At 48.8% G+C, this 54,414-nt stretch overlaps 1 protein-coding gene and 1 long non-coding RNA gene across 2 annotated transcripts; one reads left to right on the forward strand and one right to left on the reverse strand.

Moving 5' to 3' along the window:
• Positions 1-1,105: 1,105 nt before the first annotated feature.
• Positions 1,106-30,695, reverse strand: Lgmn (legumain). The gene is made up of 14 exons (XM_078050742.1): positions 30,540-30,695; positions 20,947-21,112; positions 10,586-10,683; positions 9,714-9,795; positions 8,457-8,542; positions 7,445-7,520; positions 6,795-6,857; positions 5,175-5,241; positions 4,058-4,176; positions 3,884-3,973; positions 3,524-3,724; positions 2,485-2,655; positions 1,924-1,991; positions 1,106-1,655 (listed from the first exon to the last, which is right to left on the reverse strand). Exons 2-14 carry the CDS (start codon positions 21,082-21,084, stop codon positions 1,613-1,615), a joined length of 1,302 nt encoding a protein of 433 aa, XP_077906868.1. The 5' UTR covers positions 21,085-21,112; positions 30,540-30,695; the 3' UTR covers positions 1,106-1,612.
• Positions 15,438-17,335, forward strand: LOC144377923 (uncharacterized). The gene is made up of 2 exons (XR_013439226.1): positions 15,438-15,759; positions 16,545-17,335. It is a non-coding gene; the product is annotated as an uncharacterized LOC144377923 (long non-coding RNA).
• Positions 30,696-54,414: the final 23,719 nt, after the last annotated feature.

The following is a 54,414-nucleotide window of genomic DNA, read 5'->3' on the forward strand; positions in this document are numbered from 1 at the left end:
CTTGTTGCCACAGAAGGTAAGGAAGTCCTCAAACAGAATCGAGACGAGAGGCCTGTATAGATGGGGCGTGGCATGTTTAAAGGACAAAGTAGCCAACTGAAAGAGTGCCTGAAGACCAAAATTGGAATAATTTGAGCAAAAAGTATTGAGTTAGAATCCAAATGGAAAATGAGTCTCCCCACGCACGGGCCTGGGCCTTGATTTGGAACTCTCAGCCGTAAGAAGGAAATTCCTGTTGTTTCTAAGTTACTCAGCTAAAGCATTTAGTTATAGTAAAATAATTTTTGTCCATAGACAGAAATCTAACAGAAATGGCTTAACACAGGGGGGAAGGCCCTTTTCCCTGAGAGCCTGGGAACCACAGGAGGAGAAAGTCCAAGGTCTTGTGACTTGGGAAGTTGTTATCTGAGAAGTGAAATAGGGCTGCTTTTATTAAGTGGTTAAGCATGTTTTCATTCCATAGGGAAACAAATAAAAAGAGAGGACTAGGGCCCTGGTGGCAGTGGGCAGTTCTGGAAGACAGAGGGACCCACGTCTTACTCTTAGCGCTGTATCTCTTTAAAAGCCCGCCAACCCTCAGGTTTGCTGTTGAGCATTGGCAACAAGTGCAGAGGGTATTTGGTCACTTGTTAAACCTCAGAGCCCACCCCACCATTTCTGCTGCTCTGTGGGATTCTACCGTGTAGACTAGACATGGTGACCCTCATCCCTGCACAGGGTCAGGAGAAACAGGAGCCAGCGGCCTCTGCCCTGAAGGAGGTCATGCTCCCCACTGGGAGGTCCCCTCCCTACCCTGCAGCTGGTGCAAGGACAGACCCTGATGTGGCTGTCAGAGGCCGGAGGAGATGGTACTTGTAAAGAGAGGGGAGGCAGGGAGGGAGGGAAGTTCAAGGACTGGCACTTGGGCACTTGAGATGCAGTTCAAGGGTCTGTGGCGATGAAGGGAAAAGCACCAGGCAGGAGGAACAGGAAGGAGCGAAGGCACAGGAGCCAGAAGTCCCAGGCCTGCAGGAGCAGAAATAGCAGGGGGGGGGGGGGGACAGGGCCCCACCAGGAGGGCCAGGAGCATGGACCTCAAAGTCATGGCCAGGAATTCATACTCAGCTTCAGTTATAAATCTTTATTTTTTAAGACTCATCCAATGTTACAGAATAAAATACAAAAGCAATCAAAAATTATAATTTTTTTTTCCTAAAAATAATTTTCCATTCGGGGCTCACTTCCCTCTGCAATCAAATCGTCCTGAAGACTTAACGAGGTTCCAGCTTCAACTTTCTCAGAACAAAGATCCTTTCACAGGCTCTGGCAGCCCCGGGGAACTGCTTGCTCCTGAAAACTAATGAGTAAAACCCCAAAAAACCTCCTGGAGAGCAAACGTCCCTTTCTCGACACAGTCCCACCAGTCAGTGTGCAGTTCCTTCAGTTTCATGGCTGTCCTTGCAGAGGACAGGGAATAAAGGTGCGGGCGGTCTTGTGACAGGAAGGCCTGGGGAGAGGCCCAGAGTGGCCCACCAGCACCCCCGGGCCCAGCAGCGGCTCCCCTTCCAGCTCCACTCTTCAGTCTCTGGTCAGTCCAGTGTTCACATGGGAGCAGCATCCCGAGAGCAGCGCCTCAGTAGTAACCAAGGCACACCTTGTCCATGGCCAGTTTTATGCTGTAAGAGACAGGAAAGGCATTCACTGAGCCAGCCCGACAGTCCCACGCGAGCAGGAGTCCTTCAAGACAGACTCCCAGCCACCCGCCAAGAAGGCAGCTGCTCTGGTCTGCACTGGCCAAGTCCCCACAAGGAAGCCAGGCAGCGGGTGAAGCCAGGCAGCGGGGGGAAACCAGGCATCAGGCGGCAGAAGCAAACTGGACACTTGCAGAGACAGACAGCAGTGTGCTCCCTGGCACTCTCAGAATGTCACCATGGCGGGCATTACCTGTCGATGGGATAAGCCTTTTCACAAAGGTTGGCCAGCACGTACAAATGCCTCAAAGCAGACTCATACTAGAAGAAAACAGAAGAATCACGCATCACCATCACCGTGCAAGGGACTTGTAGCTTGGGAGATGCCACCTCTGCCGTCACAGAGATAGGCGTCTCAGCCAGGGGTTCCTGGCCTTTCCATCTGCAGAGACTTCACTTTTCCTGCTCCTCCAGGACCAGGGTGTGACAACATGCATCTTAGGGAGGAGTCAGAAGAGCCCAGCAGGGAGAACCCCGTGTGGCTGAGGGGGCGGGGCTTTTGGCAGGGACAGCAACAGCGTGAGAAGTAGGCACTTGAAAGACACACAGGGAGTGCCACCTGCGTCTTGGGGACTCCCTCACCCGCTGGACCACGGGTGCACCAGGGCCAAGACTCGTGGCCAGGGAACTGGGCATCTCCGCCTGAGGGCCCTCAGCCAGGATGGAACCTTCCTCAAGGCAATGAACCCGAGGTGACAGCCAGCACACTAAGTGAATTAGCTTCCGGGCCTCAGCTGCGGTGGCCCAGGCTCACCATGGAGGAGTGCCAGTTGAAGCAGTGGGTGCGGAAGTGCGTCACGGCCTCCTGGTAGCAGCTGTGCTTCGTGAGCGGGGCTCTCTCGGACAGCAGCCTCTCCCCCACAGCCTCGGAGGTGGTCAGCAGAGACACGATCTTGTTCACGGTCTTCTGGATGATGTGCCTGGCCTGGGGGGACGCACAGCCCTTCAGTGGAGTCTGGCTCAGCACTGCTGGGTGCAGTTACAGACCCCTCTCCACACCGCTCCAGCCCCGTGGGTAAAACACGATGCCAGCTCAGGCGTCCTGAAGGGGGCCAGTGTTTGGGGCTTGTGTGACCTCGCCTTCTGGGGCCTCCACTTTCGGGGAAGTGTTACTCCTGATACCAGAAGGGAAGCTATCACCCAGAAGATCCAGGCCCTGTCCCAGAGCATCGGTCCTTGCTGGGCTGCAGAAAGGGACGAGCGGAACAGGCAGCAGGCTCTCTGGAGGGACAGGCAACCCTCTGCCCAGCATGCCAGAGAGCACGCAGCTGGAACGTGGGAAACAATCCTGCCAGTTCCAGACCAACTGAGGAGCTACTAAGGCAGATGCAGGGAAGTCAAGGAGAGCTCAGGAGCTGTGGGAAGCACTTCAGGCTGTGGCCACGAGGATCGCGACAACAGGAGCAGAAGCACTACACATATGTGATTAGCTAACAACTCAATAAGCAGCAAGACAGAACTGGCCTCTAAGAAACAACGTATAAAAGGGGGCCACCACGCCTTGGCTTCTTGGCAGGACAGGGGAATAGGCACCCAACCCTTGGCACCTGACCACCAAAGAGGTCAAGGTCAGTTTCCTAGAAGGGAAAGAAGACGCCCCTCCTCTGCTGCACCTGGAGCACAGAGGTTGGTCCCTTTCACACACACTCTTATGTGGCCAGAGGTGGTGGCCTGAGGTCTCTCAGCTGGCTCTGAGCCGTGCTAGGTACAGGTGGGGACAGGGGCCTCGGTGGCCTAAGCCACCCACCTGGGCTGGGAGCGGGGCCTGCAAAGGATCCCTGGGTGCTACTCACATCCTGGTGCTGCTGGATCTGCTTGAGGAGACTCCGCGACTCCTGCCCGTCATTGGTCTGCATCAGTTTCCTTTTCAGGATGGCCAGGGTTACCTCCGGGCTGGGAGTGAGGTCAAGGCGTGTGACTGGAGGCAGAGAGATAGGGGAACTGGCTTTGTGCTTCATGCCCTGAAACTGCATCACTTTCATGGCAGAGATGGACTGCAGAGAGAGAGAGAGAGAATATCCATGTAAGCAGATGGATAGTCCCTGCCTAGGAGGCGCACAGTTGGCTCCCACAGTTTTGGGGCCACTGAAGGGCCCTGAGTGTAGGCTGAAGACGAGGCCAGCCCCCGCGGAGGAGCGGGGAGGCCCACTCACTTTGTTTCCGTACTGCATGACGTGGCTGGTGTTGGTGTGGGACTTCACCAGCTGGTACTGCTTATGGAGGGTCTCCTTGGTCAGATCCTCCTGCAGAAGGGAGAACGTGAAGGTCCTCCCAGGCCAGAGCCCGACTGTTCAACCCAGGGGCTGCCGGCCCCCACCAGGGCTCACCACGTCCGAGTCTTCCATCCAGTTGACACTGTACCAGTCACCCAGGTAGGTGCTCCTCTTCTCGTCGTAGTAGCAGGCGTAGGAGGACTCCTTGGCGTTGGCGGCGGTAGTTGCGTAAACTACAAGGAATCAGAGGCACCTTGGAGTTGCATTTCCTTCCTCCCCGAGGGCCACACTTAAAGCTCCCACCTCCCCTGCCACCTGCTTCGACCCAGGATGGGTGGCCGGCCCTGTCCACTCTGGTGTGTTTACTAGCATTCAGTGGGCGGTGCTGGGGATCAAACCTAGGACTTCACAATGGTAGGCAAGTGCTCTACCACGGAGCCACACTCCCAGCCCAGTCCCCTCAGTTGAATAATCTGTCTAAAATTAAACACGGAAGAAAGAGAAGCCACTTGACAGACTCCCTGCAGCAACACAGTGAGCACGCTGAGCACGTCCTGCTGTCCAGCAAGCTGACAAAGCCTAAGGGCTCATGTAACCTAAGAATGGGACTAATGTGGTTTCTAAGAGTTAAGATGTATTTAAAAAAAAAAAAAAAATTCAGAAGGGGCCTGAGGGGTAGCTCAGTGGTAGAGCATTTGTCTAGCATGTGCAAGGCCTGGATCCCATCACGAGCAAAGGAAAAATAATTAATTTAAATCGAATTTAAAAAGAAAAGGAGGCACTCAGCTGGACAGACCTCCTCAATAGTTGCCACTTAGTCTCTGTCCACATGGGCTCAGAACAGTGCTGAGCACAGGTACTGATTCAAAGCATGACTCTCCCAACACACGCCCTAGCTAGATCCCCACTTTGCAGATGAGGATACCTGAGGACCAAAGACGTTAAGTCACCTGCCCGAGATCAGAAAGCAGGACCCACACGAGGCCACAGCCCATGGCTGATCCAAAGCCCACTGGTTTTGGACTCAGGTAGTTTGGCTAGAACCTGGGAGTGCACTGTGAGGCTTGCAGATTCTTGATTCCCTAATAATCCTCAGGGAGAAGAGGAAGTGAGAACTGTCGGCCTGGACGTCCCCACGTATGCACACCAGCTGCCCTGGTGGCCCCTGCTGTGTAGAGCTCACAGTTCCACCCGCTGAGTGCCCTGCCCAGCAGCCCTGCTCTCCACCTACCGTTGATGTTATTGGGCAGGTGGTTCATCATGGAGCCGGACTCACAGGCTTCGATATAGAACACCATCTGCAGGCAGACAAGACGTTTGCCACCCAGCCCCACGAGTGCCGCTGGGGTTCTGCTGCCCCCACCCTCACCACCATGTGTTCACGGGAGTCTTTCACTTTGGCCTTTGGAGACATGAGTGCTATAGGAGACTGCTGCAGAGCCCACAAACCCATCCGACATGGGTCAGTGCACACAATGCTAATACACTGAAATGATCAACTAGTTAACGTACAGCAGGGGAGGAGGAGCCGTGTGATGCTAGGGAAAGCAGTGTCACCATGACACGGGGAGCAGCTTCAAAGAGCAGAACCATGAGGCAAGCTGTCTTTCTGTCACCACCACATGAGCCCTGCCCTCCTGTGAGGATGGCCTTAGGCCTGAGCATAAGCAACTCCATTTTTAAAACTCCAGTTTGAAACCCGCAGTCTCTCTAGGCACACCTAATGCAGCCCTCGGTATGGCCCTCAGGCACAAATAAGCCATCTCCCCAACCCTGATAAACTCAGAGTGAAGCCCCTGGCAGGCTGTCCTCCGATATCTGGTGGCAGCTGATAAGGATTGAAAGGGGGATCAAAAGCCCCCAAATTTAATATAAATAATAGTGTAAGTGAACAGACATCCAGCCAGCGGATACTGATGCCCTCACACTAAGAGAAGGAGGAGCACCTGGGCTGACATCCCAACCCTTTTCATCATTTGCTGATCCTCTGCCTCTTCCTCACCACTCTGCAACTCTACAGCCACATCTTGACCCTGGTGAGAGCCAAAACTTCTCCCTACGACCCATCAGCTCCACCCCAGGAGAAGCCTGCCTTGGTTCCTGATCTGTGATCACCGCGGTCTCAGTGAGTGTGCATCTGTTGGACTTGCGGCCTAAGGCTTGAGACTTTTGATCTGACACTTGAACTTAGCACGCAGAAGGAATGTCTGTCATGAGCCTGTCATAATTAAGTGTGTTTGCAGTGCTTAGAACTAAACCAGAATTGTTTGTTGTGAATTGATTATGTCTACTGCAGTGCCTAGCATTAAGGATTGTCATTTTCTTGATTAAGAACCTACAGAGTGAAATTGTACTGAGTGATTTGAGTGAATAAAGCATTGAGTTGGGCAGAAGTGCGTGGACATTCTTTCTCTCTCCCCCTGGACTGCACCTTTTGCCCATCGCAGCACCTGCACGTTTCTAAAAGGTACCAGAGAGGCAAGAGGGCCAGGGTGGAAATAAGATGGTGGTATGTTCCTCTCCAACAGTTCAACCCTGGGGACAGCTATCCTCAATGTGGTCCCCAGACCTGCAGCGGCAGCACCTAGAAACTGAGAAAGTCACCCTTCTCAGCCTTCATATCGCACTGAGGTGAGGCCCTGCTCGAGGTCCTCGGCGCTCGCTAGCGGTTCTGATGGAAGAGCTACCACTCTAGGCTCCAGAGGCTCCTCCTGGGCAATCCGTGGTCCATCCAATCAAAGGAGGAAACCCCTTCCAGAAACACAGCCACCCAGTCATAGGACCAGTCATGCCACGGTGGCCTCTGCTAACCCTGCCTTCCTCCCCCTAGGCCACCCGGGGCTGACGTCACCTTTTGGTACATTCTGTGTTCGTGCATGTAATGGATGGTCTCGTTCAGGTCCTTCACGTGAAGCTGCAAGATAAGAACACTGACGTCAGGCAGGCACCAGAGAGGCCCCTGCTGGGAGCCCACCAACAGAGACTTTACCAATCCCGTGTAACCGCAGGGAACAGTCAGACCCTCCGAGGTGACCTCGGCCGTGTTCATGACGTGTTTAAACAGGGAAGAGACACGCTTCCCCACTCGGGGTTTGTCCTGGCTGTCCGGGGACTTTGCTCTTCCACGTCTAGTGTGACATTCTCGTCCTGAGACGGTCACTGATGCTGGGAGAGGACTGTAGGCAAAGCCATATGGGAGCAGCATCCCTGGACAGACCTCAAGCTGCCAAGCTTGTCCCCAAGGCCAGCTGCCACAGGACTTCAGCAGCCCGAGAGGGCTTCAGGAAACAGGCCACAGGCCGAGTCTTGACGCCCAGGCTTTGTTTTTTTATTTTCCAAGTTTGTCTTTAAAAGGTCAAGGACCACTGCTGGTGGAAAGGGCGGCTCGGAGGTACAGCGCTTCCCAGCACACACGAGGCCCCCGGTTCCATGACAGCACCGTGATCAGAAGGAAAGCAAAACCGAAAAACCTCCCAGGATCAAAAGAGAAGAAAAACTCACTTCATCGTTAGGAAAAACCAGGATTCCAGTAGCTCCGTGGTCAGTGAAGTAGATGAACACGTGGTCCTGGGGGCCGCTGCGAGGAAGAGTGGCCAGTGAGAGCCCAAGGGCGACGGCTCCTGTTTCTATTTTTAATTCCATTTCTCTGAACAGTCAGAAAGCTAAGAAGCTGGAGGATGAGGGCTGCCCAACGGGTCAAGGAGGAGCCGAGGCCCTTGGGTGACCGCCCCCTCTGCTCCCAGGGCCCTGTCCTGGTGCCACGCTCTGCATCACAGCTGGAAAGGCAGAGGGACCTCTGCTGGGCAGCTGAGCAGACAACTAGGTGGGACCTGCAGAGTGGGCTCCTTGGGAGTCCTGCAGCCTCCTCTCCAGTCCCCTCGGACCCACCTGCCCACCCTTGGCAGGGCTCCAGCTGGGAGGGCAATGTTCAGGCAGCAGAGACCCAGAGGCACACTCGCAGCCAACTAACTCCCCAGCAGGGTCCCTCCCCTCCAACTCGCCTCTGGTTGGATTATCTGTGCCCAGGCCTCCATTCCCTTCTGATCTGCTGCCAAAGTCTCCAACATCTCTTGAAATTGTGGCTCAGGGAACACCAGGCACCAGACATCTCCAGCCACCATCAGTGGGGCAAGTGCTGGAGTTGGTTTCCCTAATGCCAGGTTTGCCCTCCCTATGCGAGGACTGTGGCCAGAGGAGGCTGGAGGCCGGCAACCCACGGGGCCTTCAGGGACTCCCCCGGGTGACCAGCACCACAACCCACAGACAATGCAACAGTGGGTCTAAGTGACAGGGTCCATTTCTCCAGAGTAGTGAGGGACCAGGGATCACAGGGTTCCTGAGCACAGAAATGGGCCATCCAGAGATGCCACTGAAAGTCACCCCTGAGCCGTGGTCCTAGGAGAAGACAAAGCTCCCCTCTGAAGCCTCTCACAGAGGGACAGGGGCGCCTGGCTGAGCCCCGGTGCTGGGCACCAGCTCTCGAGAGAGATGTGAGGCCCACAGACGGACGTACCTCTTCAGGACCTTTCCAGAGCCTTTGCCCTTCACTGCTTCGGCGTCACCTCTCAACACAGCCAGGAAGTTTTGTGGGGTGACGTCCTACGAGGAATCAGGAGTCAGTCAGATGCAGCTACCAGTCCCGACCAGACAGCTGGACAAGAGCCCAGCCATGGCTACACAGGCAAGGGTCAGAGCTAACCCTCAGAGTCCTTAGAGGGCGGTCTGTGAAACTGATACTGGATCATTAAATGCAATACAAAAAAGAACACAGGGAGAAACAATCACCCCAGATCCTGACACCCAGATTCCAAACGTTCCCTTCTATAACCATGTAGAAAGAAACAGTTTCACCAAAATGGAATCAACTCTGTTATATGTGTGATATTAAACTGAATTATATGTGAATGTAAAAGAATAAACAGTGAAACTGAAAGAAATACTAGACTTGAGACAAATGTTTATCACAAAGAAAAATCTCCCAAGAGATCACTCTGAAGATACTAAAAGAGGTGACAAAAACCAGACTGAAGTCACTATGGTGTTTTAAACGTGTCAATTTATACACTCTCCATCAAGTGGGGGAAACATAAAAACGTTTAGATGTGATGCAGTATAATATCAACAAAAACCTACCCTCGGGAAAATCCTGAGATACCGTGCACTAGGCCCAGGGCTGAGAACATTGACTTTCATAAAAGAGCACAGATAATCCAAGATCAGATGAACGGTAATAAGTCAAGAAGATCAGGTTATCACTAAAGAAATGTATTACCAGACTTAAAGCATGCACAGACCTGAAACCAAATAATGGTATATTGCAATTTATTAGACACGTTTGTCCTTTTTTTTCATTTTTTCTGTTTTCTTTTAAAACTCTCATAATTGAGCCAGGTGTGGGAGCAGACACCCAAGCCCGAGCCACATGTGGGACTGAGGCAGGAGGATCACCTGAGCCCAGGAGTTCAAGGTCAGCCTGGGCAACACAGTGAGACCCGGTCTCAAAAAAAACAAAATAAAATAGCTCAGTGGTAAGCACTTGTCTAGTATGAGAGAAGCCCTGGGTCCACCCAGCACACGTGTGCACGTGCAATCTCTCTCTCTCTCTCTCATGATTTACTCCTCAAACACGAATCCTAACAGAAACAGGAAACACGGACAAGAAATCAGCCTAGCAAGGTTCTGATTCTAGAAATACAACAAATAATGAAAAATCATCAAGGAAATGAAACAAAATCCACCGTCCCCACCCAGAGTCCCTGAGTGCCCTCACCTCCCCAGTGTAGTCCTTGGGGACTCCCTTGTACACGTCCGTGCCGTTGGGCCTGTTGATCACGATACCTGGGGTGGGGTTCCTGCAATCAGAGGACGTGACAGAAACAAAACGTGACTGTCTCTGAAATCTCTCTTCAACGTCTACCCCATTGCGAAAAGAAACAGTAAACCACTATGTTTGTCTGAGACATCTCTCTCTGCCTGCGTGGTCCCCAGGCTGTAGGTGGCTTGGGTGGGTGGAGACCTCAGGTGGCACCATCCAGGAGCTCCTGGCAGCAGCAGTGGGGGACAGAGCTCTAAGACCTTGGGCCAGGGCCAGCGCCCACCTCCTGCTGGATACCACACAGCACCTCAGGACCACGGCTCACCAGGGCTCCCTCAGACAGAGGCCAGAAAGAGGACTCGGACACCAGCCTCAGAGTGACTTGGTGAGCCCTGTGATGGCCATCGAGGGCAGCACTCCTCAGGAACACTGCAGGGTGACCGGGGAGGGGAGGACTGTCAAGCTCAGTGCCCACCCTGCTTGTCCTTGTCCTTGTCCCTCAGGAAACTAAGGGCAATGAGTCACAAAGGTGCAGAGAAGGCCGTGGGGGGCCGATGCCCAGACCAGTGCCTTCCAGGAACAGGCAGACCTGGGGCCCCACGGGGCAGCTCTCCAGGGTGAGAGGGAATCTAGCTTTAGCCCTCTCAGGGGCCGCCACCTTCCACTTCCCCACCCTGCCCGGGCCGAGATGTGCAGGGAGCTGGACAGAGCCCTCGGCCTTCCATCGTTGTGACCGGCTGCGGCCCGCGCTCTGGGAGCCCTGGAGCACAGCGGTGCTGGTCTCAGGCCCTGGCCTGCGCCCCCCATTCCAAGTGCTCCCCACTTACTCCTCGTTGTTGGCAATGTCGTCGTACATCATCACGATGATTTGCTCGTCGGGAATCCCGTTGCGGTGGATGATCTGGTAGGCGTGGCACGCATCGGCCTGCAAGGAGAGACTCGGTCACCCTCGGCCTGGGAGGGGGCCCCTGGGCTCCTAGAGCCACCCACGTGCTCCCTCCTGGAAGACGGGCTGCACACAGCTGCCCGCTGATCGGGGTTGAGATCATTGCTTTTAAAAACGTACATTTCTGGGGCTGGGCTGCAGCTCAGCAGTGGAGCACTTGCCTAGCACACGTGAGGCCCTGGGCTCGATCCTCAGCTCCACATAAAAATGAATAAGTAAAATAAAGGTACTGCGTCCATCTCTACCAAAAACATTTCACCTTGATTTTAAAAGATTCCCACCACCCAAACTCTCTGGATCCTGGCCTGGGGGAAGCCAGCGCTTGTGCAGGCCACACACACGCAGCTACGGGCACGAGGGCCTTGCAGGCCCAAGAAGCTTGTGCTCATGTTTCAGGCCACACAGAGTCTTCTGAACACAGGGATTCAGCTCTCAAAAATGAAACGGCTCAGAGTGACCGACAGACAGGTTGACAGCACACAGGCCTCTTCCGACCTGAGGACTTCACCTGCCACAGCCTCTGTTCAGAGAACTGGGTGAAGACGGGAGCTCGGCCGGGAACTGGAACTATGCTGTCCAGTTAAGAACGCAGTGGTGACTCGAAAGCCGACACCTCCAGGGCCACAGAAGGCTTCCTGAGCGCATTCCCACCACCCTGGGGGACACACAGCTTCCTTACTGCACATGGCACACCCCAGCCTGCACGACGTGGAGATCACCCGAAGGCAGAAGGGAAAACCTGCCTAGCTCTCTGCTTATGGCTAAGTAGGTCCTTCCTGGAACAAAGACATAGTGAGCAAGAGCAGGGGTGCCGGCTCTGCCTCCCTGGGAGGACCTGGACCCCTGCACGTCCCGTTCCCAACCGCACCGGCTCTCAGTGAAAATAAAGCTTGCCACTGGTGCGGCAGTGCACTCCTGGAAACTCAGAGGCTTGGGAGGCTCAGGCAGGAGGATCACGAGTCCAAAGCCAGCCTCCACAACCTAGCAAGGCGCTAAGCAACTCAGTGAGACCCTGTCTCCAGATAAAATATAAAAAAGGGGTGGGGAGGTGGCTCAGTGGTAAAGCACCCTCGGGTTGAATCCGGTGAGACCCACTTCAGACTCTCACCTCCAAAAGTAAGTAAATAAAAATAAAGCTGGCCAAACAGTAAGCCTGTATGGGGCCTGCAGGGGCCCAGCACAGATACACTCATTTCATGGCAAAGACGGTGCTCGCGGCTCAGTTGCTGAATGCTGAACGGGCAGGCTCCAGGCCTGGCACACAGAGATGTTAGATGAATGGACGGCTGAGGGAGTGCGCTAACAGACACTTCCGCTGGCTCTTCCACCGTCCAGCCCTGTTCTGGAGCTTCCCACGCATTATCTCATTTAGTCCTCACAGTGACCCCAGGTGATGGAGGTCACACCCCCCTTCACCAACAGGGAAAGAGCAACCTGCCCAAGTCACACTCAGCTCATGGCGAAAGACCCCGGGCATTCTCACTGCAGAGCCTGACGGTGCCTCAGACAGAGGCAACAGGAAACCAGTAAGACTACAGAGGTCCAAGGAGAGAGAGCGGGGGCAGAAAGTCTGAACAGAGACCACCGAGTCACCACCTAATGCCTCAAACGCAGTCACGGGTCACCTGACAACGGGGACTTGCTCTGAGAAATGTGTCATCAGCTGATTCTGTTGTGCAAACATCGAACATTTTCCAACCAGCTTGTTACGCTGTCACTAGGCCATTGAATCTTAGGAGACCAAGGTCATACATGAAGTCCACTGTTGGCCAAAACGTCATCGTGCATCATGCACACAAACTGCAACGTGCCTGAGTCCCCTGCCTGTGGAGTAATGAGGACCTTCCTGCACCAACTGTGGCAGGCAGAACAACGTCCCCCAAAGACGTGCACCTCCCCTGCCCAGAGCCGGGAGTGTGGCACAGACCACGCCAAGGGGGAACCGACGCAGCACGGTTTTAAGGTGCTGATCAGCTGCACCCAAACACAGAGGTCTTCCCCGATTGGTCCGTGGTCCACGTTGGTCACAAGGCCTCTGTGGAGAGTGGGGCAGGGGTCTGTCTCTGAGTGACACAACAAGGTCTCCCTGGAGGCTTGCTGACTTGAGGAGGAAGAAGGGGCAGCCTCTAAACACTGGGAACGGTGAGAGAACAGAGCCTCCTCCAGAGCCACCGAGGAACATGGATTAACCCGGTGAGTCCCACTTCAGACTCTCACCTCCAGAAGTGTAGGACCAACGTCTGTGGCCGTTGGTTACATCAGCAATAGGAAGCCAACACAGCCATGGCAGAAGTTGGGTGACTGGCACCCCACTCTGAAAACACCCTGGTGTTGTCCGTCAGGCTGACGCACGCGCCCTCTGACCCGGCCAATCTGCCGCAGCTGTACCTACTGAAGCTCACACCCGCGGTGCTTCACGACATCACCCAAAGAGCAAAACCCAGGAGCAGCCCAGGGCGTCAACAGCTGGAAAGAGAAACTGCCTTTTGCCGGCATGTGGGAAACCTGCAGATGAATGAAGTGCAACCAACCCAGGCTTCAAGAGAGAGGAATCTTGGGACCACAATGGGAAAAAGAACACGCGGGAGAAAAACACCTTTCACTATGACCACACTTTTATAAAGGTCAAAACCAGCTAGGCAGACATCATGTCGGTTACAACTAAATACACGTATACAGCAAAACAGAGACTGCCAGAAGGTTCAAGAGCTGATCCCCAGGGAAGAGGGAGGGGGTTCGGCAGACAGAGACAGTTCTAGTGGTTTTCTTTTCCTTTAGCTGGTGCAAGGAACACAGGTATTCATCTCGTTGTTGTTCTGTAAATTGTCCACTTGTGGTATAGACACATATGTAATTTGCTATTTCATAAAAAAAAAATCAAATAACTATTATGTCAGATACAACCTACCCCTAAATGAAATGTGAGCAGATTTACCCACCCCTAAGACAAGTCCCCCATGTTTATTCCTCCTGTCAGAGGTCAAAAGGCAGATTCAACCAACACTCAACAGGAATAAATTTAACCTGAACTTGTGAACCTCCTGCCTCAGTCTCCCAAGTTGGTGGGATCACAGATGTGTGCTACTGCACCCGACTTGGAATAAAAGCTTTAGAAAGCAGAGAAAATCTTTGGGACCTTGAGTTACAACTACAAGGATGCCATACATGACACCAAAAGCATTGGTCCATAAAAGAAATAAAAGAAAAAAATTAGAAAGTGGACCTCATAAGTGTATCAAATACCCGGCTTCAAAGAACACCTTTAAAAGGCTCAGGGTATCGCTCGGTGGTCGAGCACCGCCTACATGCGTGAGGCCCTGGGTCTGATCCCCTGCGCTGCAAAAAAGAACAGGAAAAGAAAAAGATAAAATTAAGAAGACCAAGAGGCAAGCAATAAGAACATATTTATAAACCACTTACTTAATAAGGGCTTATACCAGAAGATGAAAAGAACAACTGCACCCTAAGATAATTGACTGAACCAAAAAATAGGAGAAGGATTTGAAGGAGCACTCCACCTAAGGAGGTGTACTAAAGGCTGCGAGCTCAGGAGAAGAGGCTTAGCATTAGTCACTAGGGAAACGCAAATCAAGACCATGATGAGACGCCACTTCACAGCCAGACGGAGGACAAGTGCTGCCGAGGACCAGAGAAGCAGGAAGGCCACGCATGGTCTGAGGGAAGGCAGGTGGTATGGCCAGCCACTTTGGAAAACAGGTCAACAGTTTCCTCAAGTGCTCCTGTGAGATTGGCGGCTACAGCAGGCATCCACTCAGAGAAACAGAAGCATTTATGACTCAGAGATGTACGCCAAATGTCCTTCGAGATGGTGCCCAAGAGCCAGCACCTGAACACCACCCAGATGTCCAGCAGCTGGAGCACGGACAAGCACACATGGTCCATCACGTGGCGGGTACTGTTTGGTGCTGGAGAGGAATGAAGTTCCCATGCACAGAGAGCGCCAGAAACATTCCGCCAGGAACCAGCACGGAGGACGCAAGTCGTGGTCTAGCACTACACACAATGTCCAGCAAAGGCCAGCGTCAAGGCAAAGAAATGATTGGTGGTTGCTGGGGCTATGGTGGGACATTACTGGAGCGACCAGCTGTCCTAAGACAAGTTTGTGCTGATGTTCACATAACTTGGTGAACTTACTCAAGTATCACCGAGCTACACTGGAAATGGGTGAATTACAGGTGAATGTAAACCTCGCCTCAATCAAGTTATGGATTTTGAAAGGGGCAGGTGCAGAGAGCCCTGTGTTGAAGCCCCCCAGGACACCTTGACAGGCAGGCACTTTTATCCCCATGTTACAGATGGGGACAAGCTCAGGAGGGGCAAGGCGTGCTGGGGACGCAATCCCAGGTCTCCTGCCCCACCAGGTCCCTTCTTCCACCCAGTGGGGTCCAAGGCAGACCAGGCTTCTCCCAGGGCCCTGGGAGGCAGTGGTTGCCTCTACCCATGAGAGCTCAAAGGGTTCTTTGTTGGAGTCAAATAAAAATGAAGTAGGGTTCCAGCCACTCAAATAATTTGGAAACGGTGTTAAAGGCCACTTGAACCACTTCCCCTGAACATATGTGGCCTGTAAGCATTTTCCCCTTTAAAGCAGAAAAACCACATGAGGTAACACTGCAGGGGGTTGAGCAAGACTGTAAGAAAGGCAGAGCCTCTGGAATGATGCTCAGGGACTGCGTGACTCAGCCGGTTCCCGGCTGGCACTAGGAGCTCTCCAGTCCCACTAAGGCCCCGTGACTTCCTGATTCAGGCTGCTGTCCTCACGCTGTCCTGGTCTCGGCTGCCAACTGCGAGCTCAATAAGCAAATGGCTGGGAGCAAAGGCCAGTGCAGTGGCCATGCCGGTCACCGGGGCCAGGTCCACTCTCCAGCCGGCTCTGCTCACCTGACAGGGATCCTCCCTTCCTGCTGCACATCCTGAGGCTGCCAAGGCCGGGAGGGGCTGGCTTGGTGCCATGCCCCACTCAGCCCTCCTCTGAGCCCAGGGGCGGAAGCAGAGGTTCAAAGTGAGATGACGTCACCTGTTCAAACCAGCAGGCAGGTGAGCAGAGCGGCAGCTGCCCTCCCTCCTAGGCTCCTGGGTGAGGAGGACAGTCCTGCTGATCCAGATGCTCTGCCTCTGCCCTGCTCTGCCCTGGGCAGCCCTCAGGCCGCAGGCCTTCCCCACCATGCCCTCTGCAAGGGCTCATTCCTGTTTTTTAAATATAAGTGATGCTTTGCTCCAACAGGGACTAACCTCAGGAACTTAGCACTGAGCTCAGTGACCGTCTGAAGACCAGCTGTCACCCCGGCTCCTGGCTTCCACCCCACACCCTCGATTTTGCCTCCCACTGCACAAAGCGTAATATTGACGATCTGGTCCTCTGAGAGAAACGTGTGCAGAGCCCCAGGCTGAGGCCCTGAGGGGGAAGGGGCTTGCCAGGGGCACACTGTCCTCACTCTCGGTCTCACGATGCTGGGGCCACCTGGCTTCCCTGTCTGGCTCTAAGTCAGAGGGAGAACTGGTCCTCCCCCTCCTCACTCCTCGCCTGTCCTCACTGGAGCTTTCCAGCCTCCTCCCTGGCTCCCCATTCCTGTCTATCTGACCTTGTGCTGATCTCGCTTCCCTCTGGTCATCTTCTTCCTTCCTATCGGGTCAGGAGCTTCCCTGAGTCAGAACTGGAATTCCCTTTCCCTCAGAAGGAACTGCTGTAAACACTGGGTGTGTCACGCCACTCTGGCCAGGCAGACGTGAGGCAAAGCCCATCTTTAGCTCCAGGGAAAGGTTCATGCTGATTAAGGGAGAGACAGACAGACAAGATGCACAGATGGCCTCTTTTCCACCAGGGTTTTGCTTTGACTGGATGTGACACCTGGTATTGCTGCAGCCATCTTGTGAACACGGGGATTTTCCTGAGGACAGGTTATCACAACAACGATGGCAGAGCGGAAAAATGGAAAGGCCCTGGGTTTGAGACAATGGGACTGAACTGCTTAATGGGCCAACTGTGGAGTCTCCACACTCCATGGCCTTCGAATCACTGCGGGGGTTGTGGTGAGGTGTACTCAAAGCACCCGGATGTGCTGGCTGCTCCCTTCGCCATGGCTGTTCTCACTCAGTTCATGCTCTTCCCTCCTCGTGGGCCACTCACCCTTTCTCCCAGCTCCTCTCATGGAAGTCCCATTGCCCTTCACGCCCACCTCCAGACTCTCTTCCAGAAGTTGTCCTCCTGTCCCTCCCTGACCAGCTCACAGACTCCTGACCCAGAACCGGCACCGGGAGGAACTGGCCTTTCTCAGCCTGAGCCTGGGGCCCCCTGACCTGACAGCCAGAATCACATTCCTCGTCCCCTCTCACCCCACCCCCTCACACCCTCTGCAAACTACAGGCCTCCAGGTGGAGGGCGTCACGGGGACAAGAGGTCACGTCTGTTTCCATGCCCAGGGACCTTCTGCCTTCGAGCCGTTCAGAATACAACACCACAGACGTTGATCCTGAGTGGCACAGCTGACCCACCTTCTTTTGCTTACCTGGTTTTATTTTTCCCAAGTTTTCTATAAGAAGTCTTAATGTGTTGGTTTTCTTAATATGTTGGGGTTTTTTTTTAAAATAAAAGAGAAACTATTTTAAAACAAAAGGTGATGAGCTAACCTAGGCTCCCTGTGTCTCGCGGCCAAAGGAGTGGCTGTGAGCATGGGCTGTAGAGCCACCTGGGTTCAGATCCCTCTCCACCCGGGATTACCCGTGTGACCTGAGACAAGTCACCTACCCTTTCTGTGCCTCAGTTTCCCAGTCCTAAAGTGGGTCTATTTAACAGGACCTATCCCCTCCCGCTGTCTGGGGGTTAAATGAGATGATACATGGCCCGTGACTGGAGCTGGGCCTGGCACGCGACACACACGCGGTAAGAACAGCATCCCTACGGCAGGATGTCGGCACCGGCACCTGAGCAGCCCCAGGAGGCGCTATTCCCTGTTAGTGATGCTCCCTCTGCAGCTCCTCCCGCCCACAGCCCACTCAGTCTGGCCTCCACTCTCAGGACCAGGGCTTCCAGGGTGCTCTCCTTCCTCCCCAGACACGGGACGGGACGCCAAGTGTCCTCCCAGCATCCATGAGATCAGCCCCCTCTGTCAACCCTTTCAAAGGGAGAAACAGAGAAAATCAGATCTGGTCAAGACAAAGTAGTGTTGAAACCACCCCCAGAGCAGAGAAAAGCTGGCGATGTCGCTGTGTGCCTGGCATGTTCTTCCCAGGACAAAAGGGAAATGGAAACCTCTAGCAGGTGCGTCAGCTCAACCTGCTCAGGCTGTGACGGGGGTCGACAGACATGAGCAGGGGAACATGAGGCAAGGGAATAATTTGGAAATCGGGCCCACCGGGCTGACCCCCACGTGCCTGGCTTCTAAAAAGCAATTCACCGGCAGCTCTGCCTGGCTGAAGTCCACAGGACAAGTGACGTTCCTCAGCACACGACCTGACACTCACCCAAGTGCAGGCCCCGAAAGGCTGATAGGGCCAAAATGACTTACAGTTGTCATGGCAGTGGGGACTTGAAAGTCTGATGGCATCCTGCTGTCGGTCAAAAGTCAAGAGGAGGACCTGGGCAGGACTTTCTGGAGACTTCCTGGAGGGCAGGAGGGGCACACCGTCCCTCTCCTCTCTGAGGACCCACTCTCTCTCTCTCTTTTCCTATTCCTTCTGATGAACTCACGCCTGTTCCTCTGAGTGACGTCTCAAATCTTTTTGGCATCACTGCAAGGACCGGGTGTGAAGGCGTCTCCCCGCGGCCCCAGCTGCACAGAAGGCCCGACCCTCTAACAGTCCTGTGGGAACAGTTCTTTGACGTGCCCCTTTGCTGTAGCCTTCAAAGTTTGGAAGCACATGTTGGTGGCCAGGCAGGGGCACAGGCTGTGGGGTGGGGGGATGGCGCTGACTAAGCACAGTTTATCTCCTCCACACAGCCTCAGGGCCACCATCCTCTGCAGCTGGAGACACACTGCGGTCTGCTTGTCCCCTGACTTCTTGTCCCCTGACTCCCAAACTAGCAACACTTCTTCAAAAAAACAAAAGTCTGGGATCAAAGCGTAACTGGGTAACTCCCACGAAACGTTTAACCCATATATTTTTTTTAGAAGTTGGTTGTGCAAAAACCAGCGTGGCTGATGAATCAGTCCAGTCACCCACCGTCTGTGACCTGCTCTTCCTTGTCTCTCGGTCTTGTGGTTAGGCAGGAACCTGAGGGAGAGTGGCACAGCTGGGGCTGCCGCTCTTTCCCTGGTCAGGTCTGTGGGTAGGAAGGAAAAGAGGTCGCACTGCCAAGATCAGATCTTTCTCATCAAGCCAAATTTCCTATTTGGCTAGCACCCAAAACCCGTTCAAGAAATGAGTCATGACTTCACCTAAACCAACCCCTCCACTCAGTGGATATGAACACAGACACTGTCGGGAGAGGGATCGGCCCAGTTCTCACTGATGGGCCAAGTGGTCAAGGGCACAGGCTTTGCAGCTGGGTTGTCCAAGGCGACAGCCACTGGCCACACGTGGCAATTGGGCTCCTGATGTGCTGGGTCCAAAATGAGATGCATGAGGCTTGTGATGCACACTGGGCTCTAGTGACTCGGTACAAAAGAGAGAACAGAAGGTACTTTGTTGCCAGTCTTTATGTTGATTACACTAATGTTTGGGCATACTGGTTTAAACAAGATATTCAAATTAATTTCACCTGTTTTAAAAAATATTTTTTAAAGGTGGCAATGGGACGATTTACGACACACATGGCTCTCCTGCTGGACCGGGCTGCTCTAGAGCCTGCAGCCTTGGTTTGAACCCTGGTCCAACCACATGGGCTAGCTGTGCCATGCTGGGCAAACCGCTGACCTTGCCTACAGGGTGGGGAACAGGAAGCAGACCTGCTTCACACAAGACCACCATAGGGCACAGCGATCCAGAAGACAGCCCACAACACAGATGCCCACATAGTCTAAGCAGCTGGTTCCTGAAAAGATTGAATTGTTTTAAATAACGGCTCTACTGAGGTATGGTTCACATGATAGAAGCCGGCCTCTCCAAATCAGCAATTCAGTGATCTCTAGTGTATTCACCATGACCACCAGCCAATTCCATGACCATCACACACACCCCAAAGACACCTCTCCATTAGCAATCACTCCTAACCCTCTGTGACCAGTCCTGGGCAACCACTAATCTACCTTCCATCCCTGGTAACTTCCTTAACTTGGACTTTCATTTAAATGGAACTATAAAACATGTGTTCTCGTGACTGGCTTCTTTTACTTAGCATAAGGAGTTTAAGGCTCGTCCATGTTGAAGAATGTCTGAGCACCCCCTTACACGAGGGCACCACCCTGCACGCACCACTCCTCAGCCAAGGGACATGGTGGCCCCGGGCTTTGGCTGGGAACCAGCTGACATAAACCCTCAGGTGCAAGTTTCTGTGTAGATGAGCTGTCATTTGTCTCCAGTACAGACTTGGGAGGAGTCGACGGATCACAAGACAACTATTTTTCACCTTCTGAGGAACTGCCAGACTGTCCCCAAGGGGCTGCACCTTGTCACACTGCCACCAGGAAGCTGGATTCAACAAGTGACTAGACCTGGTTTCTTCTCTGACAGGCTGATCTGGTGGAAATGCCAGGAGAGACAGGAGGAGCAGCCAGGAGAGCAGCCTGGCAGAGGTACAGAGGACAGAGAGGCCTGGGGCCTGCACCAGAGCCCTGGCCTGGGTCCTGTCTGCCTCCCTGGCTGTGTGGCCTCAGGCATCACCTCCTCTCTCTAGGCCTGTTTTCTTGTCTATAAACAATGGCCTTAGGCCAGTGGGGCTTGACCTGGGTTTTGCCTCCTGGGGACATCTGAACGTGCCTGGAGACATTTGGGCTATTACAGGGGGTGGACGTGTTGCTGGCATCTAGTGGGCAGAGGTGAAGGGCACAAGGCACCCCACAGTGCACCAGGCGGCCTGATAACCAAACATTATCGCTAAGGTCCAGAGTGAGACATCTTGCATCAGACTCAAGGGGTCCCACAGGGACTTCTAAGGAGCTGCCAACCGTCTTCCTAATGGTGCTCCATTTTATAAACCCACTCGTAATGCAGGAGGGTGCCCGTCTCCCCACATCCTGGTCAATACACACATCTTCGTCACCTGATGGAATGTAATGGCTTTTCAAAAAGTCTTTTCACCAACAATACCCAGGATCTTTATCAGAAGCAGCAGCACTGCCGTCCCACCTGGTGCCTGTAGTTGTACCAGCCATTGGAGCCTGCCACAATCACCACCCAGTGCTTGCCGCTATCCTCAGGGTCGTCTACAGGAGCAGCAGCGACGCCCAGGGCCAGGCCGAGCAGCACCACAAGCTTCCAAGTCATTCTGCTCTTGGCGCTCACCTGCAGGAACCTGGAAGCAAGCGGCAAAGTCCATCAATAGGAAGGACAAGGACATGAAGCACCCAAGACCCACACAGTGAAGGGAGCAAAGTCGGGACCCCTGGGCCACCACACTGATGGTGACGCTGAGGACATGGCACTTCTGCTTGGGGCTACGCGGCTTCTTCCGCCTCTCTCCCCAGCTTCCCTACGAGTGGAAGTTACCTCTATGACCACAGAATATTCAGAAAGCGCTTTGGGGACCTTTTAAAGTTTTTGTCCCAACTCAACATTGAACAGATAAAATTCACCAACAAAATTCATTGTGTGAGCAAAACATTGACCACATATTGGAAACGGTTTGTAAGAAAAGAATACACAAGTAATATAAATTATGCATAAAATGTAGACCATTTAATAGCAGTGACTCTGGTTGGTGGGCGGGGTTAAGACGAATCTTTTTCATATTTGCCTCTTTTAACAGTTAATGTATATTACTAAGTCTGTAAACATTCAGTACATGTTCAATATCAACAACATTGATGGACAATTTATTTTTATGGGTGAACTATCCAGATAAGCTATAGTCAAATATTAATTCACATCTTTGTGGAAGACTTCGCAGGACACATTTGTGTGTTTCAGGAAACAGGTGGGGCAAATATTTTCATGTTGCTTTAGTGGGGGAGGGGTGGAGAGCAAGTGACTTGTCCAATGTCCACGAAGAGTCAATGTGGCCAGAGACCAGACTCTTTTGCTCAAGATTCCTGCCTCAGCCCCCTGCTGTATAATTCTGCCTCCTAGGCTTTACTCTTAATGAAATACTACCCTATTTTATACTTCAATGTCAAAACTTCTTTTTTTGAAACACAGTCTCCCTACCTTGGCCAGCCTGGCCTAGAATTCGTGGGCTCAAGCGATCCTCCTGCCTTGGCGTCCTGAGAAGCTGGGACTACAGGCACTACCACCATGCCAGCTCATGTCAAAACTTTAAATAAAGATTTTTAAGCACAAAAGGTGGGCATGTGGCCTTGTCCCTGCAGTACGAGAGCAGACCTCTCCCAGGTCCCGGCTATGTCGTTCTAAATTAACTGCCTTCCTGTTAGAGAAAACCCAGCCAGCCTGGGACTCTGTGATAAAAGGAAGACACTGCATTTGAGAAGCGGGAACTGATGGCAGAAGGGAGTCTGTGAGGCTGACCTCAGCCTCCACTCAGCCACTCGTTCATCCACCACTCAGCCAGCCTCCTGCCCGGCTCTGTGAGACAGCGCTCGCTCTAGGAGCTGAGAACCCAGCCGAACAGCAACAAAGCCTCTGCCCTGGGAACGAGCAGCCATCTCTGAGGGAAGTAATCATCCTCAGCATCTGTGCCTTGAGCTCCAAGCATGGAGTCAAGCCCTGGAGCTCTTGAGAAGGTGTCAAGAGCTAAGAGCGCCTTGGGCCAGGCTTTCTACCTGAGCGAGCACCCAGCTCACCAGGGATCAGGGAGGATGCAGATTCTGACCAGCAGGCCTGGGGGAGGGCCTGGGAATGCATTTCTGACAGGTTTCCCCATGACCCAGAGGCCGCCAGCCTAAAAGACTGCACCCCCAGACGCCCCTGCATGCCCCTGCAGCACCAGGCCTCCGTGGCCCCAGCCCCGCACCCCGCCAAGGCTCTGCCACTCCACCACCGAGGGGTCTCCCACCCAGGAGCTTTGCTCCCAATCCGTAAGCCTAAGTTATGCTGAATTCAGGTTCCCATGACTCCGCTCTGAGGTCTGTGAACTGGAGCAAGGTGCTCCTGGATTCACCTTCACTGGTTGTTTTTTGGGAGGAAAGGAGTTCAGTATGACACATTAGAGACGAGGTCCATGGACTGCTAACCTGTCGATGTGCACCTGAGAAGGCTCCTCCAAGGTCCCATCACCTGCCAGGGCTCACAACAGGGCTGGGAGGTGACCAGTAAAAGGCATAATATACAAATGTTCCAGGAAGCAAGAGGGAGGTGAGGCACAAGAGCCAAAACATGCATGTCCCCAGGCTCCAGGGCCCCAGAGGGGTGAGACAGGACCCTGAGGTGGCCCATCGCAGCTCTTACCCAATCAGAGCTCACCCAGCAGCCTCCTGGCTGTAACCGGGATTTGCAGCCTTCCCTAGGGTCAGCGACATTTCTCTGTATAGGAAAGCCTGAATATTTGTGGCTTTTCCAATCGGGCCATCTTTATTGCAGCCAATCAATTCAATTCAGTATGAAAATGAAAGGACACAACTGCGTTTCAATAGAACTTTATCTATTTAAAAAAAGGAGTAGTAGGCACAGTGGCTCACATCAGGAACCTGAGGCCAGACAGGGCAGGAGGATGACAAGTGCAAGGTCAGCTCTGAGCAACTTAGCGAGATATTGTCTCAAGATAAAAATAAAAAGAGCTGGGCTGCAGTGGACAGCCCTCTTGGGTTCAATCTCTCAAACCACAAAAACAAAAACAAGACCAGGAGGTGTGTGTGGCCATGGGCCATCGTTGCTAACCTTGCCCTATGGAATGCGAATGTTCCCCCAGCCCATATGACAGGGACAGCGGCTGATGAGTATCATCAATTGGGCTCATCAATCAATTGGGCTCTCCAGTTTGCATATCGTTCTGCTGAGTTTGGTTTGTGCGACAGTCTTGAAGAGGCTCACTCCTCGGGAGGCCTGATGAGTGACCTCCCCCCTCACGGGTAGGGTTTAAAAGAATACATAGAACACAGTCAGGTCCTCCACGTCCAAGGGTTCCATATCTGTGGACCCAACCTCAAATCAACAATATGTGGGGGAACAGCCACTCAGGAGGCTGAGGCAAGAGGATCGCAAGTCTGAGGCCAGCATGGGCAACTTAGCAACACCTTATCTCAGAATAAAAAATAAAAAGTGCTGGTGATGTAGGTCAGAGGGCTCAATGCCCATTAGGAAGGAAGGAGTGTACATTTGTTCTAGCACACATATATATTAGGGGGAACCCTAGCAGCGTACGTATGTATATTTGGGGGAAGAACTGCATCTACACTGAACATGCAGACATTTTTCTTGTCATTATTCCCTGAAAGTACAGTATGACAACTACTTACACAGCATTTACGTTTATATAAGGGATTTGAACATCCACAGATTCTGGTATCCAAGGGGACCCTGGAGGCAATCCCTGAGGACCAAGGGATAACTGTCCTCAAATCAATGGTTAACCTATGAACAGAGGGGACCCCACTAGCTTAACTGTTCAAAATTACCCAGTGATGCAGCAGCCACCTAAAAAGCACCTTGGTTATTTTACAAAATCAAGTTTACCCTTAATTCTTCAAATACACCAGCTAGTCACTCCTCAGTGAGGAACAGTACCTTATTAATACCCAAATGACAGACACATGGTGAATATTTGATGGTGACTCTCTCTGTCATCATTTTTTTTTTTTAATGAACAAAGTTGTCATTCCTTTAACACTAAGTTAAAAGCCACACAGTGGGTCACTGAACAGAAAATGACACTCAAAAAACACACACTCATGCTATTCTGGGAACCAATTTGAAGCCTGGGGTGAAGTTGAAACATGAAACTAACATCACCATCTCCATTACCCTTGGCAGCCAGTGCGTCTCACAGTGGCCAGCAATTTCCTGATGGACATTACTGCATCATCACTGGCAGAGTCAAAGCATTGAAATCAAAATCTCGCAGCATCCATTGATTCTTGTTTTTATCAAAGTGAAAAGATGATAGAGAATGTATGAATGATCCCTGCTACACTAGCTCCTGTGTCTCTGCTATTTTCAATCACACCCTCCATGGTCCCTGCACATGGGTGACACTGTCTACCTACTCCATCCACCCAAGAGCCTGTGAGCAAGTATCACTCTGTTCAGACAAGAGAGGAAACTAAGGCTCAGAGTTTGTAGGTGGTGCTAAGGATTGAGCTGGTGAGTGGCACCACTGTGACCCATACACAAACCTAAACAGTAAAGATAGCTTGTTCCACTGCACCATCTGCTTCTCTCTCTCTCTCTCTCTCTCTCTCTCTCTCTCTCATGAAATTCTGGCAAGCCCCATAACCACATGCACTGCACTCTTGGCCTGGGGTCCTCTGTTCCTCTGCAACAGGCCCCCCTAGGTGCTCCAACCACATACCAGTCAGGCTCTCTGAATAAAGAGCGCTTGTCTGCCCATCCGTACAGAACCTGAACCACACAAAGTCAAAATCAATGGGCAATTGGCTAGGGTTGTAGCTCAGCGGTAGAGCACTCACCTAGCATGTGTGAGGTCCTGGGTTCAATCCTCAGCACCACATACAAATGAATAAGTAAAATAAAGGTATTGTGTCCAACTACAACTAAAAAATAAATATAAAACAAAATCAATGGGCAAACACTACAAATGTCACCAAGACTAGTCCTCTGCCATCCCATCATGTCCCTGCTCAGGCTATTGAGCTATCCTAGGTTATGTGAATGTGAATGACTCAACGCAACCTCAAGGAACATACCACCAAGTGGGTTTAATCCATTTGGGAAGTTTGGGACCAAGTGCACACTCTAGATAAATTATCACGAGCAATACAGATAATAAGGCCAAGGTCACAGGCCCCTAACTACTGACTCAAGTTCAAATCCAGTACTGACACCAAAGGCCACAGCTCAAACATCACCCAGGGTTACCTCCCACTGGAAGCCCTCATTCACCAGGCCCTGGTTACACAGAGCAAACCACCAAAGCCAGATGAAGCACCTAGTTAGACAAGGACACATATAAAGAGTTTTCTGAACTGGAAACCCTTCCTCCTATGCTGTTCTCCAGTTCAGAATAAACTCATCCTGCACGTGGGGTTTGCTGACAGCAGGCAAGAGAAACATGGAAGGGGATGAGGACCGTCTCCCTGGGCAAGCGTGGGTCAGACTCCCCTGAGCTCTCTCCTCCACGGGGCCTTGGCCTGGGGAGCCCAGTTTTAGCAAGAACACTATAAGAATTCCCTCACTCTTGATAGCCAATCATGTTCCTCTTGGTAAATTTCCACTGACAGCGTTCAGGACGTGCTACCCCTAAACATGGCATCTTAGCATACTAGATCTCTCAAGCTGAAGGACTTCCACCAACCCCCTCACCTGACCTAAGTCCCCACCAGACCCCTGCTGTACCCAGTTGAGCTCAATTGTATCCTTAAGACTCTCCTTCCCACTGCAGCAGCTAGAAGAAAATCTGTCTTGCTTTTTAAAAAAAAAAAAAAATCCAGAATAATTTCTTTTTGAAGACACACAGTTACTAACACAGGAGAAACCCTTCCCTTCTCTGGGCCTTGATAGTCCATCTAAGAAATGGGCAGCAGAATTAAATTATTAAGGGCCCATGCAGTTCTCAAATCCTTTGATTTTTCTAGCTAAAAAATGGGATTAAAACAAAACCCAACTAGATTTTATCTCAAATGTAAAAAAAAAAGCATTTTATTTAGGTTAGTTTATCATTTTTTCCCCTGTAGGGAAAATCTATAATTCAGTGGTAAATTAGATTCTAGACTGAATAATCCTTCAAGGCTGACAAAGTTATTTTCTAACTCTGTATATTGGGTGTAATAGAAATGCAAATATTTGTCTATAGATGTGCAAGTGAATTCTATAAATGGAGGCTCCACTCCTCCACTTTGGCCTCCCACTTGTACATTCACTTCAATACTTCTAATCTTGAGATGTGACTGTATTCTGAAGTTTCCTTTCAACTGACTGTAACTCCTCACCCAGTCGCCTCATTAATAAGTTTCAATAAAATCCTCAACACACTGAAAAATGTGTTCAGTTTTATATTTGTACAGTGATGACTATCTTAAAATACACACACATACACATACACACACACACATATAAAATGTTATAGAAACCACAAACAACTTACATATATTTCAAATCCCAGTCAAAGATAGTTGTATGAATTTACTAATGATCAGAAGATTTTTACGACTCCAGCAAAGTAAATTCCGGCCCGTGATGACTAGCTTCTTCACCATTGTTTTCAATGCTTATTGAGTATTTGAATTTTCTTTTGCCCAAATCACTTTTTTTGAATCTTAGTGTCAGTACAGTTTGTGGTCTTTTCCCCGATGACTAAACTTGACTTGTACAGCTACCTGTCAATTCTTGGGTTAAATTTTTACTTTTAAGTTTTTACTTTAAGAAATTCAGGAGTAGATATTAAACTGTAGAAACATTAAAAAAACATAAATCACTTATTACCTACCAACTAGACCATCAGCTGTTAATATTTTGTACCTCTATTAGGTCTTTTGTTCCCTCATAAAACAAAAATTACAGATGAAATTTTCCCCTACACAGTACTATCCTCCATACACCAAAGGTAACTACTATCCTAAATAAGCATTTCTTTCCAATTGATTTGTCATACTCTTTTTTTTTTCTTTTTTAATGTACTGGGGATTGAACCACTACCACTGAGCACATCCCCAGTCCCTTTTATGTTTCAGTCAGGATCTCACTAAATCGCCCAGGCTGACACTACATTTGAATTTGTGAATCTCCTTTCTTAGCTTCTCAAATTCCTGGATTATGGGATCACAGGCATGCTACCACCTCACCTGGGTATTCATTGTACTTTTTAAAAGGATACATATCCATTCTATCCAGGGATCCATTATACTTTTAAATACATATTTACTCTATAAACATTTCTCACTGAATACTTTTAGACTGTTTCAAAAAAAATTAAACATTATAAACAATGTTGCAATAAACAGTCCAATATCCCTCTCTTTATATACAAATGTCTAGGGTATTTTCTAGAAGTGGAACCAGTGGGTCTTAGGACACCCATTTTGCTATGGATATACTGTTCTAAAATACACTGGTATCAGCAAAAAATGACAATCTCATTTTCTCCAAACATCTATTATCTCTTGATATTATCAAACTTCACAATTCCTAATCTGATGAATGCAAAGTGATCTAATTATAGTTTTGATGTGTGCTTCCTAAATTACAAAAAAAATGTAAATCTTATCATAAGTTTATTTAATCATTCATATTTCAACACCCTCAAAACACATGACAACTTCCCTATCATAAACTGGGATTTGAATTAGCGTCCATTAAGCAACTTCTGCAGCGAAAGAAAGAAAAGAAAGAAAGAAAGAATGACTGAATGAATCTTGGAATTTCTTCAAAAGATAATCATAGGGTCAGGGACAGCATACACACCTATAATCCCAGCTACTGAGGAGGCTGAGTCAGGAGGATCGCAAGATGGAGACCAGCCTGGGCAATTAGTGAACCTTGCTTGTCTCAAAATAAAATGAACAAAGGGGCTGGAGATATAGTTCAGATGTAGAGCATCCCTGGGCTCAATCCCCAGAATCCCCTCCCCTGCAATAAAAAGGATAGCCACAGGAAGGAAAACTCAAAAGGGACAAAGCTCACTTCAACATACAATCATGCGCTACTTAATGATGCTTTGGTTACTGACTAACTGCATATGCAACCGGGATTCCATAAGATTATACTGAGATAAAAATTTCCTGGGCTGGGGATGTGGCTCAAGCGGTAACGAGCTCACCTGGCATGCGCGGGGCGCTGGGCTCGATCCTCAGCACCACATAAAAATAAAATAAAGATGTTGTGTTCACTGAAAACTGAAAAATAAATATTAAAAATCTCTCTCTCTCTTAAAAAAAAAATTTCCATCACCAATGATATCACAGCCATTGTACTGCAGCCATCATAGTGAAGTGGCTTTACTCCCAAGTCTGAGGTGATACATGTGTGAACAAGCTGACTACACAGCCAGTCGTATGAAAGTAGAACACACACAGTTATGTCCAGTACATGATACTTAATGAGGATAATAAGCCACTTTGTTATGATTTATGAACTTACTATACTATACTTTTATCATCGTTTTCCAAGTATACGCCTAGTTTTACAAAAGAAAAAGCTTACTGTAAAACAGTAGGCCATGTGACATTGGCCGCAGGCTCATTCATCTTCTGTGTACCACATCCTCTGACCACATCAACAGGCCGTGTCCAGTGGCTGACCTATACCATCCGGCTCCATAATGCACAGCAATGAAATCACCTAATGACAGATTTCTCAGAACATATCCCCATCATTAAGCAACGCATGGCTGTATTTTCCTGAACCATGTACAGTGTATTCTATTTCCTTAACAACTCTCAAATCTTTTTTTTCCTTTCCTCTCCCTTCGCACTGCAACGGTCTTTAAAACTCTCTGTAATTCTTTGCAGGACTATTGCAAAGACCTGCCTGTCTCTCTTGTGGCCTCTCTCCAACACTTTCCTACCCTTCGGAATATCAAAGAAACAGATCTCCTTAAAATTCAGGTTCCTGGACGTTCAGGATAACATCCAAATCTCTCACAGCAACACAATACCTGTAAGATGTACCTCTCTATTCACTTGGCTCAGAAAATTCACCACCCACCAGAAATCCCTTGCTCCTACCAGGCTCCATGGTACCAGGTCCAAAAGTATCTCTCCTTCTGTGCCTCCACCATTGCTGCTATCCTCCTCCTCCATGTCACCAGCTCTGCCCCTCCCTAGAATTTCCCTCAAGCATCTCCTCTGGGAAGTCCTACTCCTTACCCCAAGTCAGGGTCCAATGCTGTCCCTGTACACCCACCTTTCTATTCATGTCCCTGTAACACTGGGATTGTTCAGAGACGTGTCTCTCCCCTTTCACCTCAAAAAGCTTCCTAAAGTTTGTAGGCAGCCCTAAATAAAGAAAGCCCGGCTATTCCCATAGATGCCTACCACACAGGGGAGTCTCAGACCTTGGGTGTTTACTTTCATCTACAAAACAAAGCACATGCCACAAAGGTCCTTGTTCCAGTCCGGACTGTTCAGAGCCCGACCCAGAATACTCCGAAATCTCACAGGGGCTGGGGACCACACCCGGCTCACTTTCACTTTCCTGGTTGATGTGAGTGGTCCTGAAACTCACCAGCTCAGCTCCTGAAACCGAGGCTCCCTCGACTTCTCCGTAGGAATATTTGGGGTATTTTTGCGTGGGTATTTTTTGTTGTTGCTAAAGTTCACAGACCTGCCCATGAGCGTAATCCTCCACGTCGAAAGCATCAACAGCCTCCACTGTTCCTCGGTGGTGAATGTCAGAACCCACCCCTGGATCCAACCGGGCACCCAGCACATCCCGTCTGCTCTGGCGCCTCTGTTTCCCCTCCAGAGCAACACGCCGCTCCTGCCAAAGCCCAGCTCCACCCACCACCCCTCGCAAGAAGTCAGGCTGAGCGGTCGCAGCCTTTCCCTCGGGGTCCACCGTCTCCCGCGCACCCTTGGCAGGACGAGAAATGGAATGCCCAGAAAAGGTCAGGGGATAGGAAAAGCAAGGCCACGAGGCCAGGAGCAGCTGGACGACTCTGGCCTGAGAGGCGATCCCGGGCCAGGGTCCCTCCCCACGGCGGGGTCCCCGGTTACCTGTAGCCGGAGACCGCGGCGGCGGCGGCAGCAGTGCGGCGGCGACAGCACCGTGGGAACTCGGGGCCGCGCGCAGCCTCAGACGCGACCCTCGGCTCTCCGCCCGGCTGTGATTGCGCCGCCCTGCCGCCGCGCCCGCCTAAGGACCCACCGAGTCGCGGCGATTGGTGGAGCTTCGGGGCGGGGCGTCTGCGAAGACCAATAGAAGACCAGAGTGAGGCCGGCGTGCGTGGGCGGGGCTTCTGGGCTGCGGTTGCGCAACGTCCCAGGGTTCTGGGGACCCGGGCTGAGTGGGCGAGCGAGCCGCAGTGATTACAGGTGTCCACTAACCCGATGGTTCCAAACTTGCCTGCTCACTGGACCCACTGAAGGAAGCTTCAAGCAACAATATCTGTCATCCCCAGAAACGGTTGTGATTTCACGGGTCTGCGTTCGGCCTGGGTTTGGGAATTTTTAAGGAGCTCCTGGTGATTGGCAGGCATAGACCCTTTTAATTCTCCTTATGCCCCTGTGCGAGATGGATACGGTTATTGTCACCCCAGCTTTAGAGATCAGGAAACAGGAATTTAGTAAAGGCAGGGGGATTAGGTTAATTTTCCAATGTCCCAATAAATGTTACCCGTCTGGACCAGAACTGGACCCCAGGCCGTCTGGTTTCTGAATCCTGTGTTTTTAATTCCTAATCAATGGTATTTCTCAAAAGATTTGTATTACCTCAGAGCGAACTGGAGAGAAAAATAAAATGCCGTACATAGGAGTGTCATGTGGGGGCACTCAGTAAATGGAGTTGATGGAATAGACGTAGTCTGCTTAAGGACACCAAGCACAAGATTCTGGACTACGTTAGTGCCTTGTCTCCTTTGATGATTTTTTTTTTTATAGTATGTCTTAGCATAGCTCTGGACCTGTTACCTGCTTTAGTAAAAAAAAAGTTTATGAAAATACAGTCACACCTTTTGGTTTGGACATTACCTCTGGCTATTTTTACCAACAAGGCAGAGTTGACTAGCTATGTGAGAGACTGCATGACCTCTAAAGTGGAGAATATCTGCTCTGTATAGCTGGGTGGCCCAAGATCACAACTTGAAAAAGAGTTGTTTGGCTTCAAGCCAAAGTCCATGGCCAGTTTTCATGACTGCAAATGTTTTCAGTCTTCTGCGACAGAGAGCATTGTCAGAACTTCATTCTTCCATGTATTCCACACATTTAGTAGGTGCCCCTTATTGCCAGGTGTAGTTGAACATTGAGATAAAGTAAGGTTTCATTTCTTACCTCCTTGTGAAAGTAAGAAACACAAATGTGTCCTTAACCCCTCCCTAATTCACCCAGAATAAACCGTGGCTTGCTGCCTGGCACGTTTAAACAAACAAAGGGCCAGGAATAACCTCTTTGGTTTCCCTCAGCAACAGCTGGGTTCAAGAGCTCAGATGCAGGACAAGAGAAAGTGGAAAGCCAATGGGAAGAGCTGCTAGAGGGTGACACGGTGATGTTTAAGAACCCCAGAGGAGGCTAACAGGTGGCCACCTAGCCCAGCCACAAGAATGAAGCTGAGGGTAGAGAGGCCTGACGCGGGGCCTGAGTGACATGGGGATTCTGCACTCGAGCTCTCTGGACTCAAATCCCAACACTGCCACTTACAAGCTGTGTAGCCTGAGCAAGTCCCTTAGCTCCTCTGAGCCTGAGTTTTCCCAAATGAGAAGTGGAGAATACAATACCTACTTCATAAGTTCTGAGAACTCGATTTGTTAGCACAGCGGCCGGTAAATATCAGCTACTGCCTAGGTCAGGGATCCCTTTGGGTTATAACTTAAGTATTCCAGTGAGGGAAACAGGACGGGGATCTGTCAGGGGAACTGCATGTACCCCAGGAGGGATGATGGCCCCGAGCAGAAAGCACTGAGCGAATGATAAGCCCCGTTGGCACAGGTGAGCACCTGAACAGCTGAGAGCAGGGCAGCTCGGGGTGGGCAGGCCTCAGGCTCCCTGGGGACATACAGATGCCCAGGCCTGATGCTGCCGTATCGTGCAATTCGAGATTAGAGAGGCCAGAAATGAACGAGCAATACCACAGAGTGGGGCAGATAACTGGGTCACAGAGATAACAGCCCTGAGGATTCATTTCAAGAAGAGTCTGTTTTGGTTGAATAGTGGGAGATGGAGAGATTAGGAGTATGACGCCACCAGAGTGGAGGAATGCGGGTTAGATGTAGAGCCATGCAGATGAGGTTCCTCCACCTCTGGGTTATTTTGTGAGTAGGGTAATTCTCTGTTTGGCAGGGACCTACCTGTTCCTGTGCATTGCAGCGTCTGTGGTTAGCAGCATCCCTGGCCTCTACCCACCTCATGCAGTAGCACCCCTCCCCAGAGTTTTGACAACCAAAAATGTCTTTGTAGATATTGCCCAGAATCCCCTGGGATGGGGGAATGTGCACACTCATCCCGTGTTGAGAACCATGGATTCAGAGAGAGGAATGGAGGTATCCATCGCGTTTGCTGTGATGCTTGAAGGCATGGGCTCTAGATCTGGCCGCCTGGGTTTGAATTCCAGCTCTGGTCTTCCTTGCTGTGCAACCTTGAACAGTCATCTCCCCTCCCTGTGCTCCAGGTTCTTCATGTGTAAAATAGGGAATGAGAGCACTGTGCTCTATTTGGTAGGGTGGTTGTAAAAATGAGGTAAATCAACACGCATGCTGTGGTTTGCATGCATGCCCCAAAGCTCATGTGTTGGAAGTTTAATCCTAATGCACAGTGCTGAGATGTGGGGCCTTTAAAAGACCAGAGCCCTCATGACCCAATGGGTCAATGCTGCCATGGCAGGAGTGGGCTAGTTACCGAGGGAATCCTTTTCCCATGAAAGAATGAACAAGGCTGTCTCTCTTACTCTTTCACTCTGTGGTGTTTTTCATCATACTATGATACAAGACCCTTACCAGATGATGCCCCTTGATCTTGAACTTCTCAGCCTCTACCACTGTGAACCAAACAAACTTCTTTTGTATATAAATTTCCCAGCCTGTGGAATCCTGTTATAGCTGCACAGACTGACTAAGACATTATGTAATGAAAAACTTAAAACAGGGTCAAGACATGGGTTGGCTGTTTACCAACTGCATGTCAAATACTAGGTACTAGCCCGAGTCCTCACTGTCCGTATGGTCAATTCTCCACAGAGGGAGGGACTGCCATGGTTTGAATGTGTTAGACGGTAACTCTCAGTGCAACAGTATTCAGGGAGTCAGGGGAGCTGGGACAGGGCATTAATGCCATCCTTAAGGGAATTATGAGTTCTTGTGGGAGTTACTTTCCCTAAAGCAGGTTGTTGTAAAAGTGCATTTGACCTCCTCTGCTCTCCCTTGCTTCCTGTCTCACCCCTTCTGCTTCCTGCTGTGTCATATGGCTGCATGGGGCCCTCACCAGAAGCCAAGCAGGTGCTGGTGGGTGTTCTTGGACTTTCCAAATTTCTCCAGAGCTATGAGCCTCTATTCCTTATAACTTACCCAGTCTCAGTTGTTTTATTATAGCAACAGAAAATAGACTAAGACAGTGACCTTTCTAAAAATGTAAATAGTTAAAGTAAAATATATGTAGAAAAAGCCCATATCATAAATGTGCAGGTCAATAAACTTTCACAAGTGAACACATCGAGGTATCCAGCACTCAGATAAAAACTGCAGTACCCCAACGCCTCCTTTGGGCCCTTTTTAGATTTTTTTTCTTTTAATATTAATACCCTTCCTTCTCCTGGCATTTAATTATGCTCCTTCCTCACAACTCCCTTTATTTTTATTCTGATCAAGCATCTTATCCTTTTTTTTCTTTCTTTCTTCTTAATTTTTAAAAATATTTGTTTAGTTGTAGATGGACACAATATCTTTATTTATTTTTATGTGGTGCTGAGATTCGAACCCAGTGCCTCATACATGCAAGGCAAGTGATCTACCACTGAGCTACAACCCCAGTCCCTCTTCTTAATTTTTAAATATAGCAACTACACATAACACAAAAGTTTTCATTTCAGCCATTTTAACCGTACAGTTCAGCAGCAGCAATTATGTTCAAATTGTGGCACAATCATCATCGTCATTTCCAAAAGTTTGCATCTTTGATCTTCAGCTCAAAGACCCTTCTAGAATAAAATCCTCCAATGCTAATATCCCCTACAACCCGCCTCTCCCCACGACCTCATTTCCTGCCACCTCGCCTACTCAGCCACAATGCCCTTCTTACCTTTACATTTGAAGCTCTCAGTTCCTGCAATATCTTTTCCTTCTAGTCACACAACCAGCTCCTGCCCCAGTACCGGCTCCTCCCCCAAAACAGCACCCGGCCTTCCGTCAGCCCAGCTTTCCACCCGGCTTCACTCTCTTTCTAAATGCTTGTTCACTTCCTAGATGCAAATAAAATATGAACAGCTTGAGAGCGAGGTTCTGGCTAAGCTTATTTACTTTCTGTATTCCCCATGCCCAAAATAGTAGCTGTCACATAGTAGGTGCTCAGAAATTGAACCAAGTGACATGGTAAAGGTAAGTATGATTTACTGTGCTCCTGAACACGTCAGTTTCCAAAGGGTATCAGTCGATTGATCAGCATGTCTAACTCTGGGGTAGGGAGTATTCTAAGAGTGACTCTCCCATGAACTCCCCAGTGATGATCTCTTCCCCTTTGATAATGAGGGGAAACCTCTGCAGTGATGACCCCTGGGACTGTGTCACATTCTACGGCAAGGGGAGATTTGCGGAGCAAGTGGGCCCCCTCGAATCTCATGAGTCTTTTAGAAGCCCAGAGTTTTCTCTGCCTGGGGGTGGAGAGGTTCGTGGCTGGTTTGAACATGGAGGAACCCCAGGGACACAGGCAGCCTACATTGCTAAGAAGCCCCTGACCCCCAGCCCGCAAGGAAATGGGACTCTCAGCCCCACAACTGTGTGGAGCAGAATTCAGGCAACAACCCCAAGAGGATTGGAGGTGGGTTCCTCCCCAGAGCCTCGGGGGAAGAGCCCAGACTGGCGACAGAGACAGAAATGCCCATTTGTGGATTACATTTTACAGATTATTATTTATTTGAGTTATTTCTTATTCCGATAAAGAGTGAGGCAATTTGCCTTGAATCTTAAAGTTCATGTATGGGACACAGACGGAAATCAAGGGAGGTCACGTGACCTGCTGTCCAGCGAGGCCACCCTGGGCCTGAGCTCCGGTCTTCGTGTCATGATCTGGGTTTGGGTCCCGGCTCCACGACTTACCAGCCAGATGTTTCTGTCTATAAAATGGAAATAACCATGAACTCTTAAATTCGGGGAGGAGGAAGACACCTAGGAATGGCTCCACAATTGTTCATTTTCTCCTTCCTTCCTCACCCATAGCTCTTTGTAGAGGTTTCTGACCACCCTGAGGTTCTGCACAGTCAGCAGAGCTGCATCCTCAGACCTGACATCCTTCGACCTCGGTGCTGACCAGCGCTTACGATGGCCTGTGCCACTTCTGTGGCCTGGCTTCCCAGACCCCTCTCTGACCACTACCTGTCCCCTGGCTCCTGCCTGGCCAGCTGCTTTGTCCTCTTCGTAGAATCCAAACCCTCCCAGCTCACTCCTGCCTTGGGCTTTTTCCTGGGCCTGGAAGCTTCTTATCATCAAATTTCCAAGATTCATTTGTTTATTGTGAAATACAACAAGAACACAGGGAAACACGTAAAAACATGGATGTATTGTCGGATGGATAATCACAAAGGAAAATGACCCATCTACTCACCACCCGAGTCCAGAGATCAACCCCCACCATGGGCCCCAGCTGGATCACAGTCCTGCCCATCCACCAGCGACTGGCCCCTGCGACCCCAGGATTATTTCTTTGCTTTCCTTCATAAGTTTGGCACTCACGCCTGAGTCCCTGAACAAGAGTTTGGTTTTGCCTCTGCTGGGGCTGGGTGTGGTCAGAGTGTCCCCCAGGGCTCTGTGTCAGGGCCTGGCTCCCTGGGTGGTATGTGGAGGCAATAGGACCTTTAAGAGGCGGGGTCTTATGGGAGGTTCTTGGGTCCCCGGGGATGCTGCCCCAGGCAGGAGTGGCTGTGGTTCTCAGGGGAACCCAGGTTAGTCCTCAAGAGAGCAAGCTGCTATAAAAGCCTGAGCCTCGCCCCTGGATCACTCTCTGGCTTCCTGTCTCCCTCCTTCACCCCTTCCCACCTTGATGTCATCTGGCATGAGGTGATGCAGCCAGGGCGGGTCCCTTGCAAGGGCCAGGACTATGCTAGTTGAACTTTCAGCCTCTAAGCTAAATAAAATTTTTTTTCTTTTTAAGTAGCCAGCCTCAGGTATTTCCTTCTAGTGATGACAAACAAACTAATGTAGCCTGTGTTTGAACTTTATTTGCATGACTCATACTGTTCTTTTGTGCCTTACTTCACGTAATAAACATCACATTCTTGACAGTCTTCCCCGTGGCTGCTCATAGGGGTAGTTCATTTTCTTTGCATCATCTTACATGGTATGAACCTATCACAATTTATCTTTTTATTATTCATTGACATCTGGGTTGTTTCCAAGTTTAAAGTGGTGCTGATGCGGCTGTGATGATTCTTGCATCCGGTGCATATTTGCACGAGTTTCTCTTGGGTGAATGCCTAGGAACACATTGCTGCAACTCACAATAAGCAATTCTCAACTTTTCTTTGTAATGTCAAGCCTGTTTCCAACTGGGTTGTCCCACTCTGCATTCCCACCAGCCGTGTTTGAGAATTCCACTTTCTCTCCAACGTCCCCAACACTTGATATAACCAGACTTCTTACTTCTTGCCAAGCCAATATGATTATAATGGAACCTTGTTTGGATTCTTATTCCACCTGAAACTGACTTTTGTCTTGAATAAAGTGTTTCCTCACTTCCTTCAGTCTAGTCTGGGCTCAAATGTCTTTTTTTTTGGTATTGGGGATTGAACTCAGGGGCACTCGGCCACTGAGCCACTTCTCCAGCCCTATTTTGTATTTTATTTAGAGACAGGATCTCATTGAGTTACTTAGTGCCTTGCTTTTGCTGAGGCTGGCTTTGAACTCATGATCCTCCGGCTTCAGCTTCCCGAGCTGCTGGAATTGCAGGCGTGAGCCAGCGCGTCCTGCAAATGTCATTTTCTTAATGAAGTTTCCTTGAATATTCTATAGAATAAGTCCCTCTGGGCTCTCATCTGTCACTCTACCCTCTCACCCTGTTTTAGTTTTATTAGCTTCTGACACTATGATCTATATCTATTTCTCTTATGGCATGCTATTCTATATTTATTTGGTTATTTTTATTTTCGTAACAGATACCCCCCTCTGTAGTCTAAAGGATTTGCATGAATTACTTATTTTAATCTTCATAACAATTCTATGAGAAGTTTTTGTGTAGTGTGTGTTGCTATTAGCCTGATCTTACAGATGAAGACACTGAACTCAGAGACATTAAGATACTCAAGGTCATGCAGTTGGCAAGTGGCAGAGCTGAGTGATAGCATGATTGTTTTGTGTCTTTTTGTGCATTACCAGAGGTTTAGCATCATCTCTGACCTCTGCCCACTAAATGTCAGTAGCAAACCTCTTCTCCCAGTTGTGATGCTCCAGGATGTCTCCAGACATGGCCCAATGGCTCCTGGGGGATAAAAGCCCCACCCCAGTCGAGAACCACTGAGCTAAGCCTTGAAGTTTATTCTGGGGATGGGGTGTAGGGAGCCATGGAAATGCTGATCTGGAGATGCTACACCCAACAGGAAGAAGCAGCTTGAGTTGGGTGTGGTGGCACCTGTAGTTTCAGCCACTTAGGAGATTGAGGAGGGTCACTTGGCCCATGCATTGGAGACCAGCCTGGGCCACACAGCAAGAGCCCAACTCAGGAGGAAGAGGAGAGGGAACAAGAGAAGAAGGAGAAGGAAAAAAACACTCCAAGTCTCTCCAGAGAGGAAAAGTGCAAGCACCATTGCCCTCTTCTCTACCCCAAGTTTCAGTTGCAGGAGGGGATTTGTGGATTTAGAGAAGTCCACTTCCCACCATTCAAGCTGGGAATTTGCCAGCTCCTGTGGCCAAGGCCCACATTGAGGGAGTAGTTTAGAAACGGCTGAGGAAAGTGTCTGGGTGGGTGTGGGGTGTCGGAGGGCAGCCCAGAGGCATCTGCATACCCCAGAGGAGTGTGGAGAAACAAACCAGAGCTTCCAGACCACCACAAGGCACAGAAGTGCAGAATGAACCTGTGGCCTGTAGCGGCACGTGGCACCTGGCAACCCAGTGCGACCAGCCACCAGCCACCAGGGCTGTGTGCCCAAGGACCAGACTAGGCGGGCTGCAAGGCTTACCAGGCAAGGGGAAGGGCACTCTTGTCACTGCTATGTGGCTACAGAAGCCCACACTGTCTGCAGACACCATCTTTCGAGAGAGGCCAGTGGCTAGAACAAAGGCAAAGGTGAAAGTGACCTAAACAATCAGAGGTTTCTCCCTGGCGAGGCTCTCCAAGTATTAGCAGTCCAGAGCTGTTAAGGAAGCCCCTTGGACTGCAAACCCGGTGCTTCTCTCTCAAGCTCTTCCATTCCTGGACTGTTGGCTTCATCTGATCCAAACTGGTTCCATGCTGTTCCAGGGCAGAGGCCTTCCAGGAAACGGAGGCAGCACAAAGGTCCCCCCTTCACACCCCAGTTCTTACATTCATGCCAGAAAGACTTCAGACACTTCACTCAGAATGACAGCCATGAGTTTATTAGGACGGATAGGAAAAGGGAGAAGGGGACACTCAAAGGAGAGAGTGGGCCATGTCAGAGAGGAGAGGGATATGGGCCCCTCCTGTCCTCCAGTTTTATTGTTTTATTGAGGGGTCCCAGGGAAGTTTCCAGAAAGTCCCACCCAGGTCCACTTCTTGACTTTTGACTGAAAGCAGGATGCCACCAGACTTTCAAGTCCCCACTGCTCTGACAAACGAAGGTCATTTCATCCCTGCTGACCAGTCCTCATTGGAACCTGTTGTTACAGAGTCTATGATTAGGGGGAATTACTCTTATCTCCCTGAGCTCTGGGATCTGGTCTGTGAAAGGATCTCAGAATTCCCCTTTTAGGGGTAACTCACGTTTTTCTTATCGGCGTTTCGGGGGGCCTGCACATCTGTAGGTAACAGGTAGATTACTGAGGAATGCAGCTTGTCCTGTGGACCTTAGCCAGGCAGGGCTGCAGGTGAATTGCTTTTTAAAAAAGCGAGGCACGTGAGGGTCAGCACAGTGAACCCGGTTTATAGAATTACTCCCTTAACCTCATCATGTTCCACTGCCCACGTCAGTGGGTCCCCAGTCACATACCATGACACCTTCCAGGCCGCAGGATGGAGATTGTAGGTGAATATTATCCATTGGCCAGACTGGGTCACAGGCCTGTACCTGGATCCCAGGGAGGCAGAGAAATGCAGTCTTTAGTTAGGTAGCCATGGCGAAGGCTCGAGGATTCTGTTGCTAAGAGAAATAAGACAGAAAGGATATTTGGGGACAGCCAGCTATCCCTGGTGCCAGGAAGATGCCTGAAAAACTAATGCACTTTCCCAAAAGAATTCTCAAGAAAGTGATTTAAACCAGAAGAATGCCTGAGGTCTCTAACTGGCTACTTTAAGTCATATTCTCCCCTCCCCAATCTTCCCTTATAACACGGGGGCTCTGGACCAGATAGCAGTTAATGAAACCTTATTTGCATAATCAAGGATACAGCATACATTTGTCACCTTGGTGGACCAAAAAACAGGGGACTGTTTGAGCTCCATGCTCTCTGTTCTAGACACCCAGGCAGGGCTGCAGCTGGTTCTCAGCAGAGGGGGAGACTGCTCTGGGGCCACATGCTTGCTGCTGAGGTTTCAGTGTGTCCCCCAAAATTCCCATGTTGGAAACACCATCCCCAGAGCAGTGGCACTGGGAAATGGAGTTCAGAAGACGTTATGAGGTCCCAAGGGCTCTGCCCTCATGAAAGGATTAATGTCATTGTCACAGCAAGGGGTTAGTTCTAACAAGACAGGGCTTGTCAGAACAGCAGCCCTGGCTGGCTCTCTTGGGCTCTGGAATGTGCTCCCTGCCCTTCTGCCTTCCATCAAGGAAGCACAAAAGCCCTTGACAGAGGCCAGTGAGGAGCCCTCAGACTTCCAAGCCTCCAGAACAATGAGCTGAATAAATCTCTGCTCCTCATAAACCATAAATTCCCCAGCTTCAGACTTTCTGATATGGCAACAGAAAATGGACTACGATGTGTGGTCACCCCCAAAGCAGGGGTAAGGAGAAGCATGTCTTCCTTCTGCAGAGGTCCCCTGAAGATTCGGCAAGTGCCCTATGATGACAGAGGAGGAGGAGGTTGTAGGTTAAGAGGGAACAGGCTTGAAGTCAAGGACCCCATGAGCCTAATTTTAACCCCAGTTACCCTCCAGCGTTATAAGAATAGCACTCTTACTGTCGTCGTTGCTAATCATGTTGTTTTATCATTTAACTTTCCTGATAAATAAGTGAAGTAGGGACTGTTACTATTCCCGTCTTACAGATGAGAAAGCTAACACTCAGAGGACTCAAATAAGTGGCCCAGGGTCTGTAAGGAAATTGTTCCTGCAGGCAGGAGCCAGGGACAGAGCTGGCTTGGGATTTTTCTGCCCCAGGGATGCTATCAAGGATGTTTTCATTATCTCATGGAAAATGCTTTTCAGAAGAACAGGAAGAAATTCCTAACTGGTCTTAATACAGTTGGTTCCTAAAGGAGAGACACAGTGAATTGCATAAATGAGCAGATATGTGTGCACACACATGCGCCAACACATGCACGCGCACACACATGCACATGCACACACATGCTCACACACATACACACGTGAACACACACACACACACACACACACATGTTGAAATATAAGGTTTATTGAAAAATCTCAGACCCACCCAAAGGAAGCCCAACCCATAGTATTCAGACTTATTTCTGTCCACATCTTTTGTCACCACCACGGTTGTTTCTTCTTTCACTTCTGCTTTTTCTTCCAAAGCCACTCGTATTGCAAAAACTTGTTATTGGAAGAAAACATTTGATTCTGTGGAATCAGGCTTAAGTGCAATGTGTGTGTGTGTGTGTGTGTGTGTGTGAGAGAGAGAGAGAGAGAGAGAGAGAGAGAGAGAGAGAGAGCAAGTGAGAGAGGAAGAGAGAGACTTTTAACACAAATGGAAAAAATGTAAAGATCTTCTGCTTATTTCAAGCAATGCTGTGGACAACAAAAGACATGATGAATTCCATATAATATTTTTGCTAAACCAATCAGGATAAAAGGAAGGCAGGGATCCATGGGAACTGTCATAGGTCAGTTCCTTAGAAGCCAAGCCAGAGAGGTGATTCTACACAAAGGAGTTACTGGGGGGTGCTCAGGAGAAATCTAGAGGTGACTGAGGGGTGAGGGACAGGCAAGGGAAGAAGGTCAACAAAGAGGAGGCTGAGGAGGGGCGGACCCCAGCCTGACCCCACAAGGAGCTCCAGAGCATGGCTTCTTTCAGACAGGTTGTTCTACGCTGAGGCAAGAAAGAATTAGCCTGTGCAGACCTCTGCATCAGTCAGCCATCGGCCAGTAAGCAGGGCTGCAACTCCCAGGCGTCTCCTCTGGGGGTCCGCTTCCCACAACCAATGGCAGAGTGGGCACCATCTCAAGAAGGATGAAGAGGACCACAGAAGGCAGGAGACGGTGACTGGACCCCATAAAGGGACCCAGGCAAGGCACCAAGTGCATCCACTGCACTGAGTCATTGCCACTTAAGCATGACACTGGACTCAGGTATATACACTTGCACTGTTTATTCATTTTTGTTTTTTAATAGACTGTTATTAAAGCAGTTTAGGCACACAGTAGTTTTGAACAAAAAGTTCGGTCCATGGGAACTCTGCTAAGTACATAGACCGTCCATTCCCAGCCAACAGAGGCAGCTTTAATACCCTCACCAGAGAGGCTTACTTATCACCATCAAGGGACCCACATGGACCATCGTCATCCAAGTCAACACGGAGCTTAAAGTAAAGCTTTAGAGCTTCGGAGCTCATTTCATTTTAGCTCTGAATACTATTCCAGCCTCTGGAGGCACCACAGTTCATTAACTCATTCACCTACTGAAAGCCACTTGGCTGCTTCCAGGTTTGGGCTGCTATGAGCGAAGCTGCATGTGCAGATTTTGTAAGTGGACCACCGTTCTCAACTCCGCTGGGTAAATGCAAGGGAGTGCAATCCTGGATCATATAGTTCGAGTGTGTTTAGTTTTCTAAGAAACCCACGAAGTGGCTGTGCCATTTTTCACCAGCCTTGAGTGAGAGAGTCCCTGTCCCTCCACGTCATGGCCAGCATTTGGTGGTGTCAGTGTTCAGGAATTTGGCTGTTCTAATGGGTGTGTGGTGGAATTTCACTGCTGTTTTTTCATTTGCATTTCCCTGATGACATAACTGACACCTTTTCATATGCTTACTTCCCATGGCAGGTCCTCCTTGGTGAGATGTGTGTTTGGGTATTTTGCCCCTTGTTTAATTGGGTTGCTTGTTTTGTTTGCTGTTGAGTTTTAAGAGTTCTTGATATGTTTTGAATAATAGCTCCTTATTGTCTTTGCAAATGTTTTCCTTAGTCTCTACCTTGTCCTCTCACTCTATTTTTTGTCCTATGTGATGTGGATGAGCCTACTTCTTTAAGTGTAATAAGTAGGCAACCACCAAAGGCCATATAGTGTATCATTGCATTTTTAAGAAGAGTCTACTAGAGGAATCCATACAGTTGGAAAGCAGATTAGTGACTGCAGGGCCGGGAGAGAATCGGGGGTGACTGCTGATGTGTACAGAGTTTATTTTTGTGGCAATAAAAATGATCCTAAATTAAATAGCAGTGATGGATGTACTTCCAATATATTAAAAATCACTCAGGTTTACATTTTAAAGGAGTGAAAAATTTCATGATCTGTAAATCCAATCTTTATTTAAATCTTTTAAAATTCTAATTTGTTATAGATGATGCCAGAATGCAATAAAATTCATATTATAAATATAGAGCACAATTCTTTTTAGTTGTAAATGGACACACAATATCTTTATTTATTTCTATGTGGTACTAAGGATCCAATCCAGTGCCTCACACATGCAAGGCAAGCGCTTTACCACTGAGCTACAGCCCCAGCCCCTAGAGCATAATTTTTCATATCTCTGGTTGTACACAAAGTAGAGTCACACCATTCATGTCTTTATACATGTACCTAGGGTAATGATGTCCATCTCATTACACCATCTTTTCTACCCCCTGCCCCCCTCCCTTCCCCTCCTTCCCCTTTGCCCTATCTAAAGTTTATCTATGCCCACCTCCCATGCCCCCCCATCTCCATTATGAATCAGCCTCCTTATATCAGTGAAAACATTTGGTAATTGTTTTTTTGGAATTGGCTAACTTCACTTAGCATTATATTCTCTAACACCATCCATTTACCTGCAAATGCCATGATTTTATTCTTTTTAATGCTGAGTAATATTCCATTGGGTATATATACCACATTTTCTTTATCCATTCATCTACTAAAGGGCATCTAGGTTGGTTCCACAATTTAGCTATTGTGAATTGTGCTACTATAAACATTGATGTGGCTGCGTCACTGTAGTATGCTGTTTTTAAATCCTTTGGGTATAAACTGAGGAGAGGGATACCTGGGTCAAATGATGGTTCCATTCGCAGGTTTCCAAGGAATCTCCATACTGCTTTCCATATTGGCTGCACCAATTTGCAGTCCCACCAGCAGTGTATGAGTGTGCTTTTTTCCCCACATCCTCACCAATATTTTTTGTTGTTTATGTGCTTAATAGCTACCACTCTGACAGGAATGAGATGAAATCTTAGAGTAGTTTTGATTTGCATTTCTCTAACTGCTAGAGATGTTGAACATTTTTCACTTCTGAGAAGTGTCTGTTCCATTTGTGAATCCTATCTTGATAAGACTGTTTTTTTTTAAAAAAAAATGTATTATAGAACTACAAATTGTATACACAATTTATAACTATAAACACTTTAGTCAAATAATTTCCATAGATATTCTTACTAAAAAATCAGGGTATGAGTCAAGAAAACGTCTTGGACTCTTGGTCTGCATTTACAGTACCTCAATATCACTCTCCCTTTTAACTTAGGCTCTTTATTTAATGCATCCTTGGAAGCGCCCTTCAATCCCCTCTCGAACAAGATTGGGTGGTACGGACATGGATGGCTGATCCGTCTGTGCAGTTCCCAAGGACCTTGACCCTTGAATGTCCAGGAGGTTCCACAGGAGCCTCTGCAGCATATTTGGAACAGTGAGAGTGAATCAGGGATTGTGGCACCAGGGTCCAACCCCAGAGGTTGCAACTCACATGTCCATTCTGCTGAGTCTTGGGGAAGGTCCCTTAGTTACCAACAGACACGTGGACATCTGCTCCTTTGGGCTAATAAGCACTTCTTGGTCACTGGAAGTTGCATTTCGTGGACTTTGGGTGTCATGTGATGGTGTGGCTGGTCCGGGTCAGGTGATTCATTCAGATTAGTTCAATTCAGTTGAGCCAAGCATTTCCCCTAGAGCTGGGTGCTGGATAAATTAGCCTCTTTAACATTTTGACCTGCTGGAAATGTCATTCCTTAGGGGGATCTGATAGGCAGGCTGATAAAGAGTTCTCAAATCTTAGAATCAAAAGGCATCTTGGGGACAGGGTTCATAACAAAGAAAACAGTGTGGGCTACCCACAGTCTGGCTGGGTAGCTTCGGATGGGCATCTCCCCTCCACAGGCTTCCAATCCAGCTCCTCTTGGAAATGAGTAGGTGGAACTCAGCGATCCGTAAGACCTCTTCCAGCCTTAACAGAGAAGCTGGCCAGAGCTTCCTGGACTTGGATTTCACCAGTTAGCACAGTTTTCATCACTTTTCAGGAACTGATATGGGGTGTTTACTTTCCAAGGAAGGACAATAAAGAAACAACTACTGCTACTATTTTCTATCACACCATTTCCAGAAATAAGGGACTTATTAACTTAAAAAAGAAGTCAGAGGAAATAATCTCAGAATAAAAGATAGTCCTTGCTAGAAAAACGGGGTTCGGCAACAACACGTAAATAACTGCTTTAAAGAATCTGCATACCATACACTTGGCTCAGTTGAAGTGTACAGCCTAATAATTTACAGTGATTTACATGGTTGTGAAATTACACTTACAGTCTAATTGTAGAACATTCCATCATCCCCAAAGACACCTCAGGCCATTTGCTGTCACTCCCTGTTCCCTCCTGCCAGGTCGGGGAAACACTAGCCTGCTTTTTGTCTCTGTAGATTTGCCTGTTCTGGACGGTTCATGTGATAAAATCATGCCTTACAGCCTCTCGTCTGCATCTAACTTCTTTCCTTTGGCAACATGTTTTCCAAGACCTTCGTTGCAGCACACATCAGGACATGATTCCTTTCTATGATTTAATAATCCATTATTGCAAAGATGTACTACAGTCTATTAATGCACCTGCTGATGGACATGTGCTCATTAATTCATCAGTGGATATTCGGATTGTTTCCATCTGTTGGTTATTATAGATAAGGTTGCTGTGAATATCTGTGTACAGATTTTGGTATAGACCATATGGTTTCAATGACATACAGTCACGTGCCACATAATGTTGTTTCAGTCAACGATAGATAGTGTGTGCGATGCTATTGCCATGAGATTCTGTGGCCTACTGACAGTGTGGCTGTCCTAATCTGTGTGATACACTCTACGATGTCCACCAACCATGAAATTGCCTAATGAGGCATTTCTCAAAATGTCTTTCCATGGTTAAACAACCTGGCCATAGATCTGTGGGTAGTACTGCTGGGTGTGGCCGGCAGAACAACGGCTCTCCAAGGATGTCCAAATCCTAATCCTTGGAACGAGTGAATATGTCACCTTATGAACAGAAGGGATTTTGCAGATGGGGAAGCTCTTAGAGGGTGGAGGTAGGCCAGCGGAGCCACCAGATCATTCTAATGGAAAGGGGGCAGAGCAGGGTGATCGTCAGAGGGACACTGCTGGCTATGAAGATGGAGGGAGGCCAGAGCCAAAGGACATGGGCACCTGTAGAAGCTGCAAAAGGCAAGGAAACCGTCCCGAGGAGCCTCTGGAAGGAACGCAGTCCTGTTCACACCTTGATTTTAGCCCAATTTTCAGACTTCAGACCTCCAGGACTGTAAGAGAGCCCATGTGTGCTGTTCTAAGCCATCCAGCTAGTGAAAGTTTGTTACGCAGCTATAAGACGCTATTATGCTGGGTGACCTCAGTTTCATTTCTGCATCACTAACAGACCCACTGAAGAAGGCCTCCCTGGTTGGGACAAGGAGCACCGTCTGTGATGTGTACGCCAGCTCAACTACGGACTGCGTGAGATGTTGGGTAGATTGTTTAACTTTTGTGTGCCTCGGTTTCCCTATCTATAAAATGGGGCTAGTAAGACCACCTCCCTCACACTCGGCTCTGAGGATGAAATGAGTTACTGTGCACTGAATGAAGCTCAGAACAAGGCCTGACAAACGGATAGAGGAGAATCATTTGCTCTTTTTTAAATATATTTTTTAGTCGTAGATGGACACAATACCTTCATTTTATTTATTTTTATGTGGTGCTGAGTGTCAAACCCCGTGCCTCACACTTGCTCGGCAAGCGCTCCACCACTGAGCCCCAGCCCCAGCCCCTCATTTGCTCCTAATCACTGATTCACATGGTCTTCCCAGAGACTCACTCTAAGAGCCTGCAGCAGAGATGACGTAAGAAGTCTGCTGGAGTCTTTCAGAGGACATTTTCTTCTTTCCATCAACCCCATTCAACTATCAAAGTTCTCAAGGACAGGCTTCCCCTAGATCTCAAGCGAAGGGTTTCAAGGAAGTCCCCTCCCTGGGGAGTTATCTGCAGGAACACGTTCCCCAGGCTCCTGACTGAGAAAGTCAGAGGGGCTCTGCCAAAATCCCTTGACCAGTTTTCTGGTTCCCACAACCGCATGTTACTCACAAACATGCGGTTGTGGGAACCAGAAAACTGGCCCAGGAGCCCGGGGCTGATGTGTGCTTTATCCAGTTCCTCAAAACATCGTAAGCACTCAGCAAATACAGGCTGAATACCAAACGAGTGTGTTGACCAGAAGTGTCCTCTTGCTCCAACCTCTTGTGACTTTCTACAATAAAGGAAGCCCTTTTCTGACTTCCAGCTGTAGAATTTTAGAACTGAAATAACTCTGGCAATGATACAGCCTAGGTCCCTGATTCTGCAAATAAAGTAACCAAGACACTGACGGATACAATTTCTGGTTGGAACCCCGGAACACCTGACTTTCCAAACCAGGGCTAAAGTGTAAAAATCGTGAGTGGCTTTCATATCCAACAGCACAATAATTAGCATTGGTTCGAAAATAAAAATAGTTAGCATGAGAACAAAGTTCTTCTTTCTCTATGACAAACCATTTGGTTAAGACTCAGACTGAGGAAATTAACAAGTCAAAACAGGAAGCAATAAATGGCTAGCGAAGCACTAGTTCAACAGAGACTCCTGAAGGACGTCAAGTTCTCGTAAATGAGTGGCAGACCCTGAATGAATGAGTGAAAAAGTCACGCAGACTGTGTGGTGAGCTCAACACCCACCCTGGTAGTGAGGCTTGATGCTAGAAAACCCCAGGGCCTCTGTCTTTCCCTGATGTCACTCAGGGAAGAGGTGAGTTTTTATACTGCTCCTACTCCTGAATAAACGCTCTTCAGCCACAAACACTATAGAGCCACAAATGCCCATGGACCCTCTGTCGGCTTTCCCAAGTCCTAGTATAATGCCTTATTTGCTTCTGATTCTTAAAAAAAAAAAAAAAAAAAGATCATGACCCCCACTTCCATTTATGTCACCTCTTGGAGTGCATACCCAAACCATTAAGCCCTGTTGGAACAAATACAAAGCCAAGAGCATGACTTTGAGAGGAGTTCCTTGTAATATGTTGGATTCTTATTAGGTGAAATTTATGTGTAGCAATTTGGAAATAATGCTTTAAATTCCCTTTCACTTCTCGTAGCAAAAAAAAAAAAAAAAATTTCCAGTTAACGAATGTGACGTTTTGACTTTTGGTTCTCCTGAGTCTTACTAGAAATATCCCAGGACAAATACTTTAATTGAATACACCTGAGAGACATTAATTTAATTTTCCATTAATCAAAAAAGTTATATACTTAAAATTGAATAGGATAACAAGAACCCCTCTCACCCTGCTTCCTCCATTCAAAAAATAACTAGCATCATAAATTAGCATTTACTATTCTAGAAATTTTTATACTCTTAAAATGCATTTCCATATCTATAAAATTACATCTCTTCTTTTACAGATTTAAAATTTGTAAATAAAATTCCTAGGCCATAAATATCCTTCTGCAACTTTTTGCCAATTCTTTTTTTATATATAAAAATAACTAATTGGGCTCTGGGTGGTTCTGACCAGCTGGGCAAGTGAGCCACAGTGAAAAGGCAAACTTGGGTTTGGAAGTAGCAATTGCAGGCCTCTGGCTGAATACAAGAACCCCCACCTCATATCACATTGTCTTTTTTTATCTTAACAATTCATTACGTAAAATCTCACACAGCGTGGTGTTCCGATCAACCAGCCTCCACATTGACCAATGATGGTCAATCTTATTTGTTTTGTGCCCCCCCAGGTCCCCCCAGTCCAAATTATTTTCTAGAAAATCACAGGCATGAGTTTATCTTATCTGTGGTAGTTGGCCCCCAAGATGGACCCTCAGGAGCCTCACCTGGTACTCATGCCCTACATGGAATCACAGACAGCCTAGGTCATCAAGGACAGCAGGCCTTCCTCATTGGTCCCTTGGATTGCTCACTGTGAGAGATTGGGCTATGACAAGAAAATGTAAGCACAAGGAAGCACTAGGTGGCAAAATTAAAGGACACACTTATTCTCGGGTGCCGACCCTGCCCTCATATGACCCTGAGAGGGAGACCCTCCCTCTGCTTGTGTAAGTCACTGCCCTAGCAGGAACGGCCAGCTGCTGTTCCAGGAGAACACTAAGGATCCCCGTGGAAAGGCTCCCGTGGGGAAGAACAGCAGCCATCCACCAGCAGACATCACCAACTTACTAGCAACCTAAGACGGCCACCTTAGGGGCAGATCCTTCGGGCCCACTCAAGGTCTCAGAAGCAACTCATGAGAGATTCTGAGGCCAACACACCCAAGGCTGCCCCAAGTCCCTGCCCACAAAAACTGTGGGAGATAATCATAAACACAATGTGGTCTAAACCACTAATTTGGGGATAATTACGTGGCGAAAATAATGCAGAGACTGAGACTGTGGGAGTAGCTTTGGGGTCAGGCAAAGAGTGGAACTGGAAGAACTCTGGGAGTGCATTGATGATGGCCCTTCATGGAGGCTAACAGGGAAGGGTTAAAGGGAAACCTTGCTACTTATATTAAAATGCAAGAGACAAGAGATACGCTAAGAAAGTAACTTTGAAAAACAAAGCTGCTAGGATTCACCAGATTAGAAATTTCCCTGCCTCTGTTTAGGGCAAAAAAAAAAAAAAAAAAAAAAAAAACGATAAAATTAAGAATGACTTTCAGGCAAAAAATCAGAACACAATTAGGAAAACATGGTTTAAAAATGAAATCAGGGTAGGGCTGGGGCTGAGGCTCAGTGGTGGAGCACTCGCCTCGAACAAGTGAAGCACTGGGTTTGATCCTCAGTACTGCATAAAAATAAATAACTAAAATAAACGTACTGTGTCCATCTACAAATAAAAAAAATATTTTTAAAATGAAATCAAGGGTAAACTCTAAATTCTCTGTTGACTTGTTGAAAATAACTAAGGCAGTACCTCAGATAACTGTTCAAACAATAATACTTCAAACTATCTTTTTTTTTTAATCTTTACTAATTTTTATGTGGTGCTGAGGTTTGAACTCAGTGACTCACACATGGTAGGCAAGCGCTCTACCACTGAGCCACAACCCAGCCCTCAAACTATCTTAATAACATTGTTCTTAGGCATCACAGGTGAAGCCCAAGTCAAGAAGCTTATCTCCAAGAGATTTGTAAGTGTTGGTTTATCTAGTGAACAACAATGTGATTTTGATTTATAGGAAACCAGACAAATTTTAAAGAGAATTGTATTAGTAGAAATACCATCAATCTGTATAACAAATTAGAATAAATAAATAATCTAATTTAAAAAAATACCACCAATCTGGACTGGTAGAAATAGGATAATGCAAAATTAAGAGATCTTTGGGCCCTCAAAATTCAATAGGCAGAAAGAAGTCGAAGAAAACTATATAGTAGTAAAAACAGGCTATCTTTCATGGAACAGGAAAGATAACTCAGAGGGCGGGAAAGAGAATCATCCTCCTCTAAGAACTAACAATAGGCACCCACTTGTCACCTGGACTTGTGCAGTTGGTACAGCTGGAGCAGATCACCTGACCTGACTGATTCATCTCACTGCACACTCATGACCTCCAACGACTTCAAGTGGCCTAGAAGTCATGTTTTCTCCCTCCTCCTTCATGTCCCCGCTTTGCTCAGTGGCACTTTCACACTTCCTTCCTCAAACCCCAGGGCACCCTCCCAGACCCTCACCTTCACCTGGTGACCTCAGTTCTTATTTCATTGAGAAAAAGGAAGTGATCAGAAGAGAACTTGTATAAGTTCCTATGAGCACCTCCAGCCCCACCTGCAACCATGCCCATCTAGTCTCCTTCGTGTGAGGCAGGGTGAGCTGGTGTTTCTAGCTCAGGTTGTCCCGTCCCCTCTGAGCAAGCCCTTGCCCAGTATGCACTGTCCTCTCCCTTCCACTTCAACCACTTCTCTTTCCTCCACCATCGTCACCGTCATCACCATCACCACCACTATCATCAATTTTCTTTCTCTTTTGTACTTTTCTTTAAAGACTTCTTTTCCAAAAGAAAAATAATACAAACAGAAATAAACAAAAAAGCACCTCTCTTGACTGCATCATCTCCTCCAGATACTGCCCATTTTTTCCCCTATTCCATTCCTACAAAATGCCTTAGAAGAACAGTCAGAGGCTGGGCATGGTCGTGTGCACCTGTGGTCCCAGCACTTGGTGCTGCAAGTTTGAGGCCAGTCTAGGCAACTTAGCAAGATCCTGTCTCAAAAATAAAATTAAAAAGGATTGATCCAATGGGTCTGGGGTTGTGGTGCAGTGGTAGAGTGCTTACATATTAAAATGTATTTTGTATACCCAGTTGCATATGTTTTATATATTTAACATATATGTTTATACACATATATTCTAGATGTACGTTTAAGATATGTCCACATATTAAAAATCACAACGAAAGGACACTAAACATCCACCAAATTGGCAAAAAAATTGTTAAGTTAGACAAAGTCCCTTCCTCTCTCTCTCTCTCTCTCTCTCTCTGCCATTTTGGGGACCTTGGACATCCTGATCTCACCACCCAGGCCTGCACTTGCCCAGCCTTCCCCACCTAATTCCTGCCAAGTCCACCCTTCCAAGTGCTCAGCAGAGAGTATTATCATTTTCAGTCACGGTGGTCCTCTTTCTTTCATACCCTATATTCAAACTGCTGGCAAATCCTATTGGTTTTCTTCAAAATAAACCCAGAATCTGAACACGTCTCACCCCCTACCCAGCTTCCATGTCCCTTCCCTCCAGGGTTACTGCGAGAGTTACAGTCTGTGTACAATGCCACGGCCCACAACTGCTGCCAGCTCCTGGCCTTGGGCCTCTGCAGCACACTCCCAGTGCATTAGCCAGAGACACCCTGTAACAACACAAAGTGAAGGTTCCTCCACCCAAAGCCTTCTAATGGCTTCCCAATACGTTTAGAATAAAATGCAGACTCCTCAGCATGGCCTACGAGGACCTGGGTTACTTGAGCCACAGTTACTTGTCCATCCTCATCTCCCCTCGGCTGCAGCGGCTCAGGGGCCTAGCACCTTCTCCCATGGAACACACCTCACACTCAGCAGGCTCACTCACTCCCCTCCTTCAGGTCTCAGACCTCCTAACCTCCCAATGGAAAATCCCAAACATCACAGATCTTCCCTACTTTGTATTTCTCTGCAGCATTTACTGCCATCTCAGACACCAAGAATTTGACTTATCTGTCTTCCTTACTAGAATGTAAGCTTCCTGAGACCAGGGGTCTTTGTTCTGTTCACTGCTAGATCCTCGAACCCAGATTTGTACCTGATGTATAGTAAATGCTCAATAAATATTTGTTGAATTAATGAAAGAAAACATTTTCTGAAAGACAGCCCTGACTCAGGAAGCTCCAGGCATCCTAAGAACAGATGAAGTGATCTTATGGACTCACCACCCAAGCCTGCGCTTGCCCAGGCAAACTGACAGCTATGAGCAAGGGGTGAGTCCTGCAGGAGAAGTCTGAAGTCTGCTACCACCCAGGAATAAGGTGAGTGAAAGACTGGTCACATCCTCCAACTGGGGCTACCAAATTGAAGAGTTTGAGATACAGCCCAACGGCCAGATTAGCTCCTTCATTAATTAATTCACCAACTCATTCATTCCTCAGACTTCTCCTGCAGGACTCACCCCTTGCTCATAGCTGTCAGTTTGCCTGTCTGCCCAGCCAGGCAGGCTTGACCTCTTTGAGAGCAGACCTCTCATCTGTACTCTCCACACCTAACCCTGCAGCTGGCATAGAGGAGGCAACTCGGTAAGGGGCAGTGAATGGATGGACGAAGACAGGTGCATCAGTCAGGGAAAGAGCCAGCATCTGGGGAATCTACAAGGTGTGTCTCCAGAATGGGGAGAGAGAGCAGGGGACATGTTAGGGACAGAACATGGGACAGGTAAAGCAGGGCACTAAGGTCTCTGCTCCAGTGCCCCCATTCCCTAACCAGGGGGAAGCAGACCACCAGGGACATAAAGGCTGAAATGAGCCCCCATATACTTGGCTGCCTCCTATAGGGGTACAGGCCCCACACCGCTGCCCCACTTTTATTCAGATGGCAGAGCTTTAAATCTTATCCTTAATTTACAGGGGAATGATATTGGTGACCTGGCCTTCCGGGGCCTCTCACCTGACTCAGATGCCTGTTCTCTACTCCCTTTGCCTCTGGGATCCTAGAGCTGCACCCAACACTGCTTCCTGAGGCCCTCAGCTCCTTCTCTAGGCTCCTAGCTCCAAGGGAAGGAGACTGGTCTGGTTCTACTCCTCAGCCCCTGTTCCTGTCCACCAAAGTCTCCCACAACTGCAGGGACGGACATCCCCCTGGGGGACGGTGAAGACCCCTCCTCTCTGGAACGGAGCTCTGCCAGGCTGTTTTTACACTGTGCTCCAGGCAGCTTCCAGCATTTCCACAGAATACTCTACCTCCACATTCCTGGGGCCCTTGACGCTAAGTAGGGAAGAAGCTACCTGAGATGAGTCTGGGGGAGGAAAGAGGGAAATCAGACTTGTGGGATGGACAGGCTGGATGCGCCAGGCCAGGGAGGCCATGGTAAGGCCCAACTATTCATTTTAGATGAAGCTGGGGACAGAGTGGACTTTGGATAAAGAAGAATGTACAGACGGAGAAAATTCAAGAAGATATAAAATCACACCTACCATTCGTTAAGCATCTGTTTTGCGCCAAGTATAATGCTGGATGCTTCCATAGGCAATCGGTTCTTTCTGAGGCATGTACTGATTATGTGACACTAACTTCTCCAGCCCTCAGAGGTGGTCCACGACACTCATTCACTTAACATAAGCACCCACCATGCACCAGGCCCTGTCCTAGGCTGGGAATACAACAGGAAACACAGACAGCTGTGGTTTTGCTTTCTCAAAAGGCAGGTGGACACTAATAAACAAATACATACCATCACAAACATAT

The sequence above is a fragment of the Ictidomys tridecemlineatus genome, chromosome 5, assembly GCF_052094955.1.
Source record: "Ictidomys tridecemlineatus isolate mIctTri1 chromosome 5, mIctTri1.hap1, whole genome shotgun sequence".
Lineage (NCBI taxonomy): Eukaryota > Metazoa > Chordata > Mammalia > Rodentia > Sciuridae > Ictidomys > Ictidomys tridecemlineatus.

Excerpts from the sequence above, each read along its gene's own strand:
- Lgmn (XM_078050742.1), bottom strand. The coding sequence starts at position 21,084 with ATGACTTGGAAGCTTGTGGTGCTGCTCGGCCTGGCCCTGGGCGTCGCT. Across the intron at positions 6,858-7,444 it reads TGGTTTTTCCTAACGATGAA|CTTCACGTGAAGGACCTGAA; the intron begins GTGAGTTTTTCT and ends CTTATCTTGCAG. Across the intron at positions 1,656-1,923 it reads AAGGCTTATCCCATCGACAG|CATAAAACTGGCCATGGACA; the intron begins GTAATGCCCGCC and ends TGTCTCTTACAG.